Here is a 60,486-nt window from a genome sequence, read left to right as displayed (position 1 = left end):
TAGGGAAAGTTCAACTTATTCTGCAGGTTCAGAATTATAGAAGGCCTATGCCTGCATTGTAGAATATCACTTAATATCACTTAACAACTTAAAAAGTTGTGTTGCAAAATCTAAATACTTCTGGCATTCTGCCCATTGGAAAGGCAATAGTTCCAAGACTTGCTAAACACAGTTTTCTGGACAAATTGAAATTCCAGTTCATAATGTAATCCCTCTGGAAGGGTTATTCTACCAGTAACTTAATTGTTAGCAGGTCAGGAGCAAGATTCCAGGTTATAGTAGTCATATCTGTGAAAACAAGTGCTAAACAGAGGTAAAAATAATAGTAAAGAATGGAACTGTTACTAAAGGAATCGAGAATATCATCATGACATCTAAATCCATTATGTGCCTGCATCTTGAGGAGAGTTCTCATTCCCCCATCTCCAAAAGGGTAGCAGAGATTGAAAAGGTTCAGAGAAGAACGGCAAGGATGATCAAATGTAAGTAATGGCTTCCTTGCAGGGAATGATCTTTTAGGGTTAGAATTCTTTGATCTGAAAATGAGAAAACCAAGGGAGAAATGTGATGGATCATTTCATCTATGAAGTGATGAGTGTCCTGAAGAGGTACTGATTCTTTGTTGTGAAAGTGTGTGTAATACCTACTCTGTGACCTGTCTCTCTGATTTTCCAGGTGGTTGAAAAGCTGATCCGAGGTTTAGCAATGGAAGACAGCCGTAATATGTTTGCGCTCTTTGAACATAATCAGCAGGTGGACCGTGCTGTTGAGAGTCGGGTGATTGTGGCTGATATTCTGGCCAAGTTTGAGAGGTAGAAAAATGTCTTTTAACTCCTAGTTGGATGTAACACTGGTTTAAGTGATAGTACGGTCAGGTAGTTTTAGCCAAAGCAGCTGCAGTGATTCAACTGTTCACTCTGGTTTGAACTTCCCTTTAATAAGGTTCAAGTGCTTTTTCTCACTGTGTGGAAAACCATGTTCACATCTACTTTGGTGACAAAGAAGCATTCTTTATCAGGCTCATCAGGACAAAATTAATAGTGCCTTTATCAAAGGGTAACGGTTTACTAGCAGAGCTCAGGGAAGGTTTGCGTAAGTCTGATAACGATCTTGTCAATGTGCATCATAATAGCTATATCAGAGAGAGAGCAAAGATTTTGGCATGGAAATGCAGCTCTAATTTCTTACTGTGGACTGTGATTTTGAGGCCAGATGTATAAAGCAAGCAATAAATTGTGAAAGAAGCTGGCAATGCTATTGTCTATTTTATATCTGTTCTAAAGACAAAAATGAAACTGTTCTAAGTGGTGGCAAGGCTGATGCTCTTTAGAGTCACAAGATTACATGGGAGGAGTATCTTGAAAATGGGGAATACCTTGTGTCCTGCCCTCAACTCTTACATTTATCTAGAACCGTTGATCTAACTTTATGATCAAGTATCTCTGATAAGAACTTTGAGTCCTTTTGAATCAAAATTTCATGTGACTCAGAGGAAAAAATGGAATTTACCAGAAAATTTACCAGCCAGTGCTGCACTGACGTTATCCTGGTAAATTAGGTAATCCTACATGTTTCAAAAACCCAGGGTGAGTCGCACTGTTGACATCCCAGTACCGTGGTGCTTCTGGTTACTGTTTTTTTTCACCTCTCATTCTCTTTCCTATCTTACAGACTTGCTGGCTCTGAAGAAGAAGAAGAAGAAGGACAGTGGCAGCTGTATTTTAAGCTTTATTGCTTCTTGGATATTGAGAATGTTCCCAAAGATGGGGTGGAGTTTGCCTTCATGTTTGAGCAGGTAAGCTCACTCTGGGAGAATGATTTGGTTTCCAGGGTGGCAGAAGCACACAAGAGTATAAAGAAAACTAGGTTACCTTTGTATTAGAAGTGGGAATGCTGGTTTGAACAGAAGAATTCAGTGCGTTGGGTTTTTGCCTGGAATCTACCAAGGAGATCATTCCCTACAGAACTTTGCAGTGTGAGTATTAGAACAAAAGCGAGAAAAATGAGCAAGGGCTTCAAAAAAACTGGAAGACCAATGATAATAAAATGCTTTTAAAATTTACCTTTAGATTTAAGAGATACATAAATTTGGATAATGATTCAGGAAGAATCATTAAAAGTAGCTGTTCGCAGAACATAGGTGTAAAGTACTACAGAAAAAGGAAAAGAGAATGTAGTTGACAATATTTATCTGCTGAGTAATCTCTTTTTAAGTCACTTTGCTCCAGAGCACAATGATGCTGGTTAGGCCTAAGATCACACTGGTATGAAATAACCTTGCAATCAGGGATGCAAAACTAGACTGACTGGAGTACCCAGCTGTGTGATTCATCCCATCTTTCTTCTCATGAAATCTTTGATCTTGCCTCAGAAAATTATAGCTGTTGAAAAGTAACCAACATGTGTTAAAAGGGTGTAAGTAAGTGTCATGAAGACTGAAACTCACTGACAGTCAAATGGATGGCATGTACATCACACAAAATCATAGAATAGAATAGAATCACGGAATCTTTAAGGTTGGAAAAGACCTCTAAGATCATCAAGACTAACAGTCAATCCAACACGACCATGCCCACTAAACCATGTCCCGAAGTACCACATGTACAATGATGCTGAGACAATGGTTCCCTAAGATGGCCTTTCTTGAAATGAAAATTAAGTATTGTTAACTACAGAATGTCTAGGAATCTGTCAGGAACAAGACATCATGGCACTCTGTGGAAACTCAATTGTACCAAACTCCCTGTTGACAAGGCTTTCAGTCGGCAGAGCTTTCACAAGCAGAGCAGTGGAAAAGAAGGAGCAGTAGGAGGGTGGATGTTATTCAGACTTTAAATGGATGTAGCAAAAACCCCCATAAATATATTTCACAGAAAAACAGGCAAAGGGAAGCAAGAAGATTGGGGAGACACCAGGTGAAAGAGGAGGAGGTGGGAGGTGCTGGTGTGCAAGGAGACTGAGGTTAAGAATCTTTAGTTTATTACATCTAACTCTCTGGTGTTGAATATAATCTCCACACAGGAGCTGTAGCTAATACAGCAGAAAACAAATTGCCTCGATTCTGTTGTCTCCCATCTGTTCCAGACCTAAAAAGTCCTCATTGTAAGACTTTCAGTACAGGATAGGGGCCCCACAGAGATCTCTGTCCTCTCCAGGCTTGCAGAAAGAGGTGTTCCCCCAACATTGACCAGTTGCACACTTTGACTTCTTTATTATGTCTGTTCTGACCTCCTGAATTATTGTCTTTCCTGCTGGGGTGGGCAGATGCCATAGTAATCTTTAGGTGGACCCAGCTGTGCATAGTGTGCTTCTGCTTTCTAATGAGTTTGGGGCACTTTTTGTTTGTTTGTAGGCTCACGAAAGCCTCATAGATGGTCATTTTCCTGCACCAGAGGACACTCTGCAGCGCCTAGCAGCTCTACGGCTGCAGTACCTTCATGGAGATTATTCTAAAATAAGTTGGACCCTGGATGGAATTTACCCAGTTAATAGACTGAAATCCAAAATACTGCACTCAACAAAGAGCAGCGGCACTACCAGTCACACCCTGGAGAGGAGACGGACCAGCTTCCTTGAAGGGACGTTGAAACGTAGCTTCAAGACGGGCTCTGTAAAGAAGCAGAAGGTAGAAGAGGAGCAGATGATGGAGATGTGGGTAAAGGAAGAGCTTTCAGCAGCTCGAGCAAGCATAGCGCAGAAATGGACCAAGCTGCAGGGACTCTCTCAGCATCAGGCCATGGTCAAATACATGTCCATTGTAAAGGAGTGGCCGGGTTATGGGTCAACCCTCTTCGATGTTGAGGTGAGTGATGTACAAACTCACGTAACTACTGCTGAGAAGAGGTATCAGTCTGGAGAACAGATAAAGCAGTGTCTACTGCATTGCTCAACAGCAGAAGGGGGTTTCAGGAACTGGGTGCATTTTGCCTTAGTAAGCTTAAGGTAAGTCTGCAGTACCCCATACCCAGAGAGGTGTGATGCAGAGAGCACAGAGCAAGCAAGCTGGGAGACAGTGGACTCCCGCTTCATTAGAAGAGCAGTAGAATTTGGGAAATTGTTCGGGGCTTAAGAAGGTGGTAGCTAGTAGAAGCAAAAGTAAAACGAAGCTCTATCGTCCTTACCAGCAAAAGGTGCAGTCCTGTTCTGTAGCAGTACAACAGAAAGGGTACTTTTGTACAAAAGGTACAAATACTTAGCAGAAAGGTGTAGCATCAGACAGGGTCACTTAGACCGCTGTGCTTAGTCTGCCAGAAGTTCTGTCAGTTTTGTTGCTGCCTGGGTGAATTACCATGGGAAGTTGCTTGCAGTCACTGTATTACCTGTAAAATAATAAGTGGGATATGGACTTCCTAAATCACTTCAAAATCTGATGAGAGCTGTTAAGTATTACAGTTCTTTATTACTCAACTTGCATTTGACTCATAGCTATGTTACTTCTAAATCTTTGCAGCAGGAGTGCCTACAAGATTCCTTCTGCAGGCATCCTGTTTTTTTCTATTGGGGTGAAGGGTTGAAGGAGCCAGAAATGGAGTGCTTTTCCTTGAATCAAAGACAGTTTGATCCTCCACTGCATTTATGCAAAATTTCATGTTTCTCTTCTTGCAGTGCAAGGAGGGTGGATTTCCAAATGATCTTTGGCTTGGAGTCAGCACAGAGAATGTGTCTGTCTACAAACGAGGGGATCCTAAACCACTAGAAACTTTCCAGTATGAGCACATTGTTTTCTTCGGAGCACCACAGCCTAACACCTTCAAAATTACAGTGGATGAGAGAGAAATGTTCTTTGAAACATCCCAGGTACACAAAAGCACAAGACTTGTTGTATATGCAGTTTTACTAGCACTTCAGTAAAGCTCTTAAGTTCCGTGGACTAGACAAGTTTATATGCGAGAACTCTAGCTGAATGCACTGGACAGCCAAGGAAAAAGATGAAGGCAGCTTAAGCCTTAAATGCCATGGTACCTCTACAGGGAAAACAGAACAAAAAGGTTCTGGTTAGAAAGTGAAAGAGGGTGAATGGTCTTTTAGTGCAGTGGGAATTTCAAATTTTGGGTGCTCATGAGCGTGCTTGGTTTTTTCATTCCCTTACAGTATATGAATGGGGGAGTTAACAAACTAAAAAAAAAAAAAAAAGTTTTGGAGCATTAAAGTTGCTTTTCTTTGAGCTACAAGCTTTTTGAGTGTCACTACAACTGAGCACAAACTTGTCAACCATTTCTTTCCTTAATGTCATGTTCACATTTAGCATTACATGCAAAGTTTGTAGTGCCATAACTTCGGACAAGGCGAAGCTTTTCCTGCAAAATATCTGGTATGCTTCAATGGAATAGGTTTTAATGTGCTTATCCTCTGTTCTTGTGTTCTAGGTGGGCGAGATAATAAAGATCATGAAAGCATACATCAACATGATTGTGAAGAAACGCTGCAGTGTCAAGTCAGCCGCCAGCGTGGACAGTCGTGCTAGCATCTGGACGAGGTGATATGAATGAACTGCCACGAGAGAGAGGCAGTTGTTTAATGATTGGTGTTTGCAACTTGCCAGCACAAGTGTAGCAAAGATGTTTTTTAAGAACTCGACTGACTACTGTATTTAAAAACTGAAGTGACATCTGCAGTACCATAGGATTTGCACCTCTGCCCAAAGACATTAAACCGCAGCAACTGTTGTTAAATATGGCCCAAAACTTGTTTTCCCCCTTGCTTGTTTAACAAACAGTGTACCTTAAAGAAGCAACATCGGAAGCATCCTGCTTCTCCTGCCTGTCCTCTCTGCTACTTTCACCATTACCTGTAATACTGGCAGAAAAATTCACAAGAATCATTTCTGCACTAAAGGAGGCAAACTTAAGCTTCCTTATGAATTTCCAACATGCAAACATCTGGGATCATGGGATCGCAGCATGCTCTGCTAAAAGAATATTTGGTTTTTATTTATTTTGCAAGCAACTCTAAACTCGTAAGTCTCTGGGGGGGATAGAGTAATGATCTAATCTGGTCTTAAAAGAAAACGCCTTTGTATAATTGAAGCCAAGTGGTCCATCTAAGAGGTCAAACCCTACGTGAGAGAGCATTAAACAAACCAACCAACCAACCCCTCTGAGGTCATTCTTTACCTTCCAGTAGAAGTTCACAGGTACACAACTGTAAAAAGTGGCACTTTAAGCTAACATTCTAAGTACTCCAACATACGAGAAAATCTTTGGGACTAGCACCACTGAAATAGATCATCAGGTGCTGTTCTGGGTACATTCCAAGCAGCACCTGCTGCGTAGAAGCCAATGACTGTCTTTCACCTATACAGCCCAGGAGGTGAGATAGATTGATGTAGTTGCGTTTCCAGAAGAGCTTAGGTCTAGGTGGAGGTCAGGGGGTTTTATGGTGAGCAGCCTGCCTGCATTAAGTTAAGTTCCTTCTTTCTCTATGTGGGATTTTAGGATGAGTGGGATCCTGGAACTTTAGTTTTAAGTGAGTGAGTGAGTGGACTGTTTCCTAGTGAGTGAGTAGGTACCTAGATAAATGGTTATAGGCAGGAATTTCACTTCACTTCCTCTGTGCTACTGTAAACAGATGCCAAACCCTTCATCCATCTCCAGAGTCTAATTGGAACTGCTCCCATCACCGAATCTCCAAATCCTCTTCCAGTCTCTCTAGGTCTCTAGTCATAAGCAAAACTTGAAAACAATGCTGTTTTGCCAAAACAACTGCTTCTTGGAGGTTGTTATAGCTACTTGCAATTTGAAGAAGCAGAATTTTTTTTTTCTTCTCAGTGGAAGATGACAGTCATCTTCAGTCTCCTGACTTCAGAAACTCTATTTCATTGTTTAAAACAATGCTCAGTATCAGTCACATCATAAATTGGTTGCATTAGCAATCAAGAAGCCTGGTGGCTACCTGTTTTCTATGATACTTGCCTAGTCTTGGGGTCCCGGAATGCAAAGGCCCATTCAGTTTCTTAAGGAAACTGAAGACCTGCATGTAATGTGGGCCTTGTTCCACATTTAAAATTGGACGTTTCCATTTCTGAAGAAGTGGCAGCTAAGGCCTGTTAGCTATGAAAGAGAAATGCCATTAAAAATAAAACTAGGAGTCAGTATGCAACAGGTTCCTTTGCAATTCATCATCAAGTTGTGCCATGTCACTAAATACTGTGTTGCAGAAAACTCATTTTCAGGTTGGCAGTACAAGAAAAGCCACAGTGTACATAATCCCTGCTTTTCTCTCCTCTCCACCGCACCGCAGCATGTGCAAACACTCTGTCCACTTGCCACACAACCAGCCTAAGAGGATAGCCACTACGGAGCAGCATACGTTCAATTGGAGTTTTGCCTTAAATGGCTTTACTGAAGGATCCTACAAGCATCCCCTTTTTGTCACAAAGAATAAAAAGATGAGCAGGTCACAAGTGAGAGAGAACAGGAATGCAGAGGCAACCTGAGAAGTAACACTTCATATCGGTCCGTACACTGACTAGATCTCTTTATGTATCAGAATAGCCTTGATTGATTGATTATCCCTGTCCTAACTCTGTACTATCTCTGTGTTCTGGCTCTTGGGTTGCTGCAGGCAGCTTGAACCCACTTGGGAATGTAACTCCCATAACTATTTGTTGTAATTTTGCTCATTTCTATTACAGAATTCCTTCTGCTGTCTTTTTTAATTTGTAACTGGCTTTACAAGATGAAAGTTTAATAAATTATTGGATTGCACAGGCTGTATTCACTCACAGACATTGTGTGCTCACTGTGCTTAAGGTGTTTACTCAGAGATCTAACAGAACTTGTAAGTGAAAAGTAGGCTTCGATGGTATGAGGAGACAAAAGCCCTTCCTCTCAGACGCAAATTTTGCATTTGTGATGAATTAATAGACGGTAATTTGCCACTGCACTGGGGAAGGTTTGTTTCCAGGTTCTGCTGCTCTCTCTGGGGCTGGGTCACACCTTTGGTCAGTGGGAGATGTCCCACCCAAGTTCAAGGGACTGGTTCTGAGATGGCTACTGTGATGAAAGCAGAGCAAGGAATGAATAGTCTCCAACATACCAGTCTGCAGGATCAGCTCCATCCCTTCTCTTCAGCAACTCCAAAGTCACTAATAACAGAAAAATCGCTTCCAGCTCAAATACGCTGCCATCTGCACTTCTCTTACAGTAGTGTTCACCTAAGAGCATGTGTCACTAGAGCGGTAAATGTGGACTGGGAGCAGTTGAGCTGTCAGCAACGCAGACAGACTGTCCTCCAGAAGACAAAAGTTCCCTCAGTACATACATGGGTACAGAAACCAAGCATTGATGCATAATCCGCATTAATATGCTTTCATCTATCCCTTGGTCAGATGCTCAGACAGCCTTGAGACCCTGGAGATAGATAGGTATATGCAGTTTCATCTCCAGCTGTTCACAGATTTTCAGTTTCTTCATCCTTACCACCTTTCCAGGTCTTTAGTTGAGGCTGGAACTGCCTCTGCTTACTTCAGCAGTTGCTTTTCTTTCCTCTTTTCTGTGTACTTCCAAAAACATGCTACCTCTGCCTCCTTTCTGCTCAGGAAGCCTGAACTCACACACAGGCAGCTACCGCTTGTCTGGGTGGAGAAGGGTATCAAAAGCAAACACAGGCTGCTTGGCCTACACGTCTCTCCCGAACAGCCCTCTTGTGATAAAACCCCTCTCCGACACACCAGGGTCTGGCACGGCCTGTCTCCCCCACTCACCGCCTGCTGGGCTGCGACTAAGAGAAGCTGAATTTTTCTCCTGGTGGCAAACAGAGAGGCCAACCCCAGTCACCATGGGTTAAAGCAGGAGCCACCTAGCCAGTCTCACCAGTTTGCAGCTGTTGAATTTCAGACTCTGCTTGCTTCATCTGATACATCACTACCATGACAACAAACATGCACCGCTGCATGTCCAGCATGCACAAATTCATTTACGGCTCTGGTTGCAGTGAATAACCGCCCAAGGCGACGGCTGACTAACGGCATCCTCCCACTCCCCCTCCAATTCTGTTTTATCACCCTGTCAGGGTGCTGTGCAGTCCCTGCTGGCCTCCACCCCCCTGCTTCTCTAATACCTAATTCAAGTTTGTATGTTCAAATGTTTCTTTTATATGAAATAGTTTCATGCCAATGGGTGCTAGAGTTAGTCTTTGGAACAGAGTACAATTTATAATTAGCACCTACACGGTAATCATAAAGTAGGTTATACGCAAAATCACAGCCCCTGGTAAGTTATATCACAAGCACATGTATCTAATTATTAAACCAGTTCAACTGTAAATGTCAACTGTTTATTTATACCTTGTTCTAAAACACACAGCCTTTCCACGTGTAGGCTGCATGTTGTATCATTATGCTGTGCATCGACTTAAAAAAATGACATGATCCCCTTGGGCGTTTACGCAAATCCCTTGCACATGAATTCCAGCCCCCGTTGTAAAGCAAACACAAGCTCCTAGACCTGTGGATTGCAGATTCGCTAAGCGCTTGTCCACATTTTATACCAGATATTCCTAACGCTACACTTGGATGTACGCTTTGGCCCTGTGCCACTGTCAACACAGAGGTGACTGACTGCTGAGAACGCGACCGCCAGTAAAATCCACCGATCTCTACCTGCCGTTTCAGTGCTGCCCTTCAAGCACGGCTGCATGCTGCACGGCCTTTGCAACCTCAGCAGGGCGGACGCCTCCTCACGGCGTACCTGAACTCCGCGCCGGTCTTTAGGTCTGGATGCAATCAAGAGCAAAGGCATTACGTTGGGCGATTCCTGGTTCTTGCCAGACGTGCGGTACCCCCCGGGCAGCCCGGCCGGCCGCAGGGAGCCCAGCTCCATCGCCTGCTAACGCTGCGCCCCAGGATGCGTCTGTGGCCTCCCACAGCCCTCAGGCACGGCTCCCCCACCGGCACGGTGGTGCCTCGGGCCTTCCCCAAAATGCTGTGGTGGCTCAGGATCACCAATACAAACACATGCCCTTCCTGTAAAGGCAAACACCTGAAAATGCTGAGTGGCTCTTAATGAAATAGAGACAGCCTGTCAGCATAAACTCAAGTGGTTCTGTAACGGCTTAGGCATTGGGCACAGTTTTTGCAAGTGCAGCAATTAAAGCACACACGTTCATAGGAGCAACTTACCTGTCTTGCTTCTTCCTCCTGTTGCAGCGTGAGGCCGAGGGCGACGCAGCTGTCCCCAGTCGTGCCTTGTCAGGGTGTGCCCATGGGCAGAGCAGTATTTAAACCAGGAGCCTTCTCCTCCCAGCTCCCCTGGGATGGCTGCGTTCTCCTCCCGGTGCAAAGCTGATGCAGAGGAAGGCCTGTGATGAAGCGCTCGGAAGCAAGGCTGGTCCTGCAAGGTGGGACTGGTGCGGGGTATAAAGACGCTGAACCTGCGTGGTGGTAGAAGCCCTGGCTGCAGAAGGAGGGGAGGTGTGGAGGGACTCCCCTGGGGCTGGAGGAGGCAAGCGCTGGCTGTTGCCCGCGGCAAACTCCTCCTTGTTGCGCTGTGAGTGCTTGGGCCGGGGTGAGAGCCGCTCTCTCCCGGCTGCTGTAGGTTTATTGCTCGCAGAGGAGGGGGACGGACTCGCCCCTGCCGGGGCCGTGGTGTCCTGGCGTCACGGGACGTTCCAGCTGCCCGCGCTGGCTGTTCTGGCCCTTTCCCAGCCCCTGTGCCGGTGCAGTGGGGCTGGCAGCCCCTTTCGGGATCACGGCTGCGCTGGGCCGGCTGCTGCCCGTGAGGAAGGGGTGCTTTCTGGTGTCCTTTTCCAGCGGCCTGCGCTGGTGTAAGGCTGCCTGGTTGGTTCTTGTGTCCGTGGCAGCGTGTTCATCTTTTGGTGGCTTAACCCATCGGCATGGCGAAGCTGGTGTGAGACAGAACAGGTACAAAGCAGAACGGCAGCCACAGGAGACAATACAAGATGGACATTTCAGGATTTTGGGAAATTTCAGAAAATTCAGCCCTTTCTCCTCAAAGTAGCTCATGATCCAAGCCCTGGGCAAACATGCCCTTGGATCATCCACACACACGCACGTATAATTCGCACTCTCACTTGACACAAGATGCTCTTTAAATACCCAGATCATGTTTATGAAAATAAAGACGTTTCAGTGAAACAGAAGGCAGTGTGGTTGCTAATGGGGATGACATTCAGTCATGCGTGCTGGTGAAATCACCTCAACCAAGTAGTTTAAGTTTAATTTGAATATGCGTACGAGGCTTGCTATTTTTATAAGCAAGTATAAAGACCACATTTTTCTATAATTAACTGTTCTGTATCATCTGTTGAAGGGGAACTGTGACACGTGACATGTGAAAAGAGAAGTTTAATAGAAAGCAGGAGTAGGACGCTTACTATCCATATGAGTGTCCCGAGATACAGCATGCAGAAAGAGATCTTTGTTCTCATTTGTTCTAACAAAAAAGGTCACATAAGGGGCCAGCATAGTGAAGAACGTACATTTTCCAATAATTATTTTGAAATTCCACTCTCTTGAAAGCCACTTTGGAGTAAATGATTCTCTTTATGCTCAAAAAGAGCAAAGCTAATAAACAACAACTGTTCTGTTTATAACTATAGTCCCTTCTGCATTGGCAAATAGAAATCCACAAGGACCTAAAGGCTGTGCTGCATCGCTGTGTAATCACGATAAAAACCTCATCCGGTATCCTTTTCTACTCCCCTTCCCCCCCAGTCTGTTAAAAATCTTAGTTACTAGTGGCAGATATTACGATAGAGTGCACAGGAGTTTTCACTGTGAAAGTGCCATAAAGGAGTAAACCCAAGGTAACAGCATTTTATACTGGCATTTATGCTGTGCACCATTTGCAAGTTAGTTTCCTCTCAACAGAGAACTACCTTTCCCAGTGCTTTGTCAACTCTCATCTTAAAACTCTTCAGAGATGGGACAGGTCCACCCGAGCGACAATTGAATTTTTCTCTCCAGTAGCTAATCTCCTTTTTTTCCTAAGCTTAGTTTTGATATTGCTCATTGTTCTCACTTTAAAATTGTGCAGTCTGTTTAATTTGGTCAATAAGAACTTCGTGTACTTCTTGACAACAGAATGAATTCAGCTAATGTTTATGAACCTGGGTGTTACATATCCCACTGTGCTCCATACACGCAGCAACAACAGATGCATACAGGGTACAGGATTGTTAATTCTGACTTTTAACAACAAAAATTGTATTGTTTAGTCTTTGTTTATTTGCAACCACACCAACAAACTATCACTGACAGGCCATGCAATTCACTTCCTCCTTTCAAAAAATGTTTCAATGCATAACATATGACCGGAGCAATGAGCAGATGGTGCATTTAGTTTAAAGAAAAAGGAAAAAAAAGTATTAAGAAATACAACAAATGCACCAGGCCCAAACAGTGCTCATGCATAAGCACTTGTGGTTGATTTCTACGTCAATTAAGTTATTGACACAGAAACTCCGTTAAAATAAAAACGCTGGCTGGTCTAGTGGCAGATGTGGACTAACCTTTCCGTGACAGAGTTTTCAGAGACTGGACAAAATCCAGGAAGGGGAACCAAAACCCCCGCTGCCCTCCTCGCCCTGGCAGGAGCTCATCCCACGGGAGCGAGCTCTGCCCTCAGAAGAGGGAGGCCAACGAAACAGTCACACATCAACTTGTAAGTGTGCAAAAACCTTCGTGCATTTACCTGGACAGTTTTTCTCTCAAGCTACCACAGTCCAGCAGACAACTGGTGCTTCGAGATGAAGGAGTTCCAGGATGTCTTCTCAACTTCATTGCTCTGTGACCTGGGAAAAGCACTTCATTTCTGTGCTGCTATTTCTCTGCTCATCATCTTCAGCTTTTAATTAATGTTTTTGAAACAGATGACCTCATTCATCATCTTGCACAATAGGGTGTTTCTCCCAGCAAGCACAGCAAGGCCTTGCTGTAGCTAAAAATAACACTGCCCTTTGACCAGCAGTTGCAGATTTTGGAGGTCTGGAAGCAGATGCTGCTTAAAATGGACACATCTCATGCTTTAATTGCAAATGTTACATGGCTGAAAGTAATTTAACTTTGCCCATGTTTTATGAGGAGTTATGTTGGGAGCCCCTATAGACAGCTTTGGAGCTAAGGTGGGCCACAAGGTGCTAGTGAACTACACCCTGAGTGAATAAAAAAAAATAATAAAGGCAGAGAGTAATGTCCCCTTTCTGTGCAAACCCAGCAGCAGCTTGCTAAAAGCGAGGTACAACTGCATTCCATGATAAGGTATGTTTTCAACTGCAAAAAGAAAAGTTACAGGCATTCTTTTTAAAAACATCAAAGATTTTTATTGCCTCTAGTTTTCCTATTGTGGTAACACTTACTTATCTGCTTTAATCGTGACCACAGCCCCTGTGCTATCTGCCTATTTACCCAGTGATTAATGAGCTGTACCTGAGCTCTGATAACTGCTTCCACGGAAATAAAACCAGTGTAAGCAGTTTAGTGTTTTATTTAACTTTATTCTTTCAATAACAATACTGCTAAATAATCTTTCTGTGTATTTCAAATAAAGTGGGTTACTCACCTGCACTAAGGCAGTTGTGCTTACTGAAGAATTACCAGTGATTAGACAACTTGGCTATGATGAAACAAACAGGAGAAATGGGGCCTTAAAAAATTATTTACATCATTCATAAGGATAAAATATAAATTTTTTTAATAAAAAGTATATATTCATGTGTGGAGAATTAGAATTTTACTACTAATTTCCTTTTGCCACTTGAGATCCACACCTAAAAATGCTCAAAGTATAAACACCTATAAAACTAGTACATCTCAAAACATGAGAATTTGTAAATAATTTTCCCCACTTACTGCTGTTGTTGGACAACAAACAGCACTTTTAGTCCATTACATTAGGAGTCCTTTGGCAAAGCACTTAGGCGTATAAGCTAGACCAGAAGACGACAGGAACCAGGCTTTGTTACGTTTCAAACCCGTCTCATACTAGGGTAAGTTTAAAGTGGGTGAGGCTTATTTTCATTACATAGTAACTAGCAACATAACTACTTTTTCTACAAGTTACCTCAAGAAAGAAGAAAGAAAATGTTCAGAATTGTGCCCAAAGTACCAAATAAACAACAAAAGTGCTTACTTCTTTGATCAGCAAACTAACACAACGGTTCCTTTACTGTGCCCCTTCCGGCTGCTGTTTTAACAGGCTCTAAAGCGGTACCTACAAGTTCTCTATTTCTCAATACAAATGATAAACACTTGCTTATCAAAATAGTGCAAACAGAAACAAAGAAAAGTGCTGTCAACTTAGGTAAACTGCAGGGGGAAAAAAGGCAGTTGAACATCATGACCTCACACCATTGCTTCAGAGAAATCAGTAGTACTTTTCTCAGGACGTCAGACCAAGTGTATTCCCATTTATCATGCCATGCCACCACTGGGGAATGGATTTGATCTTTTACATAGCCTCCTTCATAAAAGTAAATGTGCCTGTTCTTTGTATTGTGCATTAAAGTCTAAAGACTTTTTCAAAACATTAATTGATCAAATCATTAGAGTAATTAATACATACAGTTCTGTCTTCCCTTTTTCCCTTTATAGCTTTCTTTGGAGTGCATACAAAAGGCCACGGTGATGCATCACATACAAAAATCAAGTTTTATGTAAAATACTCAAGTATTTTTAGCATTTATGTACACAAGTTTATTTACCATACATTCCTTCCCACTTTCCTTAGGTATATCTTTTTCTGGTTTCTTGTACAGATGACATATTTCACCTATAAAGTTAGGCATTTAACCCTAGCATAAATAAAGAGTATTAGGGGAAGTAAATGTCAGGAGGATCTTGTTACAGAACAAGGAACTCCAGTCCTTGGGTGTCACAGTGAAGCAGAGGATAAAATAGAGCAGGTCTTTTCTGTGTTTTGATCTACAAGAAAATCACTGGCGTCTAATTTCAAAGTAGTTTGAAGACATGAGATCGAATGTGGTACGTCTTTCTCCAAATAAAAAAACCTGCACTTAGAGTAGTACTCTTACTTAATGCTTAGGTTCAGATACTGATTTTTGAAAAGAAACTGAACCATTTACTTAAAGAACAGTTATGTCACAGGACAAAACAGAACATTCATGCCTTTGCTTCTTTACGGCTACAGCTTTTATTCGATCTTGAGTTCTGCTTGTGTTTGCAGTTAGCCCTTAACGGGTATTTTTTTTTAGCCTGCTTACCACCTTCAGGGGCTAAGAGTAGTGGATTTGCCAGCTTGCCACAGGCTCAGGCTTCAAATATGCTATGTTTATTTAATTTACTCCTAGATGGCATGGTTTTAATGCAGGGTATTCCCCATAACTCTCTCTTCAAAACGTACATTCTAAGAAAGATTCTTCTCTCACCACTATTAACATAAATTTTTTTGTGTGTCTAGGGAGGGGCAGGGCAGAAATCACAATATGATCTTCCTCCACTACAACAAGAAAATTTAAATTCTAGTTGGATGGGAATGAATACTTACTTGTTTGGTAACTCCCTTCTCCCCTGCTATATCAAAATTTATAACTGCTTATTACAGAAGTTGCTACACAAAGACAGTTTGCCTCCTATTTAATGTCTTTGTGTTAGCTTCTACAGGGTAACCCAATCCTAGCAGCAGAACCCTTACAGCATATCAAAATGGTACATCATGTGGCATGAAGTTATTTATGGATAATTGCACAATGTTACAAAATTCATGTAGCAATTTTAAGTGCATTTGTTAAGGTGATGTTGCATGAAGTACTGTTGGCATTAATTATTCTATTAAAACCTCCTCCCAGTAAAGAGAGAAAAATATCGTTGATCAAAAAAATCTTACAGAATTCTAGAAACCTTGCCACCTTAAATGGCTGAGGCCAAATGTAAATAATTACCATGGGCTTGAATAAAAATTGCACTTGTATAAAAGAACAAAATTTAGCCCACATTAATAACCTTCTTATTACTTTTCCAAAAAGAAGTAATAAAACATCAAGTAGTTCATTCCTTGTGGCTTCACACAGTGAAGTTCATGCTAAATGGCCCAGAAGGAAGTTTCTCAATAGCTATCTTTTGTGAACACATCATCAGTTTCATCATCATTCATCCCTCTTTGATAGCGTACTGACGAGAAGGCACTCCAGTGAAGACGCTTCTTTTTATAGAGATACCACACTAATCCGACAATGAAGACCAAGATAATAAGCAAGGCAAACGCTACAGCCACCCCAGTATGATTAGAACCTGTAAAGGAACAAAACACAAACAGTTATTCTTTAAGAGTTTTAGTAAGAATATTTTGTCATGGGGCTGATGCTTAGGTAGCTATACACTAATACTGCATGCATTTAATTGAAGTTAAGGCAAACTGCTTCATCATATTAATAGTCTGCACCTCATCAAGTGGGAAGTTAGGTTCCCATATGAATCAGCATCTACCAGCTTATTTTGATCGTTCTATTGTTAATTTCCTAATCATATTTAGGTTGGAAGGGACCTCAGGAGGTCAAAAAACCTAGTAAATGCTGCACTCATGTCAAGGTTTGTATACTTCAGAAATCTAATGAGTTCCTGGGCTCTCTTGGAGTGGAAGGGAATTATGCTTCCCTTGGACTGAAAAGATCTTGGTGAGATCTTCCTTAGCGGCACGAAGTTAAATCTATTCCTGCATTTCCACTTCAGTGAAAATGTATACAAAATCAGAAAGATTCCACTGCTTCTCAGGGACTTGCTTGCCTAACGCTTCAGTAACTGCTTTCTTTCCCATACAGAGCAGAGTACGAGGAGATAACATGAGACCTGAGTTTTTCTGGAGCTGCCAAGCATTGTTTTCAGAAGCCTCCTCAAGACTGAAAACACAATCTGCAGTACCTGCTTACTTGGTATCTCTTACAAGCAGGAGTCTTTCCGTTCCCACCTACAGACTCACCCATGAGAAATACCCTGCGGTAAGAAGCGGTAGCAACTACTCTATGCTCTCAATTTCAGTTCTCTCCCTTACCCTTTAAGTGGATAGAGGGAGCCAGGAGAAGTATATTCCTAAAGAATTTGTCCCTGAATGCAATTTTATGGCAAAACAGCAACAGAAGGCTCTTGCTTAGGCAGAGATACTTGATAGGTTCTTCTGTGAATTGCATTTTCATTATTTCAACACAGACTTTTCCCATCGAAAAAAGAAAATCCTGACTATAGTCACTACAAAATTAAGTCTCTGCTAAAATCAGTGCTTCCGTACCTAATGGAGCTTTACAAACCACTCTGCTTTGACTACGACTGCAGTCAACTTTGGACCACGTGCCAGTTGTAGACAGGATAACACTGCATTTTTCATTGACTTCTGCAGTTTTATTTTCCCAGTTGACGTAATTAACTGATGAGCCATCAAGCCAGTTCAGGGACTGATCTGTTGGGGGAGGGGGTGGAAAATTGCTTAGTTTAGATCATCAAAACATGCTGTAATGCTACACAATGTCATTCGCAATCTGTTGATTTCTTTACGTTGCTAAAAGAAACAGGGATGACTATCTTTCCCGTACAGTAAAAGCAGTAAGTATGAACCATCACTTTTAGCCACACCTCTTTGCCAGATCTTTAGCATTTGATGCATTTGCAGCTTAACCATTAGGCACCGATGACACTGGGGGGGAAAATGAATTTCAGTGATTACTGATTATCTTAAATGCGCAACAGGAAGAGACTTAAACTACAGTGAAGTCCAAAGGGTTTTATAATGCTAAATGAGGGATTCCAACCTCAGGCAGGAGTTACTGTAGGCTATCAACACTACAAAACTGTATTCTTATTTGAAGATTTATGGCTTTTTATTTACCACATGAAACACCCATGCTTATACAAGGTTGCTACTTCTTACCCTTAGAGCTCTGAGCCAGGCCAAGCCATACGTTCTTGGTGATGAGATCATTTTCCTTTATGTGTGTGCTCACAAATGCATTTTCTTCAGCATCCACTATAGTCAGAAGCGTTGCTGAAGGATCTAAGGGGAAGAAAAAAGCTGGTCAGAATTGCAACTTCAGAGGTTTTTCATTGTGCTTGTACTCTGAGTTTTCTGTGGGAACAATTACTATGAGAAAAGATTTGCTGATCTGGGCCTGTAAAATCAGCTTAAAGTAACCTGCAGAATAAAGACATAAACCTCCCATTCCCTAAAATACAGCATGTTATACAAGACAGCTTCAGATGACTGGTTATTCAAGCAGGTCATACAAAATAAAACTGGAGTAAACTTACTGCAGCTGTACACTACGTACCTGGAAGTTATAAAAAGAGATGACACATTCAGAACTACTAGTCTTGTCCAAGCAATAAGCCCTTTTCAAGAATGTAGATGAACAACAGCTCAGCATTTTGCCGAGTCAAGCTAATTTCTAAATCAATTCGTCGTTGTGCCGCAGGTTTTTATATACAGTGTCATAGGAATTAAAGAATAAGAAGGAAGAAAGGATATACTGGAGACAGATTCAGAGTGTCCCCATTCTTTACAAGTATATGCAAACGTAAGCCAGAAGTTTCATTTAGAGAAAAATCGCTTTCTCTTTCAACTACCAGGCCAGGTAGGACTCAGTAGAGAACCGCATTCAGGACTGTGACTACTTGCACCGTTCCTTTTTCATCCTACACAGCATAGTCAACTTTACATAAGATAATTCAATAAAAGAAAGTTATGACAGTCACTAGCTTCTAAGCTAAGGTGATTAAAAATTCTGTACATGAGACTGCTTAACATCATCTTCCACAACACAATTCCCCACATAGCTTATCAAAGAAGAGAGAAAATCCTTTAAATCTGACAAAGTTTTTTAGTGACATTATAGATACTATTAAGGCGCATAAGGTACATCCTTTGAAGCATTTGATAGGTTAGCAAGCTCCCCATTAGCAAGCAGCTAATGCAAGGATATAATAAGAAAGCACTGCTAACAGCACGAACTTTATTATAAATAAAGTTAATTGTACGCAAATAAAGTGATTCCTGCCAAACTGCAAGCCTTAAATTTCTGAATCGTCTATCAATGGCTATCTGCATTTTACTTGCAGATACCTGTGTGCCAAGCAAGCTGTCAGCACAGTGCAGCGTTTTATCATGCACCTTTATCAGATGTTCAAAGATAAAGCTTCCTATTACTTTTCCTAAACCAAAGCAGCACAAAAGCTGAAAAGCCGAAGTATAGCCAGAGTAGGTTTTTCGGTTGTTGGGTTTCATTTCTTTTTGAATAGTGGACTAACTACAAGTTGTAATGCGATAGAGAGTCTAAACGTACTCAGTTTCTGGCAGACTTTCTTAGCATCTTCCACATTATACACTGAAAAATTGTAGAACGCCATGTCAAATGCGTAACAATGATCCTTATACTGTATCCATTGTAGGCTTCCACCGATCTGTGGGCATCCTGGGGCTCTGCTCACTTGCTTTAACTGTAATTGCCTCTCTGCAAAGACAAAGAAATTGGCATTATTTCTGCTGCTGGGGTTTGTGCATAGTCTCTTTGTAGTAACAGGACAGTGAGTATTAACAAGGCCTACTCTCCTACCAATAACCATGATTCAATTAACTTACATTCCTTCTTCATGTGTCATAGATTAATTTATTTAAAAATAAGCATAAGAAAAGTCCCAGAGTCTTAGGAATGACTTTTTTCTTGCCTTTTAGGGGGTTTTGAAGTTTCTTGTATGTGTTTGATAACAATTTTGATTCAGAAAAGATACACACAGTTCAATATTCGTATCACAGGTGATCAAAAAGCGAGCAGGGTTGTTTTAGATTTCCACCACTGGAATGGACAGAATTAATCTCCCTTAAGTGTTTTATCATTCCTGAGAGACAACTCATCTTAAAGAGGCAATCATGTGCAGTGTTTCAGCCTTCATTTCTAGTTCTAAATACAACATCTAAAGATAGACTACATAAGGCAACTAAACAAAACATTAAAAATAACACTTACTGTTTGGAGGGCTGTAGCAAATGGCGCCTTCAGCAACATTTGTACATTTTGTACGGTTCCAAGATCCTTTAGTATCCAACAGAACACAGTTCCCAGTAGTATTTGAGTTTTCTAATTCCCAAGGATAGTAGTCAGAGTCGCTTCCATCTGACCATTCAAAATTAGCTTTACTTCCCTAATTAAAGGAAAAAACCCACAACTTTTAAACCACAGCTTTTAAACCACATGGTTGTGGTTTAAGTCTTGACAGTCATTAGTAAGTCATGTAGCAATATTTATACCTTGTAGAATGATAAATTAACGTGCAGGTGGCCTCATTTTCCAAATCCATACTAAATAAGTGTACAACATAGTTCACATTTTCCAATCAATTCTTAACATAGAAATCCAGGATTATTTGTGGGAACTGAGAAAGTGCGGCACGTTTCTAAGTTTAAACCTGCAGTGTGCCTTGTTTTATTCTATGGTGAACATTTTACTTAATTTCATCCTTCTGTGTCATTTAAGCAGTCTCTCTTCCTTGCTATGATCGTTATTAGATGTGTTTCAAACTGCTAAACTGTCAAGATGGCCCCAGTGAGCCATTCCCAGCTGGGCAGCTTGGGAACGGTCTGCTGTGCTGGCTCCTACTTCAGATACACCTGCTGGAACCCATGACGACGAAGAGTCAGATGTGAGAAGTGGAGGGACCCACTCAGACCGAAGGACAGGCAGAGGTAGCAAAGGTAGGCACAGAAATCATACACCTCTGCAGGGGGGTATTCCTGCCAATTAACTACCATGACCAGGTCTGGCAATCGGTGTGCGGAGCAGGGTCAGGGCCACAGGTTTTGGCTCCTAGGTTAAGCAGACAGAGGAGAAAAATGATCTGCAGTTGCCTCTTGCTATGTCTCCTGGGAGAAGGGATGTGTAACTTTGCTGGAGCTCCAGTTCCTTGGAGAAGCCAGCCCTGACCTGGACTAAGCAGGCTCCACACAGCCCCGTCTGATGGTATTTGCGAATGGAATCTGATCCTAGAGAGTCATAAAATCTGGAGCCTCTAAAGGTAGCATTGCAAATTGTGCTTCCTTGTGCTGCAAGGAATGATTATAATAATAATAATAATAATACAATAATTGTATTATTTTAAAATGTCAAGGATTTGGAAAAATATCTTAGTGCGGCTACATACACTAAAATTCAACATACTTAACATACGTTACACAGGGCTGAAAAAGTAGGTTATTTAATACATGGAATAGACATTCCAAAAAACTGGAAAAAAGCATCAGAAAACATTTCATATCCTGTGCAGAAAGTTATTTACAAGCTCTGTTACTGACATCACCAACAGTATATACTTACATCATGAACTGACAACCCAAGCCACAGAGGATAGCCATCCTGCTTGACAATATCTTCTAGAAACAACTGTTGTGATTCACTGTGTACACTTGCTAAATCACTGCTATTTTGTTTGCATTCTCTCAATGCCTCATACCACGTTAACTTTTTCTGAAGGATCCTGTATGTTCTGTTTCCATGTGGAATAGAGTCAGGCAATGGAGGCTTGTGCTCCTGGGGTCCTATTTCAAAGAATAGGATGACAACAAGTTCTGTGCACTTCATTCATGTTACTAGGAACGTATAGAGAGCATTAAAATCCATCTACACCAATGTAACTCAAGAATTAAAGCCACTTAAGTTATCTTTTGCTGCTTTGAACATTACGAGTAGTTGACAGAGAAGTACAGCAAACACATTTCTCCTGATCAGAGTATTATAGCTGTGATGCACAGACTGACGATATAACCCCAGAAGCCCATGACAGCTGTGCCATGCGTTTCACGGGGAGCAAAACCAAAGCCTTATATAGCAGGTACTGCAGAACTAAGACTTAAATTATGACCCTCATCCAACACTCCAATATGAGACATAAATCTTCTCTACTACTTACCCCTTTCGATTTTACAGGCGAGAATACTGTACACATTATAGTGATGAGCATGCCAACTTTGAGAATAATTATAAATATCCCAAAAGCCGTCAAGATTCACACCAGCAAAAAAACTGTTCTTCTTTATGTTAGGTCTTCCCAGCCTCCAGTTATTGTAAGTCAGATGAGTTTCATCATACCACTTGAGAACTTTGTCTGTGGAAAACATTGCGTATTTATTAAAACATTGGCATTATGTGTACAAATACCATTTAACTTTCAATATGTTAATGACTTTAACAGATATTCTCTTCGGAAAAAATGCAGTGATACTCTAAGTTACTGTAAATCAGTTCCATATACAATGCTAAATATGTTAATATTACTCATCCAGGCCCTTTTAAGTTCTGCTTTCCAGGGAAATCAAATCTAGACTAAACAGAACATACTGGATCCAATTATCACTCAAACAGAAAGCATGTCGTTATTTTCTTCTAGAAGATAAATACAAATATAAAGCATCATCATAGGTTTGCATTCAGTTTTACTTTAGTTGTATACTGAAACATGCAAGAAACAGGCACTTAATGCTGCAAACTTAGTCTCCAATCCAGTTATTAAGAAAAAAAACCCTTAAAACTTACCACTGTCGTCATAAATCACACCCAGCCAGACCCACATAGCCAGACCGCTGAATGAACGAAGCTGCTCAGTAACGAAGTTATTCTCTTCTTCATCTCGAACACTCAAAACAAATGCTTCTGGGTCTGTTGAAAATTTTTTAAAATTACTTTCTTACAAATTCACCTTTCAGTTACAAAACAGAAAAAAAATTTAATTTATTATTGTTAATAATTATTACAGATAGGTCGAGAATGTGTAACGGATAGACCTTTATAACATAATAACTAAACGAACAGTGTGAAAACAATTTTCAAAGGTATTATCAACAGTGCTTCCCCTGGTTTTCTGGATAAGTGAAAGACATTAGCTCCAGAGATATTTGTGAGTCCTACTGTCAAGTTGTATGTAGTAAAACTTCTCTGCATAGAACATAAAATATCGGCAATCTTTCCTGATTTTCTTGAACTGCCTAGTAGGGAAACAGTATTAAGTAAAAGACTGAATTGAAATCAATTCATGAAAAATAAAAAGAGTTTCTGGAAAGATGCATGCCTGAAGTGCCATTGGCAATGGTTTGCTAGAAGAGGGAAGCTGTTCCTAAGCTTGTACTTTGATCAGGATGGACAGGAAAAGCCCACATGCTTTTCTGAATTGGACTATTCTCAGTCTGTTTACTTTGTTCACCTAAGTGTTCCACACAGCAAGGAAGTAAATGTGACTGTAAAGCCAGAATGCTGCCAAGAGGATGACAATTACCCAAGCTGTTTAAAATTTGCATATTACAAAGATTAACACGCGCCCCCCCAAGTTTCCAGTTTTTCAGGGATCTCAGAATTTAATAATTCCTAGCCATCTCTCTCTCTCAAACTCTCCTACCCACGCTCTGGCACTTTTTATCAGAGCAGTGCAAGGGCAAAGAGCATGAGGCAGCGCAACACACGCCACCACCTTTCCCAACACTCACTTTGCTGTCATTTTAAGACAGTGACTCAGATCTAAAACTCACCTTCCTCAAGCTGATGTAAGTCCATAAATGCCTGTAATATGACAAAGTACTTACTCATTTTCTTGCATAAATGATGAGCTTCTTGAGACTTCAGTTCTCTCCATCTATTTTTTGTTATCATAAAAGTGTAACAATTGTTTCTAAATGATATCCAGGGTGTATTTTTAATCTTATGTGGGCACTTAACTTGTGTAACGGGTTCTTTTTCAATCTTCTCTAAGGGGAAGGAAAGAAGACATTCAGGACATCGCTTATTAATAACAACACTTAACCTGACACACCACAAACCACTTTCAGGTACCATTTTAAACCATGCAAGACAAATTAACTGCCATCCTCTAAACATGTAATACACTATTGCTTGCAGTTTCCTCATGATGGTGATTTTTTTAAAGTAACAAAACCAGCAGTAAGCGTTATCGAAGAATACAGATGATAACAACTTTTCAGAATCGTTATGTTATATAGGTTTAAGAATAAAATCCCTACGTAAAAATGGTAAGCGTGGGCCAATAACTAAAAGCTCTTATTGCCTCTTGTATGAAGGCAGATCACAATAACAAATAAGCTACTTCATAGCTGACAACACATCTTAATTCTGTGGCTTTATCTAGTATTTGAGGAGTGAGAAGGACTCTTCCTGCAGCTGCTTAGATTGAAAGCACAAAATAGTTAAGGATGTCATAATGCCAAGTATACACTTTACTGTGACTCAGTATGTACAATGGCTTAACTGTGTCCCCTCAAAGAAAAAAACGAAAAAAAAATTAGAGTGGTCTCATAGGGAAGAAATCTGTGATAAGTTCTCAGCAAGATCTTTTTTATTTTTCAGCAAAGGGCCGTGCTACATATGTATCCCCCCAAAAAAGATGTCCTGCTATATCCCCATCTGTCTTGCTATAATTGGTATATATTTAGAAGGGTTTTGTGAACTGCAGATGAGTTTAATTTACACCTTCCAACTCAGTGTCTACCTGCTATCTTTATTCTCCATGTAGTCATGTACCTCCTCCTGCATAGACTTTCCACGTCTGAAGAGACTTCAAAAGGTCCCAATATTAAGATGTAAATAGTACAGAGGTAGTTGAATCTTCTCCCACATGCAAGCAGGAGAGAGTCGTATGCAACAATCTTACAGAACCAGTGCAAAGGTAGAATCAGTTGGCAATATGAAGGGTACACTCTGGCCCAATGCACCCATGCCAAACTCATTTGTAAGGAACATGTGGAATAAGACCAATAGGTGCATGCCCCCCTATTTGAAGTTTGTTTCTTTTTTTCCTGGCATGCGAATCAGCCTGTCTGAGGAAATGTAAGTTAAAAAAAAGGTTGTAATTTTGAAGTTAAAATCTGGAATTATCAAATATGCTTCGCAATAAAACAAAAATGAGCTTTTATAAATATTATGCTAGGATACATACTTTCTGATGCATAGCAAATAGCACCTCGATTTTCAGAGGAACAGTCAGATGTTTTCCAGAAGCCATCCGTATCCAAAAATACACATTCTTCACTTGTTTCTTCATCATCTTCAGACCAGCGACTAAAACTAACATGTTTCCCATCCAGCCAGCCATAATGTTTTCCACTCTAGCATTGTATAAGTAAAAGGGATGAGCTTACACAGTAATAAATATTAGGTACAGATAATGACATGATAATATATTTACATTGGCTAGACACTTACAGTGTCTCTGGTGAGAACTATAAATGTTCTACTGCCCTTGTGATCTGATCTGCCGCTCACAATACAACAAGTTTTGCTATTTTAAGTTTTGGAGTTGCAAAAATATGAATTAGCTGAAGTGGACAGCAAATTATCAAATGGTGATGTTTAACTACCATGCTTACAGAGGAAGGCCTGGCAATGAGATGTTGAAATTGCATAATTTGCACCTGTAAATCAGTGGTGGATATAATTATCTGGTCTTGGAAAACGGATAGTATCTGAGAATAAGGCCCAGTCTCAGTTACTCCAAACTGAAAGCAATATATAAATACTTAACTGATTTAATAAATCAGATGCGTTCCTGCCCTGGAGGATGCAGGAGGCATTAAGAAAAAACCCACATACAACAAGTGTGGGTGCTATCCTCTAAGAATCCTACATTTTAAAGTTTTCTTCAGGAAATCCCCCTGCTGCTTTGTAATTCAATTTATCTTGTATCTTTCTTTTGTGTCTATGATTCCAGCACTGGAGTAACAAGTTCTGTTGACCCATTTCATTATAATTTCCTTTCATGTGACTTTTTAATCGTGCCCAAATAACAAAGCGTTGCAATAGTGAAAAGCTAGTGCATGCCTGAGTCATATGCAGCAAAATGAATAATTTGATCTTCACTTACAGATAAAGATTCAAGGAGGAGGGAAAATAGGTCATTCTGGTTTACCCATGTTCACTAAGATTAAATGCCTACTTTCTTTTAAAAGTATTCTTCATAAAGTATATACTCAAATTTCTATTCCCCTCCCGCCCCCACTTTGCCTACAAGACTCAGTAGACCATTACTGACAGAGGAAGATCATAACACCACAGATGCTGAGTGAGCACCATTAACCTTTGTAGGTAAGGCACTTCCCAAATAAATTTTAACTTTTTTTCTTGCAATTTCAAGAGTCATGTGCTTGACAAAAAAGATAAACTCTGCAAGCAAGCCCAAACCATTTCATTAACAGCTGAGAAAGCTCTTGATCCACAGTGAAGATCTTCAAGAGGTCCTCTGGCTATTAATAATGGCAAAGTGGTACCTCCTGCATCAACTTTTCCAAAGACAAAACAAACAGAAGAAAAAATGAAAACCCCACTAACCTGTCTCAGGGATGACTCCCTCTAACTCAAAACACAGGCACAGATAACATGAAGTAACAACAGAATCTAAGTTAAGCTTTAGAAATGTATCTCCAGAAGTGTTCAATGATTCATTTTGGATTTTATTTGCCAGTTCTAGTTTCTCCCTTTTAAAGCAGATTTTGGATTGTCTTTCTAGAGTGGTACTGTAAACAGTGGCAGTGACATTAGATGGCAACACTAATTACTCATTTGTTAACAAAACAGACAAAGATGACTCCGTGATCTATGTTGCTGCCACCCTACACTACATCCCTTCACCCTATAATCTTTTAAAAGAATTGTCGTCTCATCATCAATCTGTCCAGTGGAGTTCAACAACTATGTAACTTAGAGAACTGAAGAATTAGAATATTAATCTTGAGACCCTCCAGACTGTTATCCCTAAAAGAAAACAGCTACCCCAGAAATTAATTTTTCATTGCTTTTCTTTATCTCAGTTTCTATTTCACACAACTCTGAAAATTACCCTAAGCCACAGTCTGAGGGGAAAATAAAACTTACATCTCTGCTGAAGAGTCCAATCCACAGTGGGTAATTACGAAGGGCAGCCTGAACAGCGAGAAAAGCCTGCTGGAACTGATCTGTGATGCTAACCAGCTGCATCTTGTTATTTATGCACGCAGCCATTGCATCATTCCAGGACAAATTCTTCGGAATTACCATGTATTGAACATTTTGATAGCTCAATGTTTCATTAAGGACTTGCTCTGTTTGGTTATCAGCAGTTCCTATACAAAAGAAAGAAATCCAGTTAAACGGTGGTTAAACACTGGAATACATTTTAAACTCCCAATTTCTCTGTAACAAACATAAAAACCTGTTTCAATTCCCACTGGGGAAAAAAAAAAAAAAAAAAATCACAGAAATCACAGAACGGTAGGGGTTGGAAGGGACCTCTGAAGATCATCTGGTCCAACCCCCCTGCCAAGGCAGGATCACCCAGGGCAGGTTGCACGGGAACGCGTCCAGTTGGGTTTTGAAGGTCTCCACAGAAGGAGACTCCACAACCTCTCTGGGAAGCCCGTTCCAGTGCTCCATCACCCTCACAGTGAAGAAGTTTTTCCTCATGCTGAGGTGGAACTTCCTGTGCTGCAGTTTGTGCCCATTGCCCCTCGTCCTATCACTGGGCATAAATTCTTAGACAGTAGATTATGCTAATAATTATAGTTAGAAGCAAATACATTTGACACATTAAATAGAAATTATATAAGAGAAAAAATAATAAGGATTATTTTCAGCCAATCTATTTTTATGTACCTTTCTCTCAATTCAGGTTCACACCTTTTTATATTTTCTGTTTTTAACTAACTGATAAATAATGTTAAGAATTCTATTTATTGAATTAGAAGCATACTCTATGATTGTAATTAAATACATGAAGGGGAGAGCGACTGCTCTCTGCTGCAATATAGCAACTTGACTCATTTATCTCCGTGGAGCCTGTGGATTTATGCTTATGCAAATCTAATGGGCCACAAAACCTGTCTATGCAGATCTTATAGTGTACAGCACCGTCCCAGAATTCCTTACTGCCATCCATGGGTACAGCGGGAATTGATTTTGCCTCCACATGTGCTTAACTAATTGCAGAAAATCCACGTTGCATAGGGAGGGGTATAACTCACTATTTGTGCTCTAAGCATTGAGTGTTATCACAGTTATCGGCATCATACTGAGGCATGCAGCTCAGCAATGCATAGCAACTGCAGTTAATAAAAGATGCAAACATTCCCATGGGTGCTAGGTTAAAGCACCTGGTAACCCCCAAAATTTTATACACAACCAAAAATAAACTGGCTCTCCAAAAGGGAGAAAAAACCTGGCATGTAAAATACCTGAAGCAGAAGAAGGCTCACAGAGAGAGAGAAAAAAAATAAAATACCAATCACTCTATAAATAACAGGATATAAATGGCTGATTTTTAGGCTGACAGGGCCATTTTCCAAAATACAAGGTGACAAACATAGTATTAATCTGATACTGATATGCAATTTACAGCTTTCAATAGATTAGAGAAGTGTCAAGAGTGAAACAGATTGTTTGAAGTGGTTTGTGCCTGCTGCCAAATGCCTTCACTTAGTAAACAGCTACAAAAAAGAACCATGGAACCAAGGGTGCCATCACACAGCAAGGGGTACCAAACTGGAAACAAAGTAGTAAGGAAAATGCCCATTTCTGAAAGAAGTAATTACTGTTGATTAAGGTCTCAAGAAGGTCTACAAATCACAATCATGCCAAGATTTCCAAGGAACCTGAATCATCTTTTTCCCTAGGATAAAGCCCTAGGTAACCTGGACTCTCTCACAGCTGTCCCTGCAACTTGCTGAGGACCCTTCCAATCTGAATTATCGTTAGATCCCTAATACAAGGATAATACAAGACAATACCATACCAGGACACATTCTCAGGCAGTCCACAAACCTTTCTCACTACACCTTCTACAGCTGTGGCTTGGAAGAAGTCCTTAGTATTTTAGTCAGTCCAGATTAATTGTATCAATCTACACAGATATATTGTCAACCTCCTATTAATAAAAATCCCCTTTTCCAATTTTATGACTACATCTTTTCCATCCAGACTTCTAATCTGGACACTTGGAATTTCTGAAGTATTTGGCACTGAAATAAAGATGATTTTTTGTGTTAAATAGGGTGGAGGCCAAGGGGGCAGGAAAATCTCTCTGCCTATTTGAGAATGAAGAAGGTGGGCATATTCTTGGATGTTTTGCACACCTGTTCTTGTTTTTTTAAGATAGCATGGCAGTTACTTAAAAAGATTATTTACACAACAGAACACATTCAGAAGTGGGTATGCTGAACATTAGCCCATGGCAGTAATTAAATGTGTATAATTGCTATATGCGTTTGATCTGATGCCAGAAATTGGTGTCGACCAACCCACCTGAGTATTATTTTTAGTTTGGATTAAGAAAACCCACTCACACCAACAGATCTGTAAAAAGCTAGGGAAAGCTGTATGACTCCAAATTATCACTCATGTATGCCCATGTACGCTCTCAACGTTTGCTCTAGGGAGATTTCAACGTTAAGAGCATATGATACCTCATATTCTGATAGCACTAAAAACCACAGGATATGTTTAAGGAGGATGGAAATATTGTGAGATTCCTTCCCAGGGCTTCTCACTTCCACAGTTCTGCAGAGGAAAAAAGGAATCACTTGTTCCACCCCTTGATGTACATGACCTCTATACCCAAAGAACATTTAAGGCCTGTCTGCTGAAGTATGGTTCCATTGAAAATACACAGAGTTTCTCAGGAAAACAGATCCCCTCTGAACTGGGCTATGAAAAATGAAAGGGAAAATTCTGAATGGCTGATAACATAGGTCCCAGGATCACCCTCCACACTCTGCTTTTCCAAAATTTACCTGCTCAGTCTCTACAAGAATCTTGCTCTTCAAGTGCAATAATTTACATGCATTAAAAGGTCTCCTGGCACACGCATCTTAACTGCAATCTCTGTCTGTAATTTATTTTGACTCTTTCAGACTTACCTATAGGTCGCTGGCATATACCCAAGAAATGCCTGTCAGCACAAGCAGTGAAATTCCATGTTCCAACATACTGTGATTTGGGATCATTGAGGATTACACCACACTGATTGTTAAATTCTTCATCAAAAAGCTGAAACCCAGAAATATGCTTATCAGACTCAAACAAGGCATAAACATACTTGTGTAGAGAAAGTGAAGTAAGATGAGGCTAAGAGAACCCAAGCTGTCTGAACATGTTTAAGAAGTTTCAAAGGAGTTGTGCAATACAGCTTACCTGTTTTACAAACACTACCAGGTGCCTGGACTCAAAAAGAATCCGCAAGTTAAACATAGGGTAGAATATTAAATGAAATGACTTAACACTTAAAATAAATCTTGTTTGTGGGTGTGATTTGATTACATTTATTATGATTCACCTTGGATAGAGCAGCGAGCAAAATACCAACGTATAATGGTTTACAGATGCATTCTAAGTGTAAGTGAACCAAGAATTATTGACATCTTTTTGATGACTGTTTTCATATAGTCTTTAAATGACAAATAAAAGTTCCAGAAGAGTCAGTAAATAGTTGTTTCAGCTTTTTTCATTCACCCTTTAGTGTTTCATATCTCATTTCAGAAACTGTCATCCAAATAAAGGTAAACGGAACTCCATTAGTGTCAGTCACCTTGTTTGTCAATTAAAACCACTAACTGGTGGATATGGTCTGTTACATATTTTTGCTCCCCCACCCCGTCAATATTCCAGACTTCATTACTCAATAGTCAAGAGGAGTCAAAAGTTAGAACTTACATCCAGTGGAATTTTCCTTAATCTTCCTGTCAGGAGTGGATGAAAGTTACTATACAACAGTCTACTCTCATCTATCCATTTGTTTTCCCTTGTGCTGAACAGAAACTGCAAACCAATCCAAATATCTTTTGGCATACCAGGAAGCAAGGATGTTATATAATCTGTTGGGAGAACAGTAAACGTGCATATTGTGGATCAGACAACAACGGTACATCTGAAAAAAAACACTTCACGTAAGTAAGATATTGCAACCCCCATTTGTATTAACTTTATTTTTCCAGCCCTTTATGATTGCCAAGTGCTTATCAACCCTTCCTTCCATAAGATAACACCTTTCACGTTCATTTTTTCTGAAAGGAGCAGACTATTGGTATTTGTCCTCCAAATTCTCATCTGAGGAGCAGGTAGTGGATTTAACCTGTTTCTCTGCCCACTACTTGGTGTATTCTTGCACTTGAATCCGAATTTCAGAAGCTGCTTTTCCACAGGTCTGCAAGATCTGTTGTCTCCCTGCAGAGATAATAGAAGAGCCCCCTCCTGCCATCCCTGACTTGATGGAGGAAGTCTTATCTCCCATCTTGCTCTCCTACTGACATATGCCATAAATTAGAACCATTTCTTGGATTCTGGCAGAGTTTACCCACCCCACCATGAGAGAAAGCAGCACAAGACAAAGGAAGTCAGGTTTAGTTGGGAAAAAAATTCAGCCAGGAAAACCTTAAATCAGACCCCTCTTAGGGAGCATTCTGGCATGAAACAATGGGTTTTGGTAACCCCCCAGGTACCAAAGGCGTCCTCTGAGATTGTCTAGATTAGGAAGACAAATTGAAGTTATGTAATTAGCCACTGCTGACACTAACTACTGACCACATGCCAGACTAGCCTCAGCCTATTTTCTGAGCTAGACAAAGCCATTGAAGATTTACAAGTCAGAGCTAGCCAGCCTCCTAATAGCACTGGGAAGAGCAGAAGCAGCCTACAGAAAGGAGCATGCTTCTTTAAGAGGTCTGTGCCTTCTTTCCATAGAGGTGGCCTCCACTACAGAGGGGGAAAGAAAAACAAACAAGAAACAATAAAAAAAACCACTTCCATATTGCACCAAACCAGACACAAGATCGTGCTATGTAACATTTCAGAATGGCTATGCTTTTGCAATCTCAAAAGCATCCAAAACCACACAGGTCTCAGACATGTATATTCCTGTATGGTTTCAACCCTATTCCTCCCAATTACCATTCAGCTGCTGCCTGCAGGTACACTAGTGGCCTCCCTAGTCCACCTTCCATATTCCACTTGGCAAGAGGTTATTTGCTTTTAAGAAAACACACAATATGCAGACTGTAGAATTCAACTGAGATACTTCAGATATACCTGCAGAAAACTGTTACCTATCCACAAGAATACAGATGCACATACAGCTGTCTCATTCAGCAGTTTATTGCTGAACATTACTTTCAGCCAATGTGAACATATTTTTTCCTTGTTGCATTTACCTCAATGACTGTAGTTTATATGACAGCTGAGAGGCAGGTCCCAAAGGTGGAACAACTCTTTTTGTGTTTTGCAGTCCCCCTGCCTGCCACCCTCCTATCAGTGTCCTGGAGGCTTGCAGGTGGTCGGTTTAGACACACTGCCACGTTAAGCTGCTCAGCACCCTCAGACACAGAGGGTCCTACGTGCTCCAGAGCGCATTGTGTTTGCCATCTCGTTCCCACACAGACAGCTGAGCTTGTCCTGGAAGCAGCTCCTAAGGTGGTTTTCACAGTGCAAAGTCTACAGTCTCAGTTATGTTTTAACTTGCAAAGCAAAACATGGGAATACTTCATTCAGTGGTGACCCTTCTATCCTCAACCCTTAATGCAAGGTTTCACAATTTTTTATTTTTATAACAGGTTAAGTTCATAGAGAGAAGCTGCTCTTCGAACTGGCTCAAATGTTTGCTGACTGCATTTCCATGTTATGTTTCCAGTGATGCAAACAACAACAGACAACGCATTTTTAACTGGTCTTGGATTTTTAGAATGCTCCCAGTATGCCTGTAGATAACCAAGTGATTTTACGCTCAAGTTCTTAAGTAGAACTATACTCAATTTGGAAGAGAAGCTGCATATTAAAAGTTCCCCCAGTTCACCATCATACCTTGCTCAGCTTGATTTGAGATAGATGGAAGAGAGCCTCCAAAAGTTACACACTTTTCATTAGCTGCATTAAATGTTAAATATTCGGGTTTCATCTTTAGAAAACACTGCAAAATAAACATAATGAAACCGATTTTCATCATACCATCGCTTCCTAAGAAATAACTTGTAAGAAAAGGTTCTTAAACCAATCCTAAAATCTCACTTCTCAATTCCTGCAATAACATACAATTATTTTTCTCAGAAAGCAAGGGAACTGTTACTAGCTGCATGCATTTCTTATTAGATTCAACAGAACAGCTAAATATAAAATGGTCCCACTGACTAACTCCTCATCCACCGAGGATTAGAATTCAGTAATTTTTAATTGGCTACATCAGGGTCACATGCTGTTCCAAGAATGAGAATTCTAAAGTCACATAGGGTTGGGCCAGGAACCTGTATTGTAATGCGTTACCTTCGGGAGAAACTACGTAGGAACTAAAAAGCTATATTCTGCAATGACGTGAAGTAAATTTGCAAACCTTGGCACAATGTAGTGTGCAGATTTGACGCACTCTCCTTCTTATGTACAGAATAGTGGTTGGCACAAATAACAGGAATCGGTCTCACTAAGACTTTAGAAGACTGCCCTAAAACATAGTACTGAAATGAACTATATTAAGGCTTCTGACCTGTTGGTTCATTCTTAAAAGCTGCTTCTAATTCTTAAGTTAAGTCCTTAAGGCAACTTAGGAAGCAGAGTGCCTGCTAGCTTGCTGCCTGCCTATGATTACTCAGCAAGAGAATCAAGATGCTTCTGCCACAGAAACCTCATCCTCTCCCTTTCTAATCCTTCTCTTCCTTCAAAGCAGAGCACAAGATTAGACAATACAACCAACATTCTTGGACCTAAACATGCGGTGATGGGAAAGCAAAAAAGCCTGAAAATTACTGCTCTGAAATTAAGAAACCATCAATCCTGAATAAGAGACAGAGAAGTGGGGGAGATGATTTTAATCATTATACATAGTTTTCAAAAGCCACCTCCCAGTCCATTCCTGAACACAGGGGTTACCTGCACACCTCTTTCATTGGGGCACTCGGGCTTACTGGACTGTGAAAAATAGGTAAGGATGATCCATCTATATTATCTCTGTACCTTATTCCGGAACTGACGCCAACTTTTTGGGCAACCTCCTCTGACTGGGCGGTAACTGGGATCATGTTTCTCTAGTAAGGAGGCATTATTTTTTTCACAGATGAAGGGCAGTTTCACATTACAGTTAACTGGGTAGTCTGCAGAAAGAGAAGTTTTAAAAAAGTTATGGCAATGCCTATCACTCTAATTGCCATCCATACTTCATGACAAAACGAAGACCAATCTGAAGCGAAGTCCTTTTCAGCACAACCACAGTGAAATACCATGCAATCTAAAGCATTAAAAGTAACAGCAGAGCAAGAGGCAAACATGTATGATTTATATCAGACAGCAATATAATATTCCTAAAGATCCGGAGTCTGATCCTTTAATTCCAGTAGTAACACTTCATATAGGCAGAGACAACTTTAGAAAAATAATGAAATAAGATTTTGAATATGAGGACTCATCTCATATTCTGGCATAGAGGGTGTGTGACCTACAGGTCGTTAAAGCCAAAAGGAATCCTTTAACATCCACACAAAGAGCAACTGGCCTGTACTGCTTTACATGACTCCTACAGTAACTGGACTGGCTTCCTAGTCAAGAGCAACTTTTGGTTAATAGGTATGAGAAAAGGTTAGCAGCATACAACAAATAACAACAGAATAATCAACCATAAAAATTTGTCACCTGAATTCAGGTTTGCCTCTGGTCATTAAGAAATATTACCATGGCTTCTACTATGAGGAAGAAATAAAGGATTCAAAATTCAATCAGATTATCATCAAGAAGCCATTCACTCCTAATTCAACATCAATTTGCATTCAACATAAAGAGTTTGGGCAGTACAGCAGTTACTTTTTTTTTCCCCTCTCCAATATAATAATGACAGAGAGGTGTGAAAAAAATAAAACCAGCCTTACCTCTGTACCAGTTCTTTCTAGAAACATACCAGCAGTCTCTCAAGAATCGATCATGGAAGCGTGAAAATAACTGTAAACTGAAAATAAACATTTCAGAGTCAATCTCCAATCCAATGTGATCTTCAAGTGGAAATTCTGATAGCAACAGAGCCAGTGCAAACAAAAATTTGGGCTGGGAACTGTTTCTAGATGCCCTACGACTCTGGAAAGGACAGAGGGGGAAAAACTAGACTAGAAACAAATAGGTGGTAGGTTCATTCAGTTACGTACCATGCCCAAATTAACTTTGTTGAGGAGAGCAGAACGAGGGTAGGAGCTTATTTACCACCATGCTGCAAGTGCCGCACATTGTCAGGACAAGTTAGGGGCTATTGCCCAGGAGAATGGGCAATAGCCCCGTTTTGTTCTCACAGCAGTATACTGCTATAGTATTTTGGAAAGTCAACAATTTTCCATGTTAGAAGCACATGATCCTTTGCTGCAGCCATGAACGGCACAATGCAAAGTTCGCTGTGAGTCATCTCAGCTCTACGGGGCTATACATACTATGAGCTCTCTGAGACTGTGGCATTACTTAACTGGAAGACTGATGTCTTAAACCAACTTCCCATTCCCTGTTCTCAGGTATTTCTCAGGTACTCTCTGAGCAAATAGACCAGGGTGGGGGAGTGTGTGTGGGGGGGTGTCTGTCTGTCTGTCTCCAGAACCTTTTTTACTTGTTTTCTCAGTTCCCCGGTTATTAACAGAACATAGAAGTGGGCTTAAAAATCCAATAAAAGCATTTTAAAGATCAATGGAATACATTAGCTACGAGGACCACAGATTTCAAGGATTCACATGACAAGACTAAGATGTCAAAGACCAACAGCCTGACATCTAGAAACACCAAAAGAGACACAGAAGAAATGGATTACAAATTCAGTTTTTAAGTTATTATGAATTATTTTTTTATGTTGATAATACTTGTAATGGGAATAGAACTCAGAATTTGGCAACTAATTAAAGTATTTCAACAATATTTTGAAATATACACACTTTCTAATCGTACACACATACTATCTTAACCACTATTTGCTTTGTCTGAGCACTACACAGTTCTACTTTCTCTGTTTTAGGTACTCTATGGTCTAAGTTTAGCATGGCAAGAAGAGATGCAGGTACATGTGAACAAAAGCAGAGAACAGTGGTCACTGAATAATGCTGTATTTTTTTTCTAGCTTAGTTCAAATTATTTATCTTACTCCTTTGAGATGATACAGAGGAAGCAACCTTTTACAAATTTGGGGATAAAGTATTTTCCTTTGGAATCTGTTCTAGGCAACTATATTCCTAAAAAGCACATTAAAAAAAGATTACAATAAAGCATCCCATAATTATTCTACATACGGCGAATGATAGCTGTAGCCGTAGTCAATAAACTTCAGCCACCACTTCTGTTCGCTGTTTGATAACTGTGGAAATAAAGAACAAAAACCCCAGTATGTAACAACCTATTGAGAAAGGGCTCCAGACTCTACCAAAGATAAATCAATGACAAAATTAATTTTGACTTAAAATGCTTCTAAAACATGCAGGAATTACTATTCTTCACCAATAAGAAAGGATACAGCTCGAGACTGATATGTCAAGTGATGGACCCCTGCACCTACTAGGAAGAAAGCCCACGTTTTCCACCGTGCTGGCTAAAGCTACAGGAAACCTTACAGCGCTGTCTTAAGTGTGCGCCAGATACAACCTTCCTATAAAATTCATAGCAGGAACTCTACCAGACAACCAAGACATAGCTGCAAACTGCCTAAAGCTGATGTGGTTCCACAGGACCTCCGTTCCCTTCCTCAGAATAGTTCTGTTCTTCCAGCAGATAGCCTAACAACAGATCGTTCATAAAAAGGCTAGGGGTATAGCCGGTCAAATCCTCAAATTTCTCCTGCCTTGTAATTTCTCCTTCCAGGTAACTTCTCATCAGAACAAATTTCATGAAGAGAGCTTGCAAGCTCCTAATTTCACAAAGTAGTGTCTCACAAGCAGTAGCACTGAAGAAACACAGTAACAAAGACGTTGAAACTTTAAATGTTTCGGCAAGATTCCTTAGAATAATGTACTTTCATGCCATGAACACCACAAACACCTGACAGTAAAGGCTATCAGACCACCATGCATTTCTAGTTAAATCCTCTCATCAGGTGAAAAATGATGTATTGTCCCATACATAAAATTAAGAACTGGCACAATTGTTAGTGAAGTATTTGCAGACAATGGGATGCTTACGTGGTGGTCCTGTTGTGACACGTTCTCTCCATTTGGCGGTACATTCCCCCCCCCGCTTTTAAGCTACTTTTAAATTTTAAAATTCTTTTACAAGACTGACATTAAAATAATTATCTTTCAACTCATGCTTTCCTTTTAAGTACAATTAAAAACTACTAAGGGCAACAGGAAAAATAAAGAAATTAAGGATTAACATTTTCTTATATTGGAAAAATCGGCAAGAAAATGTCCCTATAGTGATAAGTTATCTGTTGAACAGATTACACCCCCTTACCTTTTCTATTTGAGACAGTATTGTCCTGAGTTTTGGGTAAGACTCCACAGAGGCTAAATCACTATCATTTTTTTGGCAGTAGAAAATAGCTTCCTGGAAGCTCAAGTTTTTATCCGGTACAAACCACAGCTCTGCTCCATCAACAACAAGTGGGGCTCCATGAATTCCAATTTCATCTATGCAGAGGAAATACCACATGCATAAGAACTCAATTCTGACAAACTCATCCTTTCTTTTTCTGAATGTAATAAGAAATTTCAGTTTGACACTAGGAAAAGCCAACACTCCTTCTTGCATTCTGAGCTCTCTCAGAACCAAGTTCTGTCAGTCATGACCTTTGCTGGTATCAAACAGGTATTACAGCAGCAATACAACAAAACTAATATATATAAAAAACTAATATAGAGTATTAACAACTATATACACATAGCGGAAGAATATGTAAAAAGTCCATTTACCTGGTACATACCACTCAGGTGTCTTTGGCGTGCTACCTGTCCAGAGGAAAAAAAGGGAAGAGTCACTTCAAGTTCACTGTCTAACAAGACTGTGGTCACCAATAATGTAAGTGATATATTGTACTCATGCTTGTCAGTAAACATGATGGAAAAAAATAAAAGGAGAAGGAAATCATACACAGGTTTAATAGTTTAAAACAAACTGATGTAAAACTAATTGAGTTTTGCATACCTCAGTCTTAAAAATCTGCAGTTTTCTTCCTCCCAAGCAGGATACAAGCATCAAAGTAGTATATCTACCCTTATCTCCCCACAAGAATAAAGTTTCATCCCCTGAAACACCATTTAATGAACAAGTAAAACATAAAAGCCTACTGGATTACAACACTTTTCATACTGCATGGAAAAACCTGGATTTGTGCAGATATGCCATGCCATTCTTTTGTATTCCCGTTCTTCTGTCTCACTACAATGAGGAGCTAGTACACTAGTTTTACCAGAAGGTGACTAATTCACCTAAGGTTGAAGCAAACGGTACACCCAAGATGTCTGTGGTCATGTAGTTACAAATATCACTAAGAAAGATTAAGTAAAGTCCACAAATGCTGCAACTTGGTGGCTTATATCATGTTACCTAATAAGAAGCAGCTTCTCACTTCACGGGGCAAGAAAGAATATGGGAGCAGTGATACTGCACCTTCCTCATGGTCATTTTCTGATACATCTTTGAATATTCTAAGTGCATGTCTGTTTGTATGTGACATAGGTGAGACATCTCACATACTGTCCTCTTGACAGTTCAGAGAGGAAATGATAAAATATTGTTCACAAAATTTCTGTTATTGGGCAATAATGACAACTCAGTGGTAATAAATAATAAACTCTTTTATATGAATAAATGGATGTAACTACAGTTTACCTTTTGTGATCTGGCAGACCCATTCAAGTTTAGCTTCACAATCAAAAGGCTTGAAGTAAAATTCCAGGTCTCTGCTTTCATGGAAATATAATCTCCAAAATGATCTCCGTGAAAACTGAGAGGTCTGCATAAAAGAAGAAACAGAGAACTGAGTTAGTATGGCACGGGCCTCTGAAATGTGAAATGAAACTGTAGTAATTAAAACTTAAAATTAAACTTTGGCAAAGTCAGAATATTTTACTGTGGTGTTAGTCCCACAACATATTTTGCAAAAAATGAGAAGATACAACTGTAACTCTTCAACTATTACTCTCCATCTAGTCAAGCTTGTGAAGCAATTAGGTAAACAGCTTAACGTCAGTCTACATACAAGAGATTCTTCTTGCAATGTTGTTTCTTTGGGTTTTTTGTAACACACAGGTTCTCACTGATGCTTATTACTGAATTATCTGTTGCAACCTGTTGCCCTGGAATGATTTGCATTTCTTTTGAGCAAAGAAAAAAACACCTGAACTGGCACAGAAATAATCTTATTTAAGATTACTTCTTACAATTAAACTTAAAATCTGAATTCACTCTTGCTGATCTCTCCAGTAAGGATAATTTTTTTATTATTTAGTGAAAGAACATGTCTATACCTATGAGGTAGGGAAGTTACTATAATCAGTGTCCCCTTCAAACTGCTCTCCTCTTGTCTAAAATTTTTAGTAGCTTAATAAGCTGACAGCTTCTCAGCCTGGGGTCATGAACCCAGGAGAAGAGAATGAGAGGAAATGGCTGTGAACAGAAGCAAGTGGATGCAGCTACCCTTTCCTTCTATAAATCCTAAAAGCAGAGGTGGATCTAATTAATTCTTTTAACAAAGAAGGGATGGTATTGGAATGATCTTATAAAAAGTCACGCGATGCTTCAGAAAAGTTAAAAGGCCATTATACAACTCACGCCATCAACACTAAATTAAGCAATGAAGAACACAATTGGGAATTCAACAGAAGCCTGACAGCCTGAATTAGAAACCAAACACAGCATTTACAGTCTATTTCACAATTAAACATGGAAATACACACAACAAACACAAACACACTCTCTACCCTGGCTACTGCATTCCCCTACTTCAGGTTTCAAACGTTTTCTTAATTTGCAGTTCAGAAAAATTACCTAGATGATAAAAGTTACTGGTAGGGCTCTGTTTGCTTTTTTGTTTTAAACTCCACATTACGCCCTTAAGTGTTATGTGTAATATACAAGAGCTACATAGTATGGCATTATGCAATAGAGAATGGCATTGTTACTAAAATATTTTGCAGTTCCAAAGAAGTCTTATGAAATACTGTCATTAGCACAGCGCTTGGTTCATAAAAAACTGCTTGAATAACAGAAAATTGATAATGGGTGTACATCAGGGGAACACTAGCAACTTTTTCCCTATGCAAAGAAAACATCTCAGCAGTCAACCTAAATTCAGTATATGGCTGGCAAAAGTATTTTTTCCACGTACTTCCATGTAAAAATATGCATGTTGTTACTAAAAACCTTGAAACTAACCTTTAATGCAGCACAGTCTCTTGTATCATATTCATCTTCCACATAATCAAGTGGCATAACAACACTAGTTACCTACAGGATGGACAGGACGAAAAAATCATTACTTTATTACTATTTTTGCTATGGTAATCCCCAGAAATAACCATTCAAATCTGGGATCCTGTTATGTTTATCACTATTAAAATGCGTTAAATGGCAGTTACTGGATCAGTTTTGAGTCTGCATACTTATTATGGGGAGGGCAGGGAGGGAAAGAAGTCACAATTTCAGGCAAGTAAGTATTTTTTTGAATATATTTTTGGAAAAGTCTGACAAAGTGGATGAACTGATAAACCCTCCCCCTCTGTCGTGGCGTGAAGACATTTTGTTCTCTCCACCAGGTCTTAAGATGTTTACTACTATATTTCTGTTAAAATATTTTAATGCAATAGAGACAGAAATCAGGTTAAACTTCTTAAAGATATGTTTTTAATTGGAAATCTGCCTGGATGGCAGCTCTTCAGTACACAATTATGAATTATTCAACTGTTGAAGGATCTGCCATATTTTAATTAAAATATTTTATCAATTTACTTTCAATCCAGTCCCAGATTAAACAAATCAGGGCACGGCATTTCCTGGTTAAGAGTTAACTTACGGGTTTGTCATCACTCCATTGCCAGGTTCCCAAAGAATCTGGACTCCTCTTATTCATTCCAATCCATACCCATCTGTCATTGCTGTAAACAAACAATATAAAATCTTAAGCCAGGTATATGGTTCAGCTCATTTAATAGAAAGATTGACCTATGTCACGGCATTACTCAGGATCGAGCAGCAAAACCAAAGGTTTACTACTGCAAGTTGTAGCAGTTCAAAGAGAAAATGAGCGAAAGGGCTAGGACCAATTCTGCACTTTTCTTTTAAGAAGATCTGTAGGTTGTCTTTCCCTGACCGCAGAGAAAACTACATCAGGTAATTCCTTTGTTTGCTGCAACACCACTTCATTAGTTGTCACTTGCCATAAAGGTCTCTTTTCTACACTTTTCTTCCAGAATCACACACACAATGTTTACTGGGCTTGCTTCTCTTTCTCTTGTCCATCACAGGTCACCCCTCTCTACCCCATCAGCTCAAGTATACTCTTCCTCAAACCGCACAAAAATTTCTACTTGTACAGAATAACTGAATTCACATTTCCCTTAAGTTTGTCAGTGATATAAACAAAGCATGGGCACATATTTCAATTCATAAAAGAGGCACAGACATAAATGAGCACATAACACCGACTCCAATGCTTGCATAGAAGAATGGCAATAGAAATTTTATTCCATTTTACAAGATTTCAGCCAGAACTGTCATTGTTTTAGATTTTACTTCTTCATTTTTCATAAGCAGGGAATGCTTAAATTCCAAATTTCAGCTATGCTCCAAGATATAAAGTTGCCCAAAAAATGGGTTTATACAATGTAAATACTTACATCTACAGTAACAGCCTTTACCATACTCTTTACTATCACTTATGAATCTACAGATCCTATAACAAAATGACCTATGTGCTTGTCAAACTGCAAGGTTAGTTTTGTACTGCAACCTGTGCTTCTCAAAGCATCAATTTTGTGCCAGGTACTGAACTTCATGATAATTCACTCCAATCTGCTACCCTGCCCAAGAAAGGCGGTAGACTTTTCTGAGTCATGGTATCAGCTGGAAGCAGCATGAGTTTTCCATGAAATCATAGACTACGTGAAATCCTACTGCAGTAGAGCAGTGGAAAAGACACTCTCATCAAGGTGGTCTGAAAGTGATAGTAAAGTATTGATGTCACAGTACAAGGATCTTATAAAACTGTATCAGGAGGACTACTCTATAAATTCCTGTCATACAAATACAGAGAAGCAATACAGGATATTTGAGGAAATGAGAGTTTAGGTTAGTAAGAAAAATTAAGGATTTTCTTGTCTAGCCTTGACAAACAAAGAAAGAGAGAGGATATAAATATTCCTTTATTAGGAGACTGAACCCACAAGAAGAGGAGCTATTTGAGAAAAAAGGGCGTTGTGTCTGAAGGAACCACAACTCGGAAATAAATCTAGGCTCAAAATTGGAAAGAGATGTCTGACCAGCAGAGGTCAGAGTTTGGAAAAGACTCACAAAAAAGCAGTGCTGACAAACTTACCGAAGTGATTTTAAGACAGAACTTGGAAAGTTTATGAAAATAACTTTATTATGTGGAGGGATGGACTCAGACCCAGGCCTACCTGCATAAGCAATGTTACAAAATCATGGGGCAATGTTAAGAATTTATTTGGTAAGACTGTGCCACTGACTTTCTGCACACATCACCATAAAGATACTAAATTGAGCCTGAAATGGCTGACAGTGCAGCACCAACAAACAACAGCTTAGCCCAAAGTATGTAGGCTAAGCACATGAAATCCAAGAAGGGCAACAACGTTTTATTTGGTAGGGTTCCCATGAGAAAGAAAAGCATCAGCCACCAACAAACCTCATTTTGGTTTTTTTTTTCTCAACTCCAGTATTAATTTTCTGACACTGGTGTGATAGTGTGATCACACTAGTGTGATCTTATCATACTGAATAGTCTGTAGTCTTTTAATGATATCACCAAGGAACCTTTAAAGAGCCTAAATGCCCCATATAACTCCAGAGGGAAAACTGTGAGCCAAACATTCACAGCTGTCAAGCAGCTAAGTGGCTTTTGGCAATTTGCCTTCAGGATTTTATTTTTCTGTGATTGTTCTTTCCAATTATGAATCAGACATTGCTTAATCCTTCCCTCCTAATCATCACCTACAGGCTTAGTGCAGTTTAAGCAATTGATCATCACAGAGGAATATCTACTGAAAAGAAAATTTGAGACATGCATTTCAAAAGGATCCGCAGTAATCACCTGAGGAATTAGAGCAATTTTTCAAAGTCTTTCAACTTGTATTTGGCTTTTATGTAAAAAATAAATTTAAGAAATTAAAATGTGTGCCAGGTCAAGAATTTCTCCAGCGTTTCTCCCAATTTACAGTGGCCTGCTAACATAACAATGTTTTCCAACTGACTGGGCACTTACACACTAATATACATTATTTGCTGCTTTTGGAATTGTTCAGACATGACCATGAGTAATTCAGTAACTGCTACACTATCCTTGATAGCATTTTTAAGCTTGAGTAAAGCCTTTTGATAGCTCTCTGAAATTACACTATCACCTCATCACAGAAAAGAATTCCACCAACTATGTGAGACAAATATGAATTAAGACTCCCTAACGCAACTAAGCTTGCAGCAAGCTTATCTGTGTCCTCATTGCAAGGCACTTAAATTTTATCTTAGGGACTGGTATCGAAATGGATTTATCAGTGCCAGAGTATTCTTTGAGCTACACTCCTGGTACTGCCTCTAAAACCTAGATTATCCTGAGTTTTAACCTAAAAAAATAGGTGCAATTTGTGCTTTACAATGGACTCCACACTGATTAACAATGAAAGACCCTAAATCTCCAGCAATCCTTGCAGAATACTGGTGGTTTTTCTCTCACACAGAACTAAAACTTCATTAAAAGTCAATGTTGTGCAGGAGTGGATAAATACAGTTTAGATCAATGTGAAGGAATATAAACCAGTAATTTTTCTACTGTCGTATTATAACTGCTGAAACAGAAAAAGGATTTTTTCTGTCCCTTATGTCAGCTCCAACACAAGATTAAGAGCCTGTGGCTTGTAGTCCAACCTAGTTCTTGACGTGAGGTAACACGTGTACGTCTGGGCCAATGCCCTAATGCAGTTTAAGACACCACTTAATTTTAGGCAGTGCTGGCCTAAAAGTATATACGAAGCTCATTTGACCCCCTGCTCTTCCCTCTGTAACAGGCTATTGCCCCTACCTGAATCCCCATCCTGCTAATCACCTACTCTTTAGAGAAAGAAAAGATGCTGTATTAATGCAACTACTACAACTTGCGTCTCAGCTTTATTGCTGTTTTGGCCAGTGTGTTGAGAATAAGAACCCTTTTCCTTGCAAACTCGAGTGTTAGTGAGGCTCTCTAGATACAGAACAATTACAGAAGAGGAGCTGTGCATATAAAAGGCAACTGATTTCTCTCCAGTAAGGTGTCCTCACTGAAATGTTATTTCTAACCAATCCAAGCTGTTACTCTCCTTGTGTCCAGTGTCACTGCCAGCCATAAGTTGCAGAATGCTCACAAAAACAATCCTAAAAGAATAGAAGTAACTGAACTGGATCTGTTCTGCCTGTATCATGTCCCTCAAAGTGAAAAGACGTTATCTCCTATTTCTCTCAGACAGGGGGAGATTGGCAGGCAAATTTTATTTTCCTTTCCAATGGGAATCGCCCAACTTGGCTGGAGCAATTATAGCACTTATTTGCCTCTAAGGTGGAATCTGAGTAAAGAACAGAATGGACTAGGCAAGCTGCCCTTTTCCTGGTGAACTGAACTGACTTTTGCTAACATTTAAAAACAAACAGTTCTCAATGAGTCACTGGAGAACTGCGCAAGGGGAAAAAACCCGAAACCAAAAAAGCCAAGGTGTGGCTGCTTCCCCAAGCTGAAATGAGCGCACTGAATGAATAGTTTAGGTCAGAGTCTGCACTGAGTAAATGCAGGAAACATGGACAAACTGCATGCCAGTGCACTCACATCTAACATTACCTTAGGATGATTTTTCCCAGTTACCCAAATTATTTGTTCTTGGCGAAGTAATTCACTTGGATTCTACTCTCCTTTTTCAAATTAGTTAATCTTCAGACAAGCCACCCTTCACTCTCGATCTCCAAAATACTTTATATAATCACCACCCTAGAGTAATTAAAAAGCGTAACTAACTTAAACACTTCATTACATTATCTAAACAATATTTAAAAGACTTCGGGCAATATCAAATATGTAGTATTTCTCTTCAGGAAGTTCTGCAATGCTTGAAAAAGGGTTAACTGAGATGAAAATACTGTGTTTTGGGTTGTATTTGACTCATGCAGTTCCTGCAACATTGACTGCAAAGTCGCTTTATACTGGGCTCAAAATATTGCCCCTTATTTAAGTTCTGGTAGAATAATACCAAAGTACTGGGACTTTCCTTCTTCCAGGCTAAGTTCAAGTTTTCTGAAACAAGGGAACTGCAGTAGCATCGTGTGTCAGCTACCTTTCTGGAACAACAGAAAAACTCTCCACCTTTAAACTCCTAACAAAAAATGGCCATTAACTACAATTAATACCTTAAGACAGTCTGCAAGCTGAAAAGTAGTTTCAAGTACTTGTAGGAAAATAAGTTACTTCTCTAGTCATGTTTCATAGTAGATTAGGTACACTAAACCAAAGTTTGTAATTGCAAAACAGTATAATAAGATCTATAGCTAAAAATAATTTGTGCACTAGTTTTTATTTCAGGGACTTTAGTCACTTTAGCAAAGGAGTCACAAGTGGCTTTTATACAAGCAAACCATCTATATATAGAGCATACAAGTTTGGTTTTGTCTCTTCTTAACATAAACATTGACTAATTTTCATGACTTGTGCACTTCTAAAAAAAGTTCACTGGGTTTTCAAGAAGGCATCTCTTCAGTCATCAAGTTTTAAAATTTAATCACAGTGTTGTACGTTGGCAGCTTCTGAAATAAACCCGATTTAGCTTGTTGATGAAAAAAATTTAGATCATATAACTGGCAGCATTTGAGTTTAAGCTGGCAAAAGTTCTGAAAAACTAGGCTGCCAATCAAAAACCCCATATTACACAAGGATCTGACGTCACACCAATGCCTAATAAAGCTTTGCAGTGACAGTTCCTTTGATTAAAAATAGAACCTTAAATGCTACATAATTTATGAGTCTAATTTGTTGATACCAGCAAACTCAACACACCCATCTAATGCCCATATAGTGTTATTGCAGTTATGCCAAATGGGATCTGTGCCAACCAGATTGCTGGACACTACATTATTCACGTTTTCAAAAGATAGTACCCAGTTTAGTCAGGAAGCATTTCATGAATAAAGATGAAACCTATCTGAAAAACTCAAATAACAACTCATCTCTAATGAATGTATCAGTAAAGAATAACTATCACCCGGTTGTGCCAAAATTCAACATAAAGAAGGAAACATTTATTATAACAACACAGACTTAAATTCATGTAATGAAAGAGGCTCAAGTAAATCTTTTTCTGCACTCCCTCTAACAATGTGAAACATTTGCCCGAGCTGTACTCCCTTGACATTTTCCAGGAAGGCAGTGACATGAGCAGCAGTTCAAATGCCACATCTAGCTGTTTTTACTGTGGGAAACACAGTCACCATACACTATCTCATACTTGCCATTTGGGGTCAGTAGCAGTATTTGCCATCTACTGCGGAATGCGACTGAAATAAAAGTTTTAGCTAGTAGCTAGTTTGTTACCTGATTATTTTTCTCAGGATAGAATGAAGTGCCTTGATTTCTTCCAAGTGACTAAAACTAGGCAGATGGCCTCCAAGTGCTTCACAGAACCTTTCTGCCTCTTCCCAGGTCCTGGTTCGCAGCACACGTTCACTGTGGAAGAACTTCACAACAGCCAAACATCACAGTAGAAAATTGCCTAAGTGACAGCATTCTTAAAAACACTCCTGTACTACCCAAATATGGCCCCCCTAGGTAGGAATGAATAATCGGTATTTCCATAGGGAGAGAGCTTGACTTCTTAACAATTATTTTATTTTTTTCCACTTTGTTTGACAACAGACCGACTCTGAAGTTTAGCTGACAAAATTTGTTTCAAATGCAACGTATTCCATACGGCAGGCTTTCTCTGTTTTTCTTTACCAGAAAGATTTTACAAAACACCACCAAACTCATTCCAAAACTGCAAGTCAAATTACATTTTTTAGGGACGTTGTTCTTTCAAATTTATGGTGAACTGCAAAGCCCAATTTTCACTGAAACCAGGCTTGTTTGGGTGCTGCAAGTGAAGTTCTTCGTCACGCTCCCTGCTACCTGTTGGTATCAGGGTTGCATACTTGGCTCATACGCCTCAGCTAGCATGTCCACTTGATCCCTTTGACTTCAGTCCAAGCCAATTCCCATCAGCTGGATCTCTCTGCACAGACATGCTGCACTTGGGCAACAAGAGTTTTGGAGAAACTGCCAGGGCCAGCTGTGACATCCCATCAGCTATGGGAAAGCTATGCTGCACATCAGCTAGACCCATCCCTTTGGGATCCTTGCCCACAGCCTTGCTATTCAAGCTGGGCTTCCCCACTTTGCTACATGAGCTGTTTACAAGACACAGTTCATTGCAGACACCGAGTCTAGAAATAATGAATAAACAATTCAATAAACAGCCTCAGTTTTAGCTTGGTTTGACTGTTAATAGGAAGAGAAAAATCTGCATTTCTAAACACAAACTTGTTTAAGCCATACCAGCAAACAGTACGGCTTCTTACTTCCACTATTTACTTCAAAAACAGTAAAATACAATTGAGATTGCTCTTTTTTGATTAAGTTTGATATCCACATTCAAACTAGAGAAAATCCCAGCTCTCCTACCTATACTTTTAGAGTATTGAAAGGAAAAAGACAAGGGAAGGCGAGGCAAAGTGCTTTCCTTCCCTGTTCAGGTGCCTCTGCATGCCAGATGACAGCAGGCAGGCTCAGGTACGGACACGGCACCTTCCACCAGCACCAGGCTCCCGAGATAGCAGCACGGGTGAATGCCATCGCCCCACTCGGCTCTGAGGTGGAGAGCTGGCCACAGAAAGAGCAAGGAGAGGCACACTATGTCCTTCAGGAATCGGCAGAAGATGATGCATGAGAACATCTGGAGGCAGTCAACCTGAGCCAACGTGAATTCTTCCTCCTAGTGTAAAATATCTTTGAAATACCCTTCAGAGCATCTATAAACCACAAAATGGCTAATCACAGACTTGCTGCAAGACAGTAACAAACAACTAACATCTAATAGGAATAACATTTTACCTTGTAGCAGGCAAGGCCAGATCCATTGTGCCACCCAGGGGGACAGGGATCAGTTGGCTTTGGGAGCACTTCTGGCTTCTTGGGTAGCCCGATATATTTTTTGCAGACAGAAAATGCTTTAGTGGTTTTACAGTCCTTTGTTTCCCACTTTCCAAGAGACTTTCCACTGGGCATGGCCACACATCCTCCTGAAAACTCTAAGATTTAAAGCCATTAAAGACACACTTAAAACTATTGGCTAGTTTTCCAAAAAACCCACAGGTTTCTGTATGACTATTTCATGTCATCGTTACAGTTCTCTAACATGGTACTCCAATGCTTGCCCAATGTAAAACTACACTATTTTTACATATTTTTTTTAATTATTCTATTTACCTGGTTGCAACGAATTCCAGTTAGTGTATGTCACAGCTTCAGCTTTTTCCCCCTCCACTGTACCCCAGGAATATATTCCCGATTGGCTAATATCCTGCAAACCGGTCCAGAAGTATTTTTCTTCAACTTTGGTGTGTTTTCTAATTAGACTGTTTATAAACTCTTGCTCAAATCTGAAAATTCACAGATTAATTTGAGTCAATATTTGAAAGATATCTGAAACTACTGAGTCAATTTGAAAACCAGGCATATTATTACATGAGTCAGTTCAAGTGGTTCTCCAGGCAGTCCCGTATTCAACATGGGGTCAGAAGGCTGGGAATTCACATACTTCCAAGAAGCTTTTACATTGTAGGTTTACCATTGTCACACCATGGAAAACACAGTTTGCTAGTTCTCTGCAAAAGCAATTCTATCTCTATTTTTTCTTTATAACCACTAATTAGCATAGAGAGCTTTTAATCTCTGACTGTATCTCCAGGATCATACTGTAAAACATGCCCATAAATTAGACATGTGCTTTACCTGTTCATCACTGTAAGATTGCACTGTGCTCCAAATGAAACTTCCGTTTTATAAATCTTGTAACAGTAGTCTCCATGCCTCTCCCATCCCTGGTTAGAGAACAAAAAAACCACATTTATACATAACAGTCTAGTTTAGGTGTTATCTACAGGAGAAAATAAATCACTGCTAACATCGGTTGGTACCCACAAGTCAGCACAACCTATACAAGAAAGAAATGCAGTGTGTCACATACAAGGTCCAGTATCATCAACTCTCAGATTCACAGTTCTAACAAATAATGCAACCACAGGAATAAAATACACCACTGTTTTAGCTCGACTGTGCAGAGTCTTCTGACTGCTATGTGGATTTAGAAACACAAGGCTGACAGCCCAGTACTATTCAAAACAATAGGAGTTTTCATGCTGTTCCACCACCAGCAGGATTCAAACAGAGGAATAATAAGAGGGCGTTACGAGTGTTTCTATACCTCTGAAAAAAAATGTTTTATACTTAACATTTGTGAACTTACAAAAATTCTCTATTGTTCAAATCTTTTCCCCTATATTTACACTGAAATGTCACAGAACATTAATGTGTTACCTCTTTGCTAGTCTACCAATGCCACTGGTGTCTGAACAGCAGAGAAAGATGTAACTTCTACATGCTTCTAGACTGAAGAAACAGAGTAAAAATACCCCGAGGTTGTGCAGAATGATAAGGGGCAAATATGTTTCCTGTTGCAGGCAATACACCACACAAAACTGAACCAAAGAACTCTGAAGTAGCTAGTAACACAATCCCAAGATTGGTCAAAACAGAAGAGGCTTCTTTTCAAGCCTTATTTATGCTGTAAGATGTTATACTGTAAAAACAAAAACACACAACAAAAACCAAAACACCCCTCACTTTTAATAAAGTCAAAGAACAAAAATGAGAGCCCAGCGAAGTGTAACAGAAACTTAATCTCATTTATCTGCATATCTTTATGCTGCCAAGTGCTTATCCTAAATTTTAAAACAAACTTAAAGCAAAAGCCACAGAACAAATGGTATTAGCGATAACATATCTATTAAAAGCATGTTTTTTTCCAAACAAATAAATAAAACACAACCCCTCCTGGGTCCAAGCTCATAATACTTTCATCAGTAAACAGAGTGGTAATACATCCAGGGCCTGCTTAGGAGAATCTGAAATTTGGCTCATGCTATATAAATTTTTCAGCTACAATGGTACATAGACTTTATTGTTATGCGTAAGAAGAAAACGGGAAGTAGAGAAAATAAATAATTTTATGCAGGTTTCTGAACTAAATGAAAGTAAAAGAAACACAGACTTCCTATTACCTCTTCCAATGAACAACTTTTATCCGATTTTGTTTCATTCAAAATCTCTCCTTTTTTCTTGCACACATATTTCAATTTTTCTTCACAGGATTTGACTCTCCACTGTCCCAACTGTGAGAAGGGGGGGGAAAAAAAAAGTATTTAAAATTCTAAAATCTTTTAATTTTTATAGAGCAGGGGCTGAGTTTTCATCAGGTGGAAAGACAAAATGCCTCTAGCAAAAATACCAGGGGTGGGATGTCCTGGATTATATGCATAGGTGCATGTTTGGAAGGGAACCGAGAAAGCTGACAAATGCAGAGATGTGAGGATTCGGGATCACATCTGAAAAGGGAAGTAAAGGCCAGGGTGTTGCCAACTCTCTCGGCTCAGGGAGGGAATGGGTGCAGGGTGTGTGCTCAGCCTTCTGCAGAGGCAGGGAGGAAGCAGCTCAGAGGAGCTGGGCACATGAGCTCCACAGCAGGCAGACACTTGCCCCAGTTTTCTACCGAATCTGGGAGATGGGATACAGCCTGCTTCCCTCTCCACTCCTCTTCGTGGCCTCCTTCCCCCACCCACCCCTTGCTTCTTCTGTACAGTAACCCCCCAATGGCTGTCCCCTCCTCTTACCGAGGTACCGCACTACCCAGCCTCAGATGGGGTCCCCCACACCCGTCCTGGAGGTCACTGAACCCAGCTTTTCCTTTGAATAGTTTGGTCCACCTCCTTCCTAGCTCTCTGCCGCAAGAATACAGCAACCCAAAAGGCAAAGTGACAAGGACCACTGGCTGGCCAGCAGCAGAGGCAGTCTCAGAGCTGTGAGCAATTTCTTCTATTCTTTGCAGTACACAGCTAGCAAGTGTCAGCTAAATAATTTTAAGAAATTTGCTTGTAGAAAAATTATTAGCTGTATTTTAAAGATTATTCCAGAAATAATTTTTCTGCTTTACCCTCCCCTTGACTTCCACACGTATCACACACATCTGTGTTGCCTCTACTGTGGGGGGGAAAAAAAAAAAAGGAAAAAACCCTAAAAAAACCCAATACCGTATTCCTACCTCGCCTGAATATGACACACAGTTAGGAGTGCTCTTGAAAGGAACTTTTGGTTCATTCTGATCCCAATAGGTAAAAACCACAGCTGAGCGATCTGACCATTTGAACAACGTTGGTACATCTTCGTTCCTGAGACCCATCCACACTTCTTCTTTAGCATCTGTAATTTAAAATTAGGACAACACCGTTGTTTCAAAATAATGCAAACTAATTGGAAAGGAATGCGGAATCAGCAAAATTAGGTTTTTATCACTATACTGCACAGCATAAATGCCATCTTTTTTTTTTCTTACAGTGAGAAAGAGGATTTGAGACAAGTACAGTACGTTTTGGTTATCTTTTTTCTCAACTTATATTCATGACTGTGAGTCAGTTTCAGAGAGAAGGTAACAAATGGGGAAAAAAAACAGAAATAATGAACACTTAAGCAAAAAAAGCTCAACCAAATTTAATTTTTAGAGTGCGCCCAAAACCATAAAACCACAGAGTAAGATAGCATTTATTAGTTCAGTGACCCAGTAGTCAAATACTGACCCAACTATCTACGATTCTCTTTGAATGAGAAAATTAAACACAAGGTATTAGGCAACTAGAAGCAGGATAGCCCAATAAATAACTGAATGAATGAATGAAAGAAAGAAATAGAATAGATCAAATCAAAACAAGAGTAAACACAGAGAGACTGGACCTAAACAGCAACACTCAGCACTAGCCTGAGTATAAGCTCAGCATTAGCACCTTCACTTAAAAGTTAGAGGTTACAACAATCGTATTGCTAGAACGTGGAAAGCTGTTTGCAACTTATGGTGCGCAGCACTTGGTTCTTGACCTTCACAAGTATCCCAACTCACCATTATGAAGCTTTGTAACAACCAGTTCGACATCTGCTAATGAGTGTATGCTGATGAGGTTACTCTTATTTGCTTTGCACAACTCATCTGCTGTACTCCAAGGTGCCTGGTTGTTTACCAGCATGTAGCAAAAACCATTGTGGGGAAGCCAGCCTGAATCACAGCGAGTGTCCAAGTATCTCCAAAACTCTTAACAGTGAAGAGAAACAGAATTAGAGGTTTTTGTTCTACATTTGCTAGTGCAATGGGTTGGCGTTTTCTTCATGTTTTAAATCTGGCAGCACCTTGAAAACAGCCAGAAAGCAGTGATCAGAATGTGTTCACATCTCTTCAAGGCTCATATTTTAAGAAACGACTGCAATTTATTCAAGCAAGTAGACTTGACTGAGCAGCATTATGGGGATTAGTAGTATTTTGGGGCCATGAGGTAGGCAGAAGGAGAAAGAAGTTAGTGGGAGTGAAAGAAAAAAGCTGGAATGCATTACACTAAGCTGGTCTTAGTGTAAGCATGAGGTTCAGAAGTAACAGTAAGCAAGATTTCAAAAGCAATTAAAGGCAAAACAAATTATTTCATTGCAGGACAGCAGCTTCAACAAAAAGTTGCTTGTTTTGTTCTGGCAGGGGTTTGCACTTTTATAGGGCATTATTATCAGTATACAGAATAACGCATAAGACCAATTTTGAATAGCTCACAATGAAACAAATGCTTAGTTTTAAACATTTTTTCTTCTGAAAACGAAGTTATTCAAGAATTCAAACTGTTTTTAATGCATGCTGAAAAAGGTAAATACTAATAGCCTTTCTGGTTCAAAATACACTATAAAACACTCCAATCACAGGAACTTTGGTTTTTAATTAACAGAACACTGTATAAACACCGCTAACAACTCCACATACCCCAGTGAGGAGCCAGAGAACAAATAAGGATGGTTAACTGTCAGCTGGTTTTCAAGGGATCATTTAAAAATTTGAACCAGTTTAGTTAAATTTAAACTGCTTACTAATTTTTCTCCTCAAAGGTACATACCTCCCCTGGGGAAACCAGAGAAAACATGCCATAGCCACTGACACTCCATGACACTTCCAACCTCCAGGACACTGCTTCAACCCTGTTATCCCCTAATCCAAGGCAAATCATCTGCCAGTACAAGTTTTCCCATGGGAGCCCCGCAAGCATGACCCTTGGAAACTGAGTAAGGCCAAAGCACACATGGAAGAACAGGCCATGGATATGGAAGGGCTGGACACCCAGGTGTAGGGGAATGGCCAAAACCACAGAAGCAGTTATATGTCACAGCTGGATGCTGTAAAAACTGAAGGACTCTATGTGTGTGTGTAGGGAGGAGAGAATAAAGCTTTAAAACTGTTCTGGTTTTCCTATTGTATTATTTACTTTTATCTTGTAAGAGCTGTTATGATTATAACAGGACAAGCTACCAACTCTTGCACTTTGATTGCCAGTGCTGGGCCCAGTATCAAAGGATAGTAAGGTCATTTAACTACTTCTATTTGAATTCAAGCGAGTTTGATCCAAGCCCCACTTTCAGCAGCACATGAAAGAAGGCACAAGCCATGGAGGAAAATGTGATGAAAAGGGCAGGACTGTACTGGGAAATGCTTTACATGTGAATGAGAAAGCTGCAAAAAAATGAAGGCTGTTTGTGATGCATCATCTTGACACCGAAAATACAGACTTTGCTTCTGCTCTGCTAAAAAACCCAAAGCTGTTAGGAAAGTGTTTTGGCAGAGATGCTTAAGAAGGCTTGGGGAGGGAAAAACACAAAACCTCTGTGAGCACTACACTCACATTAACATACAAAACCAAAAATGCAAGTTGTCCTACCTGGGAGGCTTGAAACTTCATTGAGTGACTTCTTGCAAATATATGGAAGTGGAGTCCCACAAAGGTGACTCTGCCACTGACCTGAGGCAGCATTCATCACCACACAGCTAGTCCCATCCAGTGGGGACAAATGTTGTGTATCTATACACAGGAACAAATAAAAATAGAAAAGCACAAGTTATCAAACAGTAAGGTAGTGACTGCTTCTTTTTTTAATGCTTTTCAATACAAGAATAATATACTTCGCATAGTGCAGCACCCTGTATTTGAAGAACGTAACTGGCTTTGAATGAAGGCACCTGTCCTACCACAGGTCCAACAGAAAGTTTTTCATAAGAAAGAAAGTTTCAGAATCAAGGAATCTGGACTTCTTTTCCAGTGTTTAATCATAGAACCAGAAGGAATGTTCTATTTACAATACAACAAACCCTTGGCTGAGCACTTTCCCAGACTAGAAATATCTCAGGGGAGAACCTTTTTTGTAAGCCCTCAGTTTCCTTTGGCAGCCCCTTTCCAGCCCCACTCCAAACACAGCTCTGCACTCTTTCTCTCAAAGCTAACCATAACCCTTACCTTAACAGAAACCTGAGACAAGGCCCCAAATTAAAAATATCACAGAGGAGAGCCCCTTTTTGCAGTCCCCAGCTTCCCTTGGAGCCCCTTTCCGATGGCACCTTTTGGCTTTCTCTTTCTTTGTGCCCCGATACAAACCCGAGCTGTGTCCCACACAGAGCAACCCCGATACCCCTGCACTGGCTTCATTCAGTCTCACATAGAAAAGGCTCAGGGTGGATCTTAGTTCTTCACAGGAGAGTACAAGAGAGACAAGAAGTCATGGACACAACTTGCAGCTAGCAAAATTCCTGTTAGACGCCGCTAAGTATTTTTCACAAGAGGGGTAGACATTAGTACGCCTGCCATGACTGCAGTCTAAATTATGCCACTGTAACTCGGGATAGTCTAGTCTCTAGCTCTATGTTACAGTCCTACAGTGTCATCACAGTTCCAGAAGAAGGTGCAGCCAGTAGTACAAGCGGCAGAAAAGTCCTTAACCTTTCCAAAAGAAAGGCTACGTTTGGAAAACCTCACAGAAATTTCTTAATAAAGCTTTCAAAGAAGTAACAGAAACCACTTCTTATCTTTTCACAGAATTCACGATGCAGCACTATTCTAGAAACTGAAGGAAAAAGAATTCCACTTTAGAAAGGTCAAATTCAGCTTGAATGACAGAACAATACTAGCTTCAGTATTCCTGATTATCACTCCTCCAAGATTCTCATATATACACATCCATGGCATATTTGTGAGAATATTACAAATACACGTTGAAAATTCCAAACAAACAAGAGTCTCACCAATTCTACTAGGAACTTGGAAGTAATTAAAAAAGGTTTTTCAAACGTTTTATACTTCTTTCATCTTCACCTCAAAACAAATTTAAGCAACCTTGAAGTTCAAAAACACAAGTTAGGCTTCTATGTAATGCCAGTTCTTGCAGATACATCTATCATTGTAATATTTGACCGAAGTCAATGCCATTCTGTTAGTGGGAAGAGAAATTTAGCAGTTAGGGAAGCTGTAGATTCTTTATTAAAATGGACCTCAAAGATACTATTTAAGTTTTACCTTTTCAGAGATTTATTACCCTAATAATCCATAAATATAGAACGAGTACAGAAAAATTCACTGGCTAGGAGGAGAAGATACTTCTGAACTTTTAACAGAAGTGGAACAGTGATTGTTTTGATGAAGTTCGACAGAGAACAGAAGAAAAAAAACCAAAACAAAAGCAAAATACTGGTTTGTGTTGTCAATATTGTTAATACCACCAGAAAAATCATTACCTGGATGCCAGTTAAGAAAATTCAAAGGTGTGTGATCTGACCACTGCCAACCTCCAGAAACGTCCAGTTGATTTAAGCCAATCCAAAAGATCCCAGCCAGATCATCCTTAGCTGGAGATAAATTTATTTTTTTTAATAAAACAATTAGTATAAAAAGCCACTCTTTATTGGTCTCATTTAAATTAAAAAATGTGATCTGAAAGGGCATGCATTTGACGAAAGAAAGATTGCTACTATAATCAGACAGGCAACATTTCTTGAACTGAAAAGAAATTCACCCACACAAGTCTCTGCTCCTAATGCCTTCAGACATTTGTCCTTTGGTTTTATATTCCCAAAGGCACACTGGTAATTCCTCCAGGCCAAGCCTGAACATCAGCAAAGACAATTTCATAACAACAAGCTGCTAAAACACCACTGCCACTCTGGCCCATAGCTGAGATTTTGGGGATGTTCCTAATTATAAATAAGCACATTAGCTAGCCATTACAAGGGAATCAGAGAGGTAAATTAAAAATTCTGAAGTGAGATCAGCAGCTTATTTTTGCTACACAAATTAAAACATCAACGCATTCTAAGTACAATCAAGTTTTAACCCAAAATTTTAAGACAGAAACTAAAATGCTGTCTTCACTTTACGTTAATTTGCCAAGATTTCCCGATACTCCTATGTGAATAATTACACCTACCTTGTATGTAACTTAATTCAGATGCATCTTGGATGCTAAGTAAATCTCCCCCTTGCCTTTGACATGAAATATAAGCTTCCTTCCAAGAAAGAGCAGACTGTGTATTAAACTGGTAGCAACTTTCAGACCCCAGATCATGTTCCCAGATATCATGACAACCGTCCTCTGTTTAAAGGAAGCAGAAGGCACTTGTAACTACAACTACAATGAAACATCATGAACGTTTCAAAAGAAAAGTTAGAATAGCGAAGGTTTATTGATTTTTATATTAGTAATCACATACACTGCAGAGTAAGCATGTGCTGATTGTCCTGTCAACACTGCAATAGAAAAGGGACCTGCTTTTACCCAGCTTAACAGCAACGTGCTACACCAAAGTGGAGCCGTTACATACATGAAGTGACAGAACGCTCTCAGGACGTCTATTTAGAAACCCAACGTGCCTGGCTGTAAGCAGATTCCCCATTTTCCATCGTGCACATAATCTTCAGATGTGGAGCACCATTTCCCACCCGTATGCGTTCCATCCTGAATGCAGTCATGATGCCACGTCTTATTGTACAGAAAGGGGAACTCACAGGGTTTTCCATAGGAGTTCCCATCTTTGGTATACACTTCTGCAGGGAAAAAAAAGTAAAGTAGTAGATAGAAGTTGTTTAAGGGAGGAAAGGACAGCTAATAAATGTTACTGCCTGTACAGACATAGTTAACTTAAAAGCATGCAAATCACACTTGTGGTCTTAAAACACCGTATCTTGTTGTTACAGATAATATACAGCAATGCCAGAACTGAAAGAAATGAGAGGAAAATATTTTTCTGTACTACTTCTTCTAAATGGTGCATAACACAGCAGAAATTTGTTTCCCCCTCCCTGGTAAGTTAGGGATAAATACATTGACCTGTTGAAATCCACGGCTTTTCATAGAGTAGTACAGAACAAGGCTCTAGGAATCAACACATACAGGAGAGGGAAAACATTTCAAACTGGAGCGTACCAGGCTTTTCAGACCGGCCACTCTGAACAATTCAAATACAAAGAAAACTCTGCTCTTCAAAATGGTTAAGTAAGTTTTTGCCACTTCCTCCAGCAAGCATGAGATTTCAGATGAGACTGCCTTCCAAGGCAAGTGGACAGATTACCAGACCAAAGCAAACGGATGGTTCCTGACAGTGCAACAAGCTGTGAGCTAGCAGCGTGCACTGAATTTGATCGTACAGCCTACCAGGAAAGAAAATACCCTCAAACCCTGCTCTTATTTGAGCTAACCACAAAATTCCCCATCACTGTGAAAAGGACAGTGTCAGTTCTGATAGAAGATGGTTGATATTTCATAATTAAATAGGCTTTCACTAAAATATGACGGGAGGGATTTAAACATGCTAAGAAAGCCACTCGGTAACACGACTTCTGCAGTTGTGCAGATTTGTTTTTTAATAAAAATGGTTAAAGTTTCATACTTGAATATCATTATCTCTCTACAGCAAAACATTCTATTGCTTTAATGATCCGCCTTTTCATATGATTGATTTTAAGAATTTACTGGCACACAGATACAGCAAAAAGCCCTTAACAGAAAAAAAAAAATTCCTCCGAACTCCTGTGCAAACTTACCATGGTAAGGATACCGACATATATCATCGGAGGAACTGTTGCTTCTCCACTGGTCTGTTGCATTTATGCTTGCAGTTACATAGGTACCCTTGATAGTCAATTTGTACTGAGATGCACCAAGGATGGAAGCATCAGCACATCGCCACCACAGCATTAGTTCTGAGTTACAATCAACCATTTTCAGGCGAGACAGGGATTTGGTGAATATATCAAGTCCTAGGCACTGCTTGGACCCCAAATGAAAGAGGCGATTCTGGGATACCCACTTCCATAAAGCTTCACTTGTCTCCTTGCAGTCATCTATCACTATCCGTGAGTTTTTAACTTGTATGCACTTGTTCAGTGCGTCATGGCAAATGGTAAAAGCATCACTGCCTGTATAAGAACAAACAAATATCCACATATGGGTATGATTCAGTATCACTTTCACAGGAAATTCATTTTTAAAAGTTTAATCACACTCTTGAGACGTGCTACCAGAAAAGTACAGCAACTGCTAATTGTACATTATACTATCTCTTTCGTATAAGCCACCTTAAGTACATTTTCCTGCTCCTTAGTGAGTAATCGTTACTTCCAAGGGGAAGAAAAAAAAAATAATCTCTCTCAAAGTCATTATAAAATGAGGCTGTTTTTTAAGTCTAATCCAATCAATGAGAATTCTTCCTTTAGTTTTAACACATATTGATTGGATCAACCCCTGATTAATTTGCTAGCTTACTGGGTAAAGAATCTTGTCTTCATGCCTATCTGCAAATGCAGTAACATACAGCAGATACCACAATAAATAATAATCTTCATTTACTAAGCTCACTGCTTTTGGGAGACAGTTTTAGAATGAATATCCCACCAAAGATGCCACACAAAGATTTGAAAATGATACTCCTAATGATACAGGAACACTAGTTTCATTTTCAGCTGTGGTGTAGCTCGTCATTAAAAAGAAAAAAAGTTGACCAAGCATGGTATACAATTTTAAAAAGATATGAACCGCCCTACAGATACAAATTGACATCTCTGTCAGTACAAGAACACCTCTATGACAAGCGGCAGTAGGTTTAAGCTAACCAAGAAAAAAAAGTCCTGTAACTATTTCTATGCCACAATAAAGATGGCCCCACAGTATAAAACTTTCACTATCCAGGCTGAAACGGACCTCGGCTGTCCCAGACCCGCAAGGCTACTACTCTGCTGTTTAAATAAGGAATCTGCTGAGTAGTGTTTTGCATTTAATAGTAATGCACTGTCAATCACATTCCTACTGCGTTTTTTTAATATGACTTAATAATAGGTTTGGCTGAACAGCAAGGAAAATATTCAGTGATGTTATGCAGTGAATTTTACCACTACTTCCCAGTATACTCATGAATTTTCCACTGTGTAAATGCCAAATAGTATCTAAATACTGAGCTGGTCAAACTGTAAAGAAGAATCTCTAAGTCAGCCACCTACTGGAGTGACTTTTTCTAAATAGCACATTTTAACCAACCGTCTCTTTCATCCCCTCCATTAACTAAAACATTTTAACAACGAAGCCTGCTTTTGTGGTATCTTTTTACTGTGTGCTTTTTCAGCACTCCCTCTGCTTTTTGCTTTTTATTCTCCCCTCCAGACTCTCTTCTTTTTTTCAATTTCTTGTAACATGTTCTCTGCCTTTTACTCAGATCTTCCCTTTCCTCATTCTTCTTTCACTTCTTCTCACATAACCCTCATTCTGATATCAAGAATTTTTACACTTTTTACAATTTCCCCGAGAAAAACTACTGATACTGTCTCACCATATCTCTCTGCGCAGCAATTTATTAATACCAGCGTTCAGTTACTCCTGCCCAACATCCCTGCCATGAAGTTTTACCCGACACCTTCAGCTAGAAAACCAACCCTGTTACTGCCAAATGATAGAAAAATGCGAGGTGCAACTACTGAGCGAAGAGCTGACCTTGTTTCCCAGCAGCTCTCACCAAGCTAGCGGCTTGCTAGCATGTGCTCAACGCGGAACTTTTCCACCTGCTCTCAGACAGACGGGGTTAAGCCTCCGTCCCCTCTCTCCGAGCATAAAGCTGCGAATAAAAGCGGCGGCTTGACGCCCGGCCCGCGACCTGCCCCGGCTTCGCGTTCTTTCTCCTCCCGAGGTAAGAGGCCCAAGGCCCG

At 39.8% G+C, this 60,486-nt stretch overlaps 2 protein-coding genes across 2 annotated transcripts in view; one reads left to right on the top strand and one right to left on the bottom strand.

The window, feature by feature from the left end:
• Positions 1-5,745, top strand: part of LOC104625965 (unconventional myosin-X-like) — a gene marked incomplete at its 5' end in the record, with an annotated part of 33,861 nt that extends 28,116 nt beyond the window's left edge. Inside the window, 5 exons of the mRNA XM_010293750.1 lie at positions 676-812; positions 1,672-1,795; positions 3,353-3,802; positions 4,606-4,797; positions 5,367-5,745. Of these exons, the coding sequence (XP_010292052.1) occupies positions 676-812; positions 1,672-1,795; positions 3,353-3,802; positions 4,606-4,797; positions 5,367-5,480 (1,017 nt within the window). The remainder of the gene's footprint in view (positions 1-675; positions 813-1,671; positions 1,796-3,352; positions 3,803-4,605; positions 4,798-5,366) is intronic.
• Positions 5,746-15,834: 10,089 nt separating this feature from the next.
• On the bottom strand, positions 15,835-58,710 carry LY75 (lymphocyte antigen 75; the record flags this gene model as incomplete). The annotated part of the gene is made up of 34 exons (XM_010293749.1): positions 15,835-16,207; positions 17,199-17,366; positions 17,835-17,957; positions 19,243-19,410; positions 19,924-20,098; positions 21,268-21,488; positions 21,860-22,054; positions 22,483-22,605; positions 23,523-23,684; positions 24,890-25,058; positions 26,821-27,053; positions 29,835-29,964; positions 30,628-30,788; positions 32,767-32,872; positions 33,907-34,043; positions 34,812-34,888; positions 36,198-36,262; positions 37,354-37,529; positions 37,812-37,847; positions 38,731-38,854; positions 40,276-40,347; positions 40,913-40,994; positions 46,679-46,821; positions 48,233-48,429; positions 48,608-48,780; positions 49,133-49,221; positions 50,461-50,571; positions 51,498-51,655; positions 52,347-52,535; positions 54,190-54,330; positions 56,034-56,144; positions 56,723-56,887; positions 57,166-57,339; positions 58,336-58,710. Coding segments are annotated over 34 exons (5,114 nt in total), but the record flags the coding sequence as incomplete, so codon positions are not given.
• Between the last annotated feature and the right edge of the window lie 1,776 nt (positions 58,711-60,486).

Source organism: Phaethon lepturus, unplaced genomic scaffold (genome assembly GCF_000687285.1).
Source record: "Phaethon lepturus isolate BGI_N335 unplaced genomic scaffold, ASM68728v1 scaffold48238, whole genome shotgun sequence".
In the NCBI taxonomy this organism is placed as follows: domain Eukaryota; kingdom Metazoa; phylum Chordata; class Aves; order Phaethontiformes; family Phaethontidae; genus Phaethon; species Phaethon lepturus.
The sequence above is the reverse complement of the archived record's forward strand: the minus strand, read 5'-3'. Positions and strand labels throughout refer to the sequence as shown.